The sequence below is a fragment of the Leptodactylus fuscus genome, chromosome 2, assembly GCF_031893055.1.
Source record: "Leptodactylus fuscus isolate aLepFus1 chromosome 2, aLepFus1.hap2, whole genome shotgun sequence".
Lineage (NCBI taxonomy): Eukaryota > Metazoa > Chordata > Amphibia > Anura > Leptodactylidae > Leptodactylus > Leptodactylus fuscus.
This window is the reverse complement of record NC_134266.1, coordinates 162,103,838-162,169,598: the sequence shown is the minus strand read 5'-3', so window position 1 is coordinate 162,169,598 and position 65,761 is coordinate 162,103,838. Positions and strand designations below refer to the sequence as shown.

At 39.5% G+C, this 65,761-nt stretch overlaps 1 protein-coding gene across 1 annotated transcript; it reads left to right on the top strand.

The window, feature by feature from the left end:
- Positions 1 to 16,583: 16,583 nt before the first annotated feature.
- On the top strand, positions 16,584 to 48,204 carry LOC142195319 (zona pellucida-like domain-containing protein 1). Its single transcript, XM_075264975.1, has 11 exons — positions 16,584 to 16,618; positions 19,682 to 19,799; positions 24,576 to 24,796; positions 27,669 to 27,853; positions 32,400 to 32,472; positions 33,507 to 33,604; positions 34,135 to 34,215; positions 35,630 to 35,801; positions 37,565 to 37,673; positions 46,163 to 46,186; positions 48,041 to 48,204. The coding sequence occupies exons 1-11, from the start codon at positions 16,616 to 16,618 to the stop codon at positions 48,202 to 48,204; spliced, it is 1,248 nt and encodes a 415-aa protein (XP_075121076.1). The 5' UTR covers positions 16,584 to 16,615.
- Positions 48,205 to 65,761: the final 17,557 nt, after the last annotated feature.

Sequence of the window (65,761 nt, the reverse complement as noted above, 5' to 3'; positions counted from 1 at the left end):
CCCAATTTCCATGTAAATTGTTGTTTTATTTATATGTAATGATGGGAAAGTGTCTTGCTCATGAATCTAGAACTGAAGCCAAAGCCCATGCAAGATAAGGCACAGCCCAAACACTTTCTCCTGTGTAATTACAAGTTACTCTAAGGGCCCCTTCACACGGAGTAAACGCGCGTGTATTTTGGCAAAATGCACGTGTAAAAATACGCGTGTAAAAATCAGACTCCCATTGACTTCAATGAATGGAATTTTTTTTTACACGTGTAAAAAAACACGTCAAAATACACATCAAAATACACATGTAAAATGTCATTGAAGTCAATGGGAGTCTTATTTTTACACGTGTATTTTTACACGTGTATTTTGCCAAAATACACGCGTGTTTACTCTGTGTGAAGGGGCCCTAATTAGGTGTGGAACAAATTTACCGCAGGCAGAGACTGAATAAAAACTAATAAAGTTGTTTTTTTCTCTTTTTAGGTGCCCTCCCTGGGCATGCAGTAATTATGCACAACTGGGTTGAATGTGAGTGACTATGTACCCTAAATCACTGAAAAGGTCCAATACTAATTACATAGTTTCATTACATAGTAGATAATTTCCTAATGCGTAGTTTCTATGCATTCCCCCCTCCCTCCTAGAAATTACGTATATATCCAAACCTAATTGTGCTCAGGGTCTATAGAAATGATACAAATGAAATCCCACATTTAAAACACTGCAGAATATGTTGGCGCTATGTAAGTAAGAAAAATAAATAAATAAATAAAATAGATATTGAGATTCAGACCCTTTGGTTTAACAGACTGTAGTCTGCATGTCTATTGAGCCTCTTTTTATCCAAATTGCACTTTCAGATCAATGGACGAATCCTCTAAATTCCCTGGAAAGAGAGACCCTTGGGATTTTTCTGATAAATTTTTGTTTATCGGGTGACTTTCTTGGCTTGAGATACTGCCAATAAGATCTAAAATTCAGTGGTGTAACTAAAGTCTTGTGGGCAATGATGCAAACTTTCTCCAGGGCCCCCTACCTCCTCCCTACAGAGTACTTTTGATGATGGTTTTTGGTGCTGCAGCAGTATCTGAGATACTTGAAAGGGATATAACTTTAGTACCCACAACTGCACAATACATAGAGCTGTATGCTGTGGGAAACAGCTGATCTGCAGGGTCCTAACAGTCTAAGAGATCAGCGGGGCTCTACCATTCAGGGCCCCTGATGATCAACTCTTTGAAGATTTTGTGGTTCATTTGCAAGTGCTGTTACTGTTTTCCTATTTACATTTCACAGTATCTGTTTTATAATCAGCATGCAATGTTATTACAGCCTGTAATAATAGTGCACAGCTGCTATAAAACAGATGGCGTGTGATGTGAATAATGAAGAGGCTTTACACAGTATAATATGCTCCATAGAGAGTCCCATAGAGCATAATATGCTCCACAGTGGTCCACACACAATATAATATCCTCCTTGGTGGCCCCACATAGTATATTATGCTCCACGGTGATACTCAGACAGTAGAATATCTTCCACAGTGGTTCCCACACAGTATATTATGCACCACAATGTCACCCATATAGTATAATGTGCTGCACAATGGCCCCCACACAGTATAATATGCTCCACAGTGCCCCCCACACAGAATAATATGCTCCACAGTGGCCCCATACAGTAGAAAACCTTTCAAAGAGCCCCCCTAGAGTTGCTTTGGGGGAGCTTCATGAAATTTGAAGTATATTCGTGCGGTTTAGCACTCCACTTTACTATTATTATACTCTGGGGTCTCCTCAGAATATAATAAGTAGAGGGCCAGGAAAGGTGATTAAAAAAAACAAATACTTACACTCATCTTATCTAACCTTTCCTGGGCATCCTCGTTCCATCTGGCTATTTTCTGCATCATCTTTATTCCTCTTCTGCCTGTGACCGAGGTCATGCACCCCAGGCGTCACTGTTGAGTCCAGGAGCGGTGAGTATAAGGGGTGAATATATGTGTATATATATATTGTCAGGGTCTGGGGTTGCTAGGTGGGTTGGCATAGACATAAAAGTCCAGGTTCTTTTAGTCCAAAACAAAGGTAGAGTTGATTTTCACTCAAAAAGGTAGTGCAGCAACAAAAGGAAAGAATCCAAAAATAAATCCCTGCCCGGCTAGGCTCTAACTAAACATAGAATAGGTTACCTCACCTAGAAAAACAGAAATCCAAAGCCAGTTGAATCACTCAGGACACAGCTCCAAAAATATGACCTCTTTCTTTGGCACTCCAGCCAAGTTCTGCCCAAGGTCTGCTGCTGGAGCTGGCTTCTTAAGCTCCCTTGATGAACAGACTCTCTGCAGCTGAGTCGCTGCCGGAACATCCCCAAAGTATGGACTGGAGGGGGGTGGAATGACAGGTCCCACTACCAAAATGCTCAGCAGACAAAAGTTGTCTGCTGAGAACAAACATTCCTTCTGGACCTTTCTCATCTCATGCACCTTAGTAGTCTGGGTGAGATGTACCCCCCCTCCATTACCTGACCAGCCATCGGCTTACTATATATACAGTATATATATTTGTTAATTATCTTCACTGGACAGTCTACCATTGACAATATGTATAACAGTCATGGAACCAAGCTTTCCCCAATCTTTATCAGCTATTATGGTGGTCCGGGCCCAGGCCATCTCTATCTAGCTGAGGACCACATACCCCTTTGGGCTCGGTTGTTATGCCCCTGCTAAGATCCGTTGTCTCAACTACCTCTCTATTTTCCCCACGTAATTAAGGGGAGAGGAGCATGTTGCTAAATAAACTACGCCAGAGGTACGGCAGTTAATGAACTCATGTTTTTCATACGTTCTACCTGTGGAAATGCTTGTGAATTCTAGCTTTTGTTTATATACTAGCAGGCTTTTTAGAAGCTACACTGGAATGTACCCTGGGGTATGAAGCTATCCAACAAAACATTTACATTGATGAATTTTCTAGTATGGTAGTAGCTGCACACTTTTTGTATTTTTGGGATATGAAGCTATCCAACCAAGTCCCTGAGTTACAAATAGATAATAGATAACTATGAAATAGGTATTCATCAAGATTCATTTCTCTCCAAAAAGTGACTGAAGGATATGCTTTAATCTGTCTTTTGAGGTCGAAGTCTAAATTAAGAATACTCCAATACAATCAAAAAACGTTCATGACTTGCTCATTAAACTGGTTGGCTATAATTCGTATGGAGATCAAAAGATTTGGGCGATCTTGTATCCTAGTAAAACGGCGTGCCTGTTGAAGTATCTGTGTCATATAGCCATGTCTCTGGAACCTATATGCCAAGTCATTTGCTTAATGGTTAAAATCAGCATGACTGAAGCACTTCTTGTGTATCTGAAAAAATTGCAATAGTCTATTTATGGCCATCTCTTTACAATAAATGGACTTTGTTATCGTTCCCTTCTCATTAATGTTGATGTTCAAATCCAGAAATGTGATATGGGATCGGTCAATAGCGGCAGTAAACTGCATATTAATGTTATTGCGTTTAAAAAACGAAACAAAGTCCCAAAAATTAGCCATTGTGCCAGACCAGAAAAACACAATCTTATTTGCAGCATTGTAAAAAAAGATGTGTGAAAGGTGTCTCAAAAAGAAAATATATATTTTGAGAGTACAAACAGAGTAACTCAAGAGCAAACTCATTATGTGGTTTAAGATGTTTGCCCCTCATCTTCAAAAAAGATACTAGCGTGTCTCCTTTCCACAATCATGAGGAATCAAGCTATACAGAGCCTTAACTTCCAACCTCACCCTTCCAAAATGATGAAGGACGTCCATGGTGTCTTCGACATATGACTGTAGTGCAAGGACAAATGGACGCAATGTTGCATAAATGTATGTACTAATTCCTTGGAACAAACCATCAATGCTTAAGACTATGGGACTCCCCTTCAAAGGATCACAGCTCTTATGTACCTTCAGCAGGCAGTAGAATGTTGAAATTTGTGAATGTTAAGGCTTCATGTATAGCATATTATTTTTGAGTTAAAACCAGCATCGTGGGCAGCATCAATGATAAGATATAAGTCCCTAAAGAACTTTTAGTTGGGTCAGATGGAAGAGTCAGATGGTTTTCAGGTCTACCATTTCCTATGGTAAAGTTTGACAAGTTTCCCCTAATCAGAAGGTTTTTTTTTTTTTTTTTATAATGGTCTCATCATGATCCAGCACCTGTTCCTGGCGAGACTATGAGTAGCCATACTTTCAAAAGCATCTATATATGAAGTGTCAGATACCGGAGGTTATAATCTTCTAAGTAGATGTAGGTCATGAAGGGCTCGGTCCAGTCAGACCTTGTCCTTCTTCCCATTGATTTTCTAAGACCATAAGATGTGGGAGATTTTCCTCACTGAACCCATTTCAGCACACTTTCTCTTGTTAGAATTCTTTAACAATTTAGACCATCTGAGATATGTGTGTGCTTTTGGCACAAGAAGATCCTGATGACTTTTGAGGAGGTATTGTGTTATGGGGGGGGGATGGATACATATGATAATAAGCCGCACTTTAGCCATCCTAATGCAAACGTTGATTTGGCCCACCTTGGTTAGGCCTCCCCCTCAGCAGTCAGAGCCCTTGCCTTTTTGTTGTTGTCTAGGTGGTTGACCACTCACTTGCTCAGTGTCCAATGTATTGTAATCCGACAATGAGACCTGTCTGGTTTACATTCCTGTGTTCTCTCTGAATTTAGCCAGATCATTCTGAAATTGAAAATGATATTGATTTTTTATGAGTGTCGTAGGTTTCTTGATATTAATCTGAAGGGCTTTTTCTTTATTAACAAAATCTGGCTCTATGTAAAATAATTTCGCTTTCTCTATGGCCTGCTGAAGAGAGCTTTTTCAAGTGCATGTTGTTCATCTTCCTGACTTTCTACCCTGCACATTTTGGGAAATACATCTTGTCAAATGGTATTATGGCCATGTGTATGTGTGTATATTTTGAGTATAATTTTTTTAAATTAGAATGGCAATAAATTGTATGTATTTCATTCAATATCAGGGGGTCAGCACCAAAATGATTTCTAGCCTGGAAACAAGTATCACAACATAGATGTGACATTGTATTCTTTCAGGAAACCCATTTCTTTAAAAAAAGGACAACTTCCATTATTAGAAATTGTGCTTTCTTGCAGATTTATTTTTATTATACAGAAATAATAGAAAGAAATCTGGAATTGTCCTGGCCTTTAGAAATATAGTTTCAATCATATTCATTGAATATTTAAAATATTATATTACATATAGATATATTAGGAAGACATGTTCTAGCTTAAATGATACTAAAAGCTTCTGTATCATCTGATGTGGAATAATCAACTTTTGTCACTACTTCATGTATTATAGTGGCTCCTTTGTTTACTTGTTCAGCTGAAAGACAATGGGCTGTTACAGGGTAGTAGTGAATTACATTCCCTGTGATTGCTAACTTCCTAGTATTTTGCCTCTTCTCCACTGCCATCCTGCCTGCTGATCAATTTTCCCTTACCTCTTTGCGCCATAATCCACCGTCTGATGTCTGAAAGAGGAATCCTAGAAGTGATAATATGGTTACCCATAGCCCTGATGTCAACATTGTTGAGTCTCTCATGGATTACATGATGGGACAGAAGAATTTGAGCAAACCTACTGAACAAATCTACTGAAGACCTGTAGCTAGCTCTCCAAGATGTTTGGAACAATCTCCTTACTGAGTTTCTTCAAAAACAAGTGTACCTAGAAGAACTGATGATGTTTTTTAGCGCAAAGGGTGGTCACACCAAATATTGTTTTCATTTAGATTTCTATTTTATCCATTCACTTCATTTTGTTAATTGACAAAATCTCAAACTTTTGCATAAGCAGTGACGGAAAAAATCAGAAGGATTTCCCAAAGCAAGATTTCACTAAAACCATAAAACTCCTCCTGCTGCCTCCAATTCAAGAACATCCATTGAATCCGCTCCTTCTTTACCCCTGAAACTACAAAAATGGTAATCCACACCCTAATATCTCCTACCTAGACCCTTCACAGCCTACTCTTCATGGCCTCCCAGCAAATTAACTTGACCCATTCTATTTCACCCTAAACGCTGCCACTCGCTTAATCCACCTCTTCTCCTGTTTTTCATTAGCTGCTCCCCTCTGCCAATCCCTTCACTGGCTACCCATTGCCTAATGATAACACTACTGATACCACATCACCATTTGAATAGCTTCTACCCTCATCTGCTTCTCTATCTTGCTTTCATCATAGATTGTTATTATTGTACTTGTTTTGTGTATTTTATGTATTGTATGTAAACCCTCAAATGTAAAGTCCCATGGAATTAATGGTGCTCTAAAAATAAATAATAATAATAATAATAATAATAATAATAATAATAAATGGGTCACCATAAAGTGACCTATTTTTTAAACCAAGTTTATATATATATATATATATATATATATATATATATATATATATATATTTACAAATTTTTGATAAATTCTCTTTTGCTTTACATGCCACCATCCATGTTTTTTTTGTTTTTTTTTTCTAAAAATGTTATCTCCTGCTAATTTCACTTTGATCACAAAGCCTAATTATAATTATTGACATGACTGATATTTTGGCGGCTTGTTGTAATAGACTGTCAAAATTTAAGCAATGCTCTATTTTTATTGCTCTATGCTCTATGTTTTCTTGGATCTTCTTTCGTATACTGCACTGTATAATGGATCCATAAAAATTGGCACCCTGTGGCCAAATTACATTTATAAAATCAGAGATGAATAATTAATGAAAAGTTTTGGCTTTTAATCGGAATTTTAATGTATCCCAAAAGTGTCTTTTTATAGGGTTCAGGCCACTGGAGTTCCTCCACACCAATCTCATCAAGCCATGTGTTTATGACTTTCTATTCTCAAGCATTAACCCCTTAGTGATATAAATTAATAGTACGCCCAAGATGCAAAGGTGCTTCTAGAGTGGGAGTTAACTAACTGACTGTAACTTCAGCTGAGTTCTGATCTGGAGTTTTAACTCGACGTCATGCACACATGTATGACACTGTTGTCACACTTCTGAAATGTTACCATCAATATGGCCTACTCTCCCGCGATGAGTTTAGGAGTGCCAATACATAATTTTAATCTTTTCTCAGAAGATAGCAGTGCAAAAACAATTGATTTATATTAGAGATGAGTGAGTAGTGTTCGATCGAGTAGGTGTTCGATCGAATACTACGGTTTTCGAAATACTCATGCTCGATTGAACACTACTAGCTGTTCGAAGTTTAAGGTTCGATGCAGAACCAGCATTGATTGGCAGAATGCTATACATTCTGCCAATCAACGCTGGTTCTTCTCTTACCTTTCCGAAGTCATCTCCGTGCTGCGTCCCTGCGTCTTCTTCCGGGTGTAATTCACTCTGACTACGCATCCGCTCTGCTCAGGCGTCGGGCCGGGCAGAGTCGACCGCGCATGCGCTGTCGGCTCTGCCTAGGTCCCCATGCCTAGGCAGAGTGAATTCCAGCCGGAAGACGCCGCGGGGGCGCTGCGCCGGGAAAAGACTTCAAGGAGAACCCAGCCCGACCGTCACTTGTGGACTTGGTAAGTATAATTGTATCAAATTTTGCCTACCCCTGAAACGAGCATTTTCCCCCATAGACTATAATGGGGTTCGAAAGCAGTTCGAACAGCCGAACAGTGTGCGGCTGTTCGTATCGGATTTCGAACCTCGGACATTTTAGTGTTCGCTCATCTCTAATTTATATCTTTAAATGGGTTTTTCATCTGCAAAATTTGTAATGGATTTAATATGGTACTTGTGCCAACTCATAGAATGAAGGTAACATGTTACTTATGCTGTATGCTGCACAGCAAAAAATATAAGTGAAAAGCAATGCCAGAATTGAGTTAATGAAAGAGTTAATAAAATTTAGTCAATAAGTTATAGGCAACCCCATAATAGAGTCATTACAAATTGCAATTTACTCTGCAAAAAAAACAAGTCCAAATAAGACTACATCACCAAAAAAAAAAAGAAAATGTAGTTTGTACAATGGCAAACCCCAGATCATTAGCACAAAATTGGCTGCAGGAAGGGAATGTATAAGCTGTTCAAGTGTATCTCAAGGTTCACTCCAGATTTAGAACTTACAAGAGAAAAGAGACCAAAAGTGCCCCCCCCCCCCCAATCGTAGCAGCTACTGGGAGAATGGTAAAAAAAAATTGGTGTACCCAATGTACTCTGAGGAGCTTACATATTCACTTTTTATCATATGCTGTGCATTAATGTCTGGGAAACTAATGCTCACTATACCCCTTGATAAATTCTTTGAGGGGTGCAGTTTTAAAAATAGGGTCACTACCTAGGGGTTTCTACTTTACTGGAACATGACATCCAGATACCAATCTGCACTTCTGAAACCAAATAACTCTCCTTCAAATCTGCACCCTATTTGGTTTTAAGGGCGCAGGTTTAGACTGTTTCGTCTTTGGACTTAATGCCACTTTTGCAGAGCTCATGAAATACTAGTAAAGAGAAAACCCTTAAACATGACCTCATTTTGGAAACTGCACCTCTGAAGGAATTTATCCAGGGGTATAGTGAAAATTTTTAACCCCAAAGTGTTGCCCAAAAGTGGCATGATGTCCAAAACCTAAACTGTGCTCTAAAAAACAAAATAACATTCAATCCCTTCTGTGCCTGAGTACCCAAACAGTAGTTTATACCTACTTATGACGTTAAGTACATTAACCTGGGTACAACAGTATCATACATGTGGGCATAAACCACAGTTTGGACACACAGTAGGGCACAGGCCAAGATGTGAATGAGTTCTATTTGGCTTTTGGAGCGCAGATTTAGATTGTTGGTTTTTGGACACCATGTCTCATTTGCAGATACCCTAAATTTGGCTCTACAAAATGAGGTAACTTCTTGGGTAATTCCAATTTACTGGCACCTCCGGGATTCTGCAAAAGCAATATAGCATCCAGAAAGTCCTTCTAACTATACTCTAAAAGCTAAAAAGTGTACTGCTGGTTTCCCTTCTGAGCCATGCTATGTTCCCAAACAGCAGCTTATACCCACATATTCAACTTCTTTGTACGCCGAATAACCCACTTAAAAGTTTTAGGAGTGCCAAGGAGTCAAAATGCTCATCGTACCTCTTGATAAATTCTTAGGGGTGTAGTTTCCAAGATGAGATCACTCTTTTGGGGATTTCTGGTACTGTACTGGTACTTTAGGGGCTCTGCAAATATGACATGACACCTGAAAACCAGTCCAAACTAAATATTGCCTCGAAAAGCCAAATAGCACTATGTCTATTCTGAGCCCCCAACATGAACCCATATAGCAGTATATGATCAATATATGGGATTTGTCGTGTTCAGGAGAAATTGTGTAATGGGCTGTACGTTGTTTTTTTCTCCTTTATTCCCTTGTGAAAATGAAAAGCACAAAAGAGCACTGTTGCTACCTCATATGCAAAACAAATCAGAAATAATAATATATCATATCAGCATTGGTGCAAAAATAAAACTCAACATTTAATCAAAATGGTTAAAAACTGGGGTCACCAACTAAAAACATCAGAAACAAAGGACAAATACATAGCTCAATTATAGAATCCAAATACATTCAAATAAACAAAAAGGGTTGATCTTACCCACTTGGAGTCATAAGGAATCAGAGCTCAGGAAATCATCTTAGAGAGCGAGGCACCAGTCCCTAAATTGCCCCTAAATTTCTATCCCTATCTTTAGGCTAAGGCCCCATGGGCCGTAATCCTGCATTGCGGTTCTTTCCGCAGAGCTTTTAAGAGAAAGTTCACCGAGTTTTCCTCTGCGGACTTTCTCTTAACATTATATCTATGGGAAAGCTGCCAGCGTTTCCGTAGATATAATTGCTGCGATTTGCAAAGCCGCAACGGATTTACAAATCGCAGCGTGTCCGCACTGTTTTTTTTCCCGCAAAGTAGGCATTGGATTTGCACGAATCCCATCCCCTTTGCTTGCACTGTAAAACACTGTGATTTTTACCGCAGCGTTTACTTCCTGTGGGGCCCCGGCCTTACAAGGACTCCTGTCCTTACAAGGGCAGTACCCAGCTGTACCTAACAAAAAAGTACCTACGCATTTCGTGGCACATCTTTGTCAATTATCAGGGGACCTGACTGGAATAGTAAAATTAACTGTACCTACAGGTAAAGAAGTAACAAAACCATTAACTAAATAGAAATAGCAATTAGAACTAGCAGTGGAGGGTCTCCTATTCTATCCCCAGATAGAGGGGGTATAAACTCTACATAACTGAGCGAGAAATGGTGGCGACAGCCCAGAGGCTACCCACAGGAGTTACTTAAATAGTTGTTGTCCCGTCCCCAAGTCAGAGAAAGTGTTATGGTCAGCAGGGTTTATTAAAAAATAAAACAAACTAAACCCTACGGAGCCCTCTGGGCCACTGACTGCTAACCAACCTGGTGTGAACACAGTCTAACAGGTCCTGTCACTGCAGCTAAAGTAAAGGACCAGGTGTGCTCTGTTAACAATTCACAGAGCCCTGTGAAGTCAGAGCAGCCGCACAAATAAACAAACTGGCTAGCCTGAACTCCAGGACAAGCCAGAGACCATGTACACCCTGTGTGCAGTTGTTCCACCCAACCAACTACTGCCAAGCCCACTCCCAGTCACCCTGTCTGAGAAGTTATGCTAGCTGACCCTACTGAGTTTTACCACAAACACACAAGGCAGCATGCTGCCTGACTAACAGTGGCTATCTCAGGGGCAATTTACTGTTTACAGGATGGAACACACACACACGCACGCACGCACGCACACACACACACACACACACACACACACACGTCACCAGCAGATAGCCCAGCTGCCCAATCCGAGCGTCCATTGGTCGACACACCAGTCCATCAAAGACTCGACCACACCCGGCTGTTGCAAGGCAGATTAACCCTTGCAACCCTGGACTGTGCAGAGGAACAGACAGCAACGCCCTGATCATGGCCGCAGTTACTGCACAATCCTAACAGAGAGACACCTGATGGATGTAACTAATGCAGGACAACTCATACATGTGTTAGATGCTGTTATCGCTACTCGCTCAGTTATGTAGCGTTTATGCCCCCTATTTGAGGACAAAGTAGGAGACCCACTACTTCAGGTTCTAATAACTATTTTTTTTGTAAAATTAAAGGTTTTGTTACTTCTTTATCTGTAGGTACACTTAGATGTACTAGTCCAGTCAGGTCCCCAGATGAATGGTACAAAGGTGCTAGGAAACGCATTGCAACTGTTTTGTTAGGTACAGTTTGGTGCTGCCCTTGTTAGGGCAGGAGTCAATTTTGTGGTGGATAAATGATAGAAATTGAAGGGCAGTTTAGGGATTGGTGCCTCTCTCCCAAACAACATCTCCTTAGCTCTGATTCCTGCTGACTCCAAGTGGGTGAGATTCATCCTTTTTGTTTATTTAGATGTATTTGGACTATACAATTGAGCTATGTGTTTGTCCTTTGTTTGTGATGTTTTTAGTTGGTGACTCCAATTTTTAAACATTTACGGAAAGCTGTCAGACCAGGTCTGAAGACCATGTTGAAGAGGAACATACAGACTTCTTAATTTAGGTTCACATCAGCGCTGGGCTTGACTGCCAAAAAAATAGCTATACCAATGGACCTCATAAACCAGTTATGGCAAACCTATGACTATGGAGGGGAGCCGTGTAAAATGGGGTCAGAAACTGTGTGGCCACCAAATTCAACGGAGTCCAATTCACAGATCTGAAATAAAAGAAGAAGGAAAAAAAAACAACATTAATATAAGATAAATGAAAAATACAATCATCATACTTTACCATCCTGGTCCAACTCCGCCTCATGTCATGAGGTAAATGATGAAAGTCAGCCATATCACTGCAGTGCTTCAGTTCAGGAGTTAATCACCATCATATCAAGATCGCAGAGAAAACACATCAAATCTCAGTTAGAGAACATAAATGACATGTAATTATATGCAAAATATACATTGATAGAGAGATTTTAGGGGAAAGCCTCAGAACGGTAGTGTCATTGTGTTAGGCAGGGCTAAGGGACGGCCATCATTGTCAGTTTGCTGTATCACAGCAATCAAAATTGTTCCATATTGTATATTCATTCTGCCTGTGTCCACATGAAGTAACACCTGAAGCATGACAGCACTCATTTTTCTGCATACATGGTGCTAACTATAACTGCTCTTACTGTATTCCTGTGGCAAGTCATCATTTTTACACCACCATTAATTACACTTATGCCCAACAAAATTATTTACATTTCATTTTTGGTAACACATCCTTTTTAGCTATTGCCATATTTACTGGGGCTAATCATCATTGTTACACTGCTATTAATTACACTTAATCTTTTAATGAATACAATGTGCCATCCATAAACTTGTCCAGATCTTATCAAGGTTCAAAAACTGAGAGATACATACTGAAATATAGACTGAGCCATCATTCTGACCTGCAGCAGGTCTGTAACCCAGGAAATCAGCTGCAAACACTTCCGTTGCCTTAGGCCTCGTTCACACGGGGGAAGAGGGGGTGGATTATGGCGCTGCATCCACATCATAATCCGCCCCCTCACAATGGAGGTCTATGTAGACCGCCAGACTACTTTTTTCCGTGAGCGGCATGTTGCTGCTCATGGAAAAAAGAAAAGAGCTGTCCTTTCTTGAGGCAGACTGCACGGCTGATTCAGCCCCAGCGTCCACCTCGTGGTAGCACCCTCCGGCATAGGCCCATTCATTTGAGCTTACTTCGGAGGGGGAAGCCACGTCGGAAGCCGCGACAGTCGTGGCAGGCGCATTTTGGCCCGAGAGTGACACGGCTTCCCACGTCACTCTCGGGGCCAAAATCTGCCAATCCGCTCCCCGTGCGAACGAGGCCTTAGGCTAACCACTTTGAAGGCTGTTTTTTTTTTTTTTTAAATAAATAAATAAATATATATATATATATATATATATATATATATATATATATATGTATTTTGCTTCTTAAAAGCAATGTTCTACAATATCCTCACCACATATCTACCATATAAATTCCATGTTAGAGAAAGCAGCAGGAAGGGGAGTATACGCATGGCAGATCATTGTATAAAGAGAAAGGAAACCATTGAAATTCTTAAGACAAGTAGATCACATGGTAATGTATAAGAAGGAGAATAGTATAGACCATCAGCATATAGGGAGAAACTTAAGAACCCATGGCAGACTCTATGTCACACTGAAGACAAGATCTAGTATATCCTAAAGGCACTGCACTGTTGATGATCCTAATGATGGTTGTTACCCTAGCACACATCCTGTGTGAAGTCCCCTGGCTGATGGTGGTTGGATGGAGGCTTGGTGCTAGAATGAGAAAGGAGACTCAAAGTAATTTTACAAATTCATGATTATCTTTACTGAAGGTAGAAAGGTTTATAAATCTTCGCAAAGGTTGTAAAGCACTTCCACCAATGGCAGTACATTCTCTTAAGGCTATCTAGTCTGCAACAAGAGTTCATAAATCTACACGTCAGCAGGACTTGATCCTTGTTCTATTAGGTTCTTCTGTAATCTTCCTCAAAAGTGCATTTTAACTCCAATACAATGTTGAAGCTGTGTGGTGCTACTCCAAAAAGTAAGTTGCAAGATTCTAAGCCAGTACAAAAATTCAGAGAGGCCTATTCAAAGGCTATGAGACCCTGTGACCCCTCTACACCAGGGGTGCTCACACTTTTTCAGCGTGTGAGCTACTTTATTAGCTGACCAAGGCAAAAGATCTACTAGGGCGGGGCCAGGGCGGGCCTATGGGCAGGGCCGGGGCGGGCTTGTGGGCATGGCCAGGTTTGTGGGTGGGGCCAGGCGGATCATGATAGCAGGAGACAGCGGCGTTCTGTGGCTGCCCAGGGATCCCCACTGTCTGCTTCTTCACAGCGCAGGCTGAGAGTTATCTCTGGACACTGCCAGCCCCGCTTACCAGTGTCCGGAGATGACTCTCAGCCTGCACTCTGAACAAGCAGACTCCGGGGATCCCTGCATCCCGCGATCGACCCATACGTCCTTTGCGATCTACCAGTAGATCGCGATCAATGTATTGGGCACCCCTGCTCTACACTAACAAACTGCCTAACTGACTAAGAGCAAGGAAAGCTAACTGCAGTCCAGCCAGTCCAATCTATATACCTACCATGTTGATTCAAAAGAAGGCAAAAGTCACCATAAAATGGATACCAATTGCCCAAAATTACCTCCCAACTCCAAATATTGCAATTCCGGGATCAATATTCTAACCCAAATAGTTCACATAACCTTTGATACTTTTATTTTTGAACTTGTACAAGTTATTAGCTATCATCATATTCTGTGGCAGTGAATGCCATAGTCTCACCATACTTCATGTAAAGAAGCCCTGTCTATAACCATGGTAAAACTATATTTCCTCTATATATATAGAGGATGTCCCCTTAGTTATAGGATAACCCCAGGATTATAGGCTCAAGTATTGGTAAGAACATTGAAAAGATCTCTGCACTATACATTCATATATTTGTACATTGCAATTAGGTTTTAATTTTTACTTGCTACTGTATTTTTTGGGATCAGATCAAACTCTAGCCTTGCCTCTCACCCACATGATTAACCCTTGACACCCATGACCCTTTTCTGGTTCACTGATTGACCTTCTTCAGACTAGCTTTTCTAAGTACCACCCACTGCTTATTGGAAGCACCCCTGAAGACCTGCCGATTTGAAAATTAACAAAGTCTCCTAAAGGTGCCTTATTTAGACTCCTGTTTTATATGAAGGAACAGAGGTATTTTTTCAAGAAAAGAATAAAGTGCCAAATGAAGGTATGACAAGCCTTCAGCAGGAAAAGCCTATGACCTCTTGTAGGCAGGCAGAGGGAAAGGTTGTGGTGAGAAGATACCTCCTGCTAAGGTGGCTCCTCTCCAGTAGGCAAAGGACTGGGATCCATATCTGGGTTGTGGGTGTGATTATAGACCTGGGCTCACAGCTCTAGTCCTGGGTTTTGTTAGAGCCAAAGTTGAAGCAACCATAGCACAAGCCTCTAAGCAATTACTGAAATGGCGTTTTTACATCTTATATCATACCTCCCATTACTTCCAATTGTTTCATAAATAGACAGTAGAGGTAAATATGAGAAACTTTTAATAAATTTTATTTAAGAAATATGTTTCCTTCTCCATTTATCAAGCTAATTTACTATTTACATATGAATCTATGAAAAGGGAGAGGAAAAGGAGGCTGTAGGAAAAGGCACTCTTATAGCTGCTACTCTCTGCTACTCTGGGGGTCAAGAGAACTTTCTGACACTGCTGTATCTTCAATATGAGACTCTGCACAAAGTGATAAAATAGTTAGCAGCTACCTCTTCTCCCTACCCCTCTCCATAGAGTACTGTCTGTGAGCTGGATATGGATAAGAACTCTATGTAAACAAATAGTCTGAGTGAACATAAAGAGGATTAAATCACTGATAGCTGATAAATTAAACGCTTATTAATTAAATAGCATTTCACTGAAAAGAAAGCTAACACAGAGCTAAAACCTAACTTTTATAAGTAATCTCATTAAATACAAGTGAACCCTACAGTACTGTGTATAAAATCAATAGATAACCACGATTGCCCTCTGTACTATATAGCGATACTGGCTTCAGAACTGTAGGTATACTCAAGGACTCAGACAATTTTAATGAGATTATTTATTAAAAGTTAAGCGTTAGCTCTGTGCTTTTCAATGACATTGAATATAAAGAGGAGGCGAGCAGCTTAATAAATAGAGAAGTAAGCAGATTTCCGTAATAAGATTTATTTCTTATATTTATGCATACTATTAATTTATGAAAAGTGGATTTATAAATGAAGGTGCGTCTTAAAAAAAGTATACCTTTATAAGTAGTGTACACACCAAAAGCTTAATTATTCTAGACAAGAAAAACACAGTGACAATAAGCAATATTAGAAAACACTTATAGATGGAAAAACAACTAACCTGTGACTGGTCGTAACTGCTCCTAACTGACCTAAACGCAACAATAAAACAACTCGAAACATTGAGTGAAACCTAAGGATTTTATGAAACCTAAACTGTAGACGAAGAAAGAATTCTGTTGTGACTTACGTAGTTTATTTTTGTGGAATTCTTTTCTGAAGGTCTTACTAGCTGTGAAAATCCTATCGCTTGCATCCTGTCTGTTGTAGATAATAATGCAGTGAATCTCCCTATTTAACTCCCTCTCTCGGGTTACAAGTTCAGGAAATATACATACACTTTGTACTTATTCTATCAATTCATAAGGATGGACTTTTTTGTTACATTTATACAATTGCTCCATTCTCACCTTTCCTTTTTCTCAAACAAGTAAATCCAGATAACAATGTGGCTTATTAGTGTAGTACGTATTGGTTGTCATGAATGATGTATGTAAGTCCCCAATGTATTTCTATATAAAGTCCACACTGTAGAATACATAGCACATATATTTAAGTCGACTCCGAAAATAAACCTGTTAATGAAGATAAGATAGGAGAGCCATTCAACTAACATGGTAAGTCACCCTACTTTATATGTCCTTACATAAACAGATCATAGAAATGGTCATTTAGGTTCTGATATCTAAATTTGTGTGCGTATAATAGAAAAGAACATTTGTTTGTAGGTAGTGAACAGCTCATGCCTTAGTATAGTTAAGAAGAAGTGCTTTCTACCCCATTTGTGTTTATTATTTGTCACCTACATTTTAATGGTCGTCTTTGATAAATGGACCACACTAACAATACGGAGAACTAGTAGAAATATGTATATTATGAATAGACAATATCAGATAGTATAAGCCTAAGCCATACAAATGGGTACTCACAGCGCGCACATTCTGGACACATGCACACAATAGAAATCAATGGATACATTTTTAACTGATGCAAAATAGATTGACATCCGTTAAAAATGGATCAGAGAGTTGGGTAAAAAAAGAAAGACCAATTAAATTCATCTACTTATTGACACTTAAAACGTAAAGCAAATTGGATGACACTCAAAAACGGAAAAATGCAACAAATGCAAAATGGTTGGCGTTAAAAACAGACGTGATTTTATATATCACATTCTAAACGGAATCTTTAGAATGCAACTCACGTTGATTTTCTGTGAATCTGAAATATGGATATTGGATCCTTCTAACTGTACATTTATAGATTTACATATATATATATATATATATATATATATATATATATATATATTCTAGTCCTTGATTTATTGCTACTTATTGTATGTTTTACAGAGAGTGCAAATACCCATAATGAGAACAATATACAAAGACAATGCACAGTGAATAGATGTCTCTAAGTAAATATATGTTGTACAGATATAAAATATCACAAAAGAAATGAAAAAGAGAATAAGTAACACTGACTCCGAGTGCAATGATGAACTTTTTTTTTTTGCAAAATGTGATTATAAGATTAGTGGGATATAATGGCAGATGTATATGCATACTGTAGTATATATGCCGAGATCAATCATGTAATTACATTAGTAACACAATGTAAACCTTAATTGTACTTCGGAGAGTCTGAGCATAGGATTTTGCATTAACAAGACAAAATATCTTTTCCAAGTTCAACCCTTAACATCTCTGGTAATTTATTAGCTTATTATATTCCTAGTATATGTCCTTAGGCTAGAAAGGTGTAGGATACTGCTCAGGTATTTATACCAATACGCTGGTAATTATTTTACTCTTTTCTTAGATTTAGTATGTTATTTCTTTATACATAAGTTAGTTTAGTTGTATCAGGAGAATAACAGAAATATGTAATTGTTTTAGGTGAGATTTGACTCAGTTTTGTACACACAAATAAACCATTACATGTAATTGTCGGAGTATTTGGAAGCACATGGTTGGATACTATTCCATTATGTTCACATCTCTAGGAAGCATTAGAACATAATAGGAAAATATTACAAACTGTAAGATTCACACAGTTTGCCTTCCTCTAAAACGTGTGCGCTCTCTTCTCTATGAATATTAGACATTGTTTAAAGCTATATTCGCCTGACAGTAAATTATGGCAAAATGATCACATCACACAACAGCATTAAAGTCTGTTACTGGGGGCTATTTACATGATTGTTACTTTAAACGACTGTCAAAATATGTCATGTCTATTTTTGTCTGTTTTCATGGACCCTTCATATATTCAAATGTATGGGGAATCCGTGAAAACAGGTGCACCTTTGGTGCAAGACAGCCATGAAAAATGGATGTTTTGTGTGAATATAGCCTAACAATTATACAGATAAAATCAACCAGCAGAAAAACATGTTTTCAGAACTCCCATAGAGATAAATGTATACAGTCACTTCTTCTCACTTCTTCATTCTTAGCGACTGCCAGATGGGGTGTAGGTGACCCTTATTTTCAAGATAGAAGCAGGTCCCAGGAGTAGGAACCACATCTATCACACATTTATCACATATTCTATGGATATGCCATAAATCTGTGAGATCAGAAAACAACTTCACACCTTTTCATTTCTTCAGTGGTTATACAGTAGTCTTGTAATGTGCTTTGTATTTTAATTCCTTACATTTTCAATATATGTATTTCCTATCAGTGAAAGAAAACACTACCCAGAGGCTTCAACTTAGTGCTTAAAACTTTAAAACAAGCCCTCTTCTGTTCTAGCTCCCAAATTACCCCACATGATATGATGCCGTTTCAGACTAACTTTGTATGTCCAGGCACCATGTGCACATTAAAGGACATGACTGGTGATGGCTCATACAGTTTTATGTTTGTGTAATGACAGTAACCTCTATTGCAAAATTGTCTGACCATATTATAAGCAATGCTATTCAATTCCGCCCCTACTACCTCTTGTGTCACCCCCTCTACCTCATAGATTGTAAGCTCTTGCGAGCAGGACCCTCAGTCCCATTGTGTAAAATGACTTTCTTTGTAATGTATCTTTTTGTCTGTACTTGAACCCTACAAATTGTACAGCGCTGTGGAATATGTTGGTGCTATATAAATAAAATATATTATTATTATTATTATTATTATTATTATTATTACTACTACTACTTTTCCAATCTTGCTCTCAACTGAGAAGTGGATACAATTATATCATGTCTAGGTAATGGGATCAGCTACTTAAATTTTCTGGTAATTCTCTCTACATGATGTAACCTGGGCTGTGCAGCTGTAGTCTGGAGTCCAGGCTGTTTAGCATTCAGACAAATATATTTGCATCCACTGCTCAACTAAGCTGAATTAGGTTTGTCTGTTTCTTTAGCCTCTAGATGTGATTAAGATTGCTTCCATTCACTGACAGTCAACAAATAACTTGGAAAGAGATGAAATTTAATCAAAAAAGGGCAGGGTGCTGCTTGGTGAGCATATCAGTTTTACCCATTTTTAAGAAAAACAAGGGGTCTTTGGAAAAATTGGGAACAGTACCTAAATAGCCTTTTTAAAGGCTATTCAGGCCTATAATTAGCTCATAACACGTTTTGTCAATGATAGAGCCCCTTTAAACAGACGATTATCTATGTTTTACGTAGATTATAAAGCAAAATTAAAATTATTGTCTTTATCTTATTTAAGGATTTCTCATCAACAAAAGGATCAAACCAGAACTTTGTATATATTGTGCTGTTTTTTCTTATTCGTGGACATCAATGCATTACCATCAATGACTGTGGCGACACTCTCAGAACACCAGGTACTGTGAAATTAATTAAATATTCATTAAAATAATAAAAACTGAAGCTGATATGTGCTACGTAAATATACTGGGCAAAAAAATGTTGTCCTTATACACAAACTCTTAACAGACTTTGAACCAGGTCAGTTTAGTCTACAAATAAAATGATTATGTTTTTAGTTGGAAATTTTAAGAACTTTTTAATTTTCACATTATACCATGTTGAAGGCAAATAAATAGCTCTGACTTTCACTACATTTATGTTGATAAATTTGAAGGAAATGCCTATTAGCTAAGTGGTCGTAGTTCATAAAAACAAATGAGCATGTTTATTTACACAGCACTGTACAGAAAAATATAAAAAAAAGTCACGAAATGACGATAGAAATTTTTACATTTTTCAAAGTTTAGAATTTTTACAAAGATATTAAGACATAACAAAAATTACATTGATTTTGTTATTGACTCAGCCACTTCCTTGCTGATGTTGCAGCCTTGTTGGGACATGGTGGTCCTCCACCAATCATCCACTACTCCATTCATTTGGACTATCTAGGGTTGCACGGCACTCATCAGTAAACGAGACTGTTTCCAAATTAGTCTTCATGTATATCTCGGCCCACGGCAAACATTTGTGCTTGTGAGGGGGTGAACAAATAGGTTTATGTACAATTGCAAGACTCTGGAAGATCCTACAATTTGAGGTTTGCGGGACTCCATCGGCAACAGAAGCTTCAAATAACTGCTTTGTATTGGTATTTTAGCAGCTGCTTTCTTAATCCAGTAAATTTATCAGTCACAAATCTCTTCCTAGTACAATGATCACGCTTAAGTTTTTATGAAATATCTAATGTTTTCATACCTTGTCTAATGCATTGCACTATTTGATGCTTTTTGGTAGAAGTGAGGTTCTTTCTCTTTTCAGGGAGTCTGCATGGGGACCCCCCAAATGGAATACCAAACACATTGACAAGTGGTAAGCAATGAAAGCACATGGACTATAATGGGGTCTATGTGTTTTCTGTGTGGTGTCTGCACGAGTCATGCAGAGAGGAAAGTAGTATATGAAGTATTTTTCTCTCCGCATGTTTCGTGCAGAGACCGTGCGGAAAACACAGGGACCCCATTATAGTCTATTGGGTCCATGTGCTTTCATAAACTTACCACTTGTCAACGCGTTCAGTATTCCATACAGGAATACCCAACAGATGTGAACCAGGCCTAAGAAATGCTTGTATTTTTCACTAACTAAAAATTTCTGAACATCGTTTCTAAGTTTTCTAATCCTATAACTTTCTATTCTGACTTTACTCCTCCATTCCTTATGAAACCTTATTAGTACCATTGGATGTTACCATTTCTCTTGTCAAATATGTATCCCTAACTTGGCAATATGAGAATGTACTTGGACACATCCCCAAGTAATAACCCATAGTTGTCAACATTAATGAACTTCTAGTAGGAATAACAGCGGAATGATAGAGTGATCAATGAATTATTTTGATGCAATTATGTGTTAATCACAGCAATGATTTAGTAAATTGTGTATTTCAATTGCGTTTGTTTTTTCTGTCTTTAATTAGTTTTACTTTTTCCATTTGCATCATGTATAACATGGAGCTATTTGTAACGTGTTAAATGATGATACATTTCTATAATTGCATGTGGCGTTCACTATTAGTTTAGTGACCTTTTTACAACTAATGAGCTAATTAGTGGTGATACTCATAGCTGTAGTTTGCTGTACTATACAGTGTCAAGCACCTGACACTCAGGCATGAAAAGCACAGACGTGGCTGCATCTGTATTACTCACAATATTTGTGCCAAATATAACATCATTAGTTGAAAGTGTTGGCAAATAATGATAAAAAGATTATAAATCATTATATGAATATTGGGTATGCATCTGTAGAAATTCCATCACAACTTTTATCTTAAAGTAATAAACCCTTTCCATGTATCCACCTTTATGAGCAAGAACGCTGAGCTGTCTGAATGGTGATAGTATATCTTCACTACATGTGAAATGTTTGGCAAGTTGTTTCTATTAGTAATACAAGCTGATCATCAAGGATTAGGCCAATTTCTATTTCCACAGGGAATGTCTTTGAGACAGTCCCTTTAAAGAGGACCTTTCATGTCCTCATGAAATTGCGGTTTTATATATTGCTTCCGGTATGTGCCCCAGTAGTGGAGATATCTTTGCCATTAGTTTCGGCACTGATCTCTCCCCACTGTCAGAAGGGCGTTCCACACAACTCAGCATCATCACTGGGCTGTAAGGAATGCCCCTCTAACAGTACTGTAACATAGCCTTGTGCTGTCAGAGGGGGCGTTCCATACCGCTCTACGATGATGCTGAGCTGTGAGGAAAGCCCCCCCCAAGTCCAAGCCTATGGATGGGTACTGAGAGGGGGTGTTCCTCACAGCCCAACAATGAGGCTGAGCTATGAGGAATGCCCTTCTGACAGTGGGGAGAAATCAGCTTGTAACATCTCTGCCTGTTCCGGTCTCTGCACCACCCTCTGCTCGCGTGCTGCAGCACAGGAGGCGTGTGCAGTTTGGTTCATGGCTTAAAGTTTTTGGTCGCACTGTGTGAACACGGCTCTACTGCTGTGATTGTATTTGTACCACACCCGTCTTCTGCCCTTATTTGTCTCTGCTCCTCTAATGATTAATCTGGCCTTGCTCTGTGATTGACAGCCTGCCTTCCTGTCAACTCCATGGGCGGGTTCTTCCTCCATATATAGCCTTGGCTCTCATTCACACCAATGCTTGCTATTGCCTTGTGCATACTTGCTCTGTACTGTCACTATTTTGCTTGCATTTCTTATCCTTGCCTTTGGCTTTCCCTACTGACAATTCTTTGGACTCCGATTAGGCACTGCATCGCTCGACTGTTACTGACCCTTGGCTAGCTGACCTCTCTTTTTTGTTGTCCGTCTTGTCTGCGTTTTGTGTCTCACCTATACAGGGAGGGACTGTCTTCGTGGTTGCCGCCTATTACGTAGGATAGGGCCTGGCAATAAGAAGGGAAAGTGGGGGGCTTCAGCTTAGGGCTCACTGTCTCTTGTGCCCCGTCCAAGGGTTCAAACAGTTACTGGGGAATTGCGGTCCTAGCAATTCCCTTACACAGTGCCAAAACTAATGGCACAGATATCTCCACCACCGGGTCACATATCAGGAATTCAATGCACTATCGACTTTTTAGTGGTATATAAAACCCCACTTTCATGACAACATTAAAGGTCCTATTTAAGTACCTTTTCTAACATAGTGAAAAAGCTTAAGATGCAGGCACTATCAAGTCACCAACATATAAAACAGCATTAATTAGACTTGGTGGGCTCTTAAGTATCTAGTGTTTTGAATTATGGGATGCACAACGATTAGATTTTACTTGGCAGTGCTTTGAATATTTTTAAAAAAATTTGGTAGGGGTACCAAAGGGTAAATAAAGATGGGTGAATGTTAGGATCGGGTCTCGCAGGGTTCCATCATGGCGCACAGCGCCACCTGCGGGTCAATCCGACTCTTGCCCTCGGCCTCATGCAGTGAGGCGACTGGAGTCTAAGTGCCATTTCTCCCCAACTGAGCATGCTCGGACCTTTTGGAGCCGCTCACAGCCTAAGTGCCAGTTCTCCCCGACTGAGCATGAGCGGTGAGGTCATGGCCACCGCCCCTATTGGGCGGGGACTTCCATTTAAAAAGAGTGAGTCGACGCCTGCCTGGCGCTCACACTTTATCTGAAATTACCAGTCCTAGTGACAGTAGTCCCAGGGAGAGTCTCCAGTGGTTAGGCAGGTTGCAGTATAGGGCACTACTAGTTACACCAGTAAACCCTGAATGACTGACAGCTCTACACCAAGGCCTGGAGCAATAGACATTGTTCCAGCCTGTGGAGCTGCAGCAGGTGTGGTTCCCCAGTTAGCTGTGCTCGCCCTGTCTAACACTGTTGGAAGCTCCTAACTGTGTGCAGGAGATCTCCTAACTACTGCAAGGACCTAGGTGTTCGCCCACTCCTAGCTGTGTGCAGGAGCACCCCTAGCTACTGTAGGGGATTATGTTTGTCGCTGACCTGGGGTGAGTCTTAACCCTGGGCAGCTGTCTTTTGTTTGTTTTTGCTTGTTCACATTAGGAGCTGCACTGCCATTCACTCAGTGAGTCTAACTGGTGAACTTGTGTTGCTCCCAGTTCACACTGTGCTGTACTATTGCACACAGACATACAGCCGCCCATAGGGCCTGTGGACCTCGCTGCAGTGCCTTTGCAGCCCAAGAGGTTCTGCGGTTTCAAAATATTATTTTTGTATATATACCCAGAACCATAACAGTGAACAACTTTGTCTGGAGTCAGGTTTGATCCAAATACCTAAAATTTTTAGTTTTTCACAAAAGCGAACAGTTGGGAATCTTTCGCAAACTAAAATCGCAGTCACGACATGCATTGTGATAAATTATTATATAGTTGTTATTAATAGGTTGAGGCCCAGTGTAGGTGAAAAACAAGCAAACATTTATGCTCACCTTCCCTCACCCCAGAGAATAATAATTTCACTTCTGGTTCTATCCAAATGTGTTTGACCTGAAACAATTCAGGGACCCTATCAACTCAAATCCAAAGCAAATCTTGGGAAGTTCGCCCTTCTTTAGTAATAATATTACAGTAATAAATCAATTTTCTATATTTTACCACTGTGTTTTTTCTATTTCACTAAACATTAGAAGATAAAATAATTGAATGTAAATTTCCTCTTCAAACTGTGAATTGTAATTTCCCCTTTTTCTTGCAGATTATAATGATATTTTAGTGACATGTGGTCCACAGAATATCCAGCTTTACATTTACTTGTGTCCAGTTTACTTTGCTGGTTATAATGAAACCCAACTTTATATGAATGATATTTTTACAAACCCAGATTGTCAGGGGACAATTGATTTATCTGGCCCAGTACCATTCTTGAAATTTGACTTTTCAATCAATGACACTTTATCTTGTGGAAGTTCATTCCAGGTAAGCTTCAATTGACAATATTTTTCATAGCAATATTGAATTCTTCATGTTCTAAAGGGACAGTTTGGTTGTTATTGTATATTACTCATTTCCAGTAAATCTTTTAGTCATCAAATGTTGTTTTCTCATGATGTAAAATTAAAAGAACTTGGTCACCAGGGAATGACCTATATTTAAATAAGTATTTTTTAATTTAAGCATATTTTTGTGATGTTTTTCAAAATTCTCCATGTCCCTATCTACATTGTTTTTTCAAAGAAAATCTTGGATTTTTTCCCCCCTGGCAACAAAAACCAGGTTTCAATAAATAAAAAAGTGCTGTATTCCCTTTAAGTTGAAAGAAATTGGTAGTAAGTAGAACTTGTAAAAGGGAAGATCTACATAACTTACGTTTGTACCATGGCAATGACTATAAACATTGGTTTTGCTCAGGAATCATGACAAATGATTTAAAGCATCTAATGAATATTGATAAATTTCGTGTACCTTTTCCATATTATCACAGACACCTACCCATTCTATTTTTTATTGTCTAGAAAGTATCACAGAGCCTTTCAACCCACCATTATTATTTTTACATAAAGTCTGCCATAGTATTGTATCAAGGATGTCTTATGGCCTTACTCTCCAATATTATGATTAAGAAATTTACAGAAATCAGATAGGGATCCCTAGAGATATCCTGGTATACCAATCAATCTTAATTGAAGTAACCCTTTTTCAATTAAAAAAAATCATAATAAATTCATGATAAAATTTATACTGTATTGTTTAAATAGCTGGTGCCTTCCTTTGTAAATGTTCTGGGGAGACTCCAAAGTTCTAAGTCCACTTTTCATGTCAGTAAAGTAGGCACCAACCTATATGATTTCCCTTTGACCTACTCTTGACTAGTCCATCAAAGGGTTCATAGGGTAATTTGAGAGTTGGTGGCTGTTTTACAGAAATGAAAAGTGACCAGAAAGCACCAGAAAGAGTAGAAAGGAGAGCATTCAGGTATTTAGCTATGTATTCTGCAATTATTATGACATTTGTTTGTGAACCAGAATATTGTTTTAATGTATTCCTGATGAACAGCTTCAGTCTAGATGGTATAGTATGGAACAGGCAGAAATAATGGACTGCTAACTGGTTGCTAAAAATGTATGTTCTACTCAGTCGAGAGGTGAGACATGGTAACCATGCTGTCCTCTCTCCTATGATAGTGTGGGAGAGGAAGTGCATGAGAAAGGTGGTGAATTGGTTGATGAAGCCACTGGTAGGTCCTGGTGGTATATGACAGATTGGAGGGTGAGTAAATGCAGACAAAGTGCACTTCAAAAGAAAAGAGGGTGAGAGCAGGTAGCAGTTGGATTGGTTTGAAGGAGCACTTGTCAGACAGAAGAAGTCCAACACCTCCACCAGGTTTGTTGTTGGAGTTAAGAGTGTGTGGGACCTGAAGACCACAGGGGAGTGCAGCTGAAGAGATGTCTGAGGGTGTCAGCCAAGTTTCTGTGATCCCAAGAAATTTTACAATAAATTAAAAGATTGTGGATGTAATCCAGTTTATTACATCTGGAGTGAGTTTTCCATAGAACACTAGAGAGGCGGGGAGAGGGTCAAGAGCAAGGAAGATTAATTTAAGATTTAAGTGGTTCTGTGTGCTAGCACTAGTTGTGTGGTGAGACGAAGAATATCTGAAAGTGGGTATATGCTGAGATGGTTCAGGATTAGGAGATATGTCACCTGCAGTATGGAGAAGCAGGGACAGGGATAGCAGGTGTGTATAGGAGAGAGGGTAAGGTGGTTCTGTAGCTGTCTGAAGCTAATACCCCACGTTAAAATAATAATAATAATAATAAAACAAAAGAATATTTATTAAAGAATTTCAATAAAATAACAAAACATAATAACAAATTATAAGACAAAAAAAATGAGAAAAAGGGAGCAATGCTGCCTTAATGGAGAAATGGACATATGAAAAGATGTAAATCATCAATGCAATAATTGGACAAACATGATGGGAAAAATATATATATGAAGTGACAAGAATAGCTAGTAAATCACCAATTCATGATAAGTATGACGTGTAAGGAAAAACAGACCAAGTCACAATAATATAAATAAATAGATATGCATAGCCATATAAAGTTGCAATACCATAACCAAACACCACCACTCTGTCCTCATATACATAATAAAGATCTTACGATATGAAAATATGCCCCGACTCATGTTTCATTATATTGGCTTTGTCAGGGGTGACACAATCTAAATTTGTGCTCTAAAAGCCACATAGCAGTACTTCACATCTGCGCCCTGCTGTGTGCCCAAATGGTAAAAAACAGAATTGTCAATAGTTTATTTTTTTTCAATTAACAAGGTTAAGTGAATGAACTTAAGAAAATTGTAAATCAAATCAATTTTGGTGTGCCTACTATTACTTTGGAGGAGGAGTCCTGGAAGTGATGCAATGACCCCCACATAGTACTGATCTGAATATCGTTGAGTCTGTGTGGGATTACATGAAGAGACAGAAGGAGTTGAACAATTCCTACATCCACTGAAGATCTTTGGTTCGTTCATCTAGATATTTGGGACAATCTTCCTGCCGAGTTCCTTTAGAAACTGTGTGCAAGTGCACCTAGAAAAATTGATGCTGTTTTGAAGGCAAAGGGCAATCAAGCACATATTGATTTGTTTAGATTTCTCTTCATTCACTTAACCTTGTTAGTTGACAAAAATATACTAGTAGCCCTTTATTTTTGAAAGCAATGGTTTTCAATGGAACTTATGTTAATTCAAAGTTTGTAGCAATCGGGCATTTGACGCAATAAGTGTCACAGTCAATTTTGCTACAGCTGTAAAATATTTTCTTATTTCATTTTCACAGATAACTACTGCGGCAGGTGACGGCATTTTCAGTAGCTTTTCCTCAATCCAAACAGCGAATATCAGTGGAATAATAAAGTCAAGAGATCCAAATGTGGGTGTCATCACCAGGAGCCCAGAACTGAAGTATTTATATTCCTGCAGTTATCCACTAGAATACCTCCTGAACAACACACGACTGGATGTGTAAGTGGAACAGACGAGTTCCTAACTTTCAACTGTACTTACAAGTTTCTTATAAATGAGTGAGAGCTTAAAGGAAATGTGATAGCACAAAATAACTGATTTTAAACTATGTTTTAATGTTACTGTTTTTATGTTACTGAACATCTCATTGTTCATGTCATTATCTATATTTTAAAATCAGAAATTAAAAACAGATTGGAAAAAAATTATACATCTCTTTTTTAATTAAAAATGGTGATACATTATTATTAATTGTAATATTTAATTATTGGACATAAGGGCACAGCAATTTGGGATGCAGTGGTAGCACTTGCTACCAGGACTTGGAGCCTCCAGAGCTCAAAGGACTATCTACATGATAAAAAAAAAAAAACACTAGTATTGGGGGGGGGGGGGGCAACATGGTGGTTCAGTGGTTAGCCGCCCTGCGCTGGAGTCCTGGATTTAAATCCCGCCAAGGACAACATCTGCAAGGAGTTTGCATGTTCTCCGTGTTTCTGTGGATTTCCTCTCATGCTCCAAAGACTTACTGATAGGGAAAAATGTAGATTGTGAGCCTCTATTATATATAGCACATGCAAAGTAGGGGGCCTACATCCTTGGGTTATTTTCTGGTTTGTCATCCATTGGTACTGTGAATTGCCCTTTACCACAAATTGGTCATATATGGATCTAACATGCATATAATTTGGAATATTCCTAAATCTTTTCTGAGAGTCTCATTTTTTTTAGAGTACACCTATCTTAGGTGGTGTTAAAATTCTCTCAGAAGGGAATTTTTTTTCCATGACTAAATACTCTTTTTGACATATTTAAGTGTGAAATATTCTCACCAAGGGATGAAATATGTCAATCCTAAAATACTGAATATACACTCCCTTATTTGTCTATTTATTAATGTCTCTCTCACTATTCCGGAGTGGGACATTATTCACATTTGGGAGCTGTTCTAGTGGACAAATAGTGTGTGTTTTTTTTTTTTTTGAGCAGCAGTAAGTTTATAAATATGACCTTGTCACACTGTTAGTTGCAAGTGAGTTGTGTCTATAATACACCATACACCTGGATAGACAGACCCATCGATACGTTACATTGTCTGTCTACAGTTTATTTGGATCCATATTAGGAGATAATAAACCAATTTTGAGAAGCAATTTGATATATTTTTATACAACTCTTGGTGTACGCACAGCAGGATCTACGTTCACCCATATTTGCTTTTTGTATTTTATATATACAGAAATAAACGTTAATCTTTGTTACTGCTAAGACCTATATGGAATTTACTGATATTGTGTACAAGAAACTAGAGTCAATACATCTCATCTCCCCTTTTTTACATTGTTCAAAAGCCACATCAACATTGTGTTGGCAGTGTGACAAGAAAAATTTGTGGCACAGTCACTATGCTTGTCAGTAGGGCTGAGCCAATCTTGAAATTTCAGGATCGTTTTTAAAATTTCCATTGATTTCCAATCAGTTTCCATTCGAACACGATCCCAATGCAAGTCAATGGGATTTTTTTAATAATCGAAGATCGGATTTTAAAAACTATCCTATTCACTACACAGCATAGAGTCCAAAAATTGTTTCAATTTTTGGACTCCACGCTGTGTAGTGATAAAAAAAAATCCCCCCTGGTGTCCGCTTACCTGCAGAGATCCGCTGCCGCTCCCAGTTCTTCTTGGTCTGGTCTTGGTCTCTCCTTCACAGGCCTTCAGAGCGCTGCCACCTCCCTAGGCTAGTGTTAGAGATGATGGGAGTAGGCAGGGCTTGTTGTGGCTTAGGAGAGTGTGGGCAGGGAGACGTGAGTGCTTCACTCACGTCTCCGCTCCCAGTACCCGCCCATACTCTCCTAAGCCACAAGCCCTGCCTTCTCCCAGCATCTCTATAATACTAGTCTGGGGGGGGGGGGGTGCAGGGTGCTCTGAAGGCATGTGAAGGAGAGAGGACCGGACCAGAAGAGGGCAGTGGCAGAACTTCTGTGCAAGTAAGTTGAGTGCCACTCTTCTGCTTTGTCCCTGTTTTACCGTATATTCAGCTGAGTATATGGTAAAACAGGGATGAAGCAGAAGAGTGGCAGGCTGCGGTAAATCCATAGGAATGAATGGATGTAGCCGGCACGCAGGGGGTTAAGCGGCCAGAAATTTACTCAATCGCTGATCAGAATCCGAACATTTCCAATCCAAGTGATAACCAAGTGATAAAGAATTTAGTGTAAAAAAAAAATCAAAGAAAATGATTCCTTTATGAGAGCATATGGAGCACCAAGGTGTGACAATTTGCAGAATTTCAAGAAAAATTTAAGACACACTGTTAGTCCAGCTCTTTTAGCTGGCAGGTTAGGCATACTATCTTCCAAAAGTGATCATGATGTAGATGCTGTTGTGCTTCTTCTTCTCAAACTGATGCTCCAGCATGAGCCACAGTGCCACTAAATATGCATTTTATCTTACAACCATGAAATGAGGTTGGGAAAGTGTAAGCAATGTCTTGCCCTTGGGTTTAAACTAGAGCTGTGCCCACAAAGTGATGTTAGCACTAGCACCTGGTCTTGCTGAATTTCTGGACCGTGACCATGAAAGCTGTGTACTGTACCTGTGTATAATTGTTGCTCCATGTGTTGACGTTGGCCTGCACCTTTCCCCCTATGGACCTTTCAAAGGAAAGGAGGTCCACTTAGTGATATCAAGCAGGGACAGCAAAATAATGACAACGAGGTAATCTCCATTGAGTGGAATCCCGTAAGGGGTATGGCAGCATCTGCACTGACAGGTTAAAGTTTGAGACCAGCCGGATGATTGAGTGAATATTGCTGTTTACTGGACACACATTCCCTCATGGATGACACTGGCATGGAAGGAGGAGGAGGAGAAGAAGTAAAAGGAGATGTGTCCTGTCTACAAATAAGATCATGGGGAAAAGGTCTTGTTCACTTTTCCTGCCAGTGACACTGGATGATGATGCAATTCCATGTGAGCACAGGGAGAATTAGTTTCTACATTTTTACCTGCATGGATATGGCTAATTTTCTGCTTGCAGATCTTGCATCTTGCCATGGAGCCATGGATTTGTCATTTGTTAATGTATATAAAAAAAAATGCCCATATGGGAACATCTTTATTGTTATTGTTAGTATTAATATTTAGATGGATGACAGTTTCCTCCTCCCACTTTAGCATGTTCCATGTCAGCCATAATTTCCACCCGTTTTCTGATGCAATGTATGTTAAATGTGCTGAACAGTGAAAACCCACCAATGCCCCACACATGCCAATTACCCTCTTGCTTTTCTTAAAAGTGGTGAGAGCAGCATGAACAGACCAAAGGTTGCAAAATTTTACTAGTTTTACTTTCAGGGGATAGAGGACAGTTTCCACCTTTAACATTTGCATAGCTGTTCTTACTTTTGCTTATGCTTCAAGCTTAATAGGGTTGTACCAAGCTTTGAGCTGTCAATAAGGTAGGAAAATTTCATGATTGGTGGGGTCTGACTGCTGAGAACCCCTCAATTATGAATATGTGGGTTCCGATGGAGAGGCAGGGTGAGCATGTGCTTCGGTTTATTTGGTGCTTCCTTAAAGAATGAATAGTGTGGCAGGGCACATTCATGGTTTGCTGCTCCATCAGGGCAGAGTTTTGGACTGGTTTTGGATTGGTGCAGGTCCAAGTGAGTAAACCACTGTACATCATGAAATTATCCCATATCATATAACTAGGAAATAACTTAAAAACTTATTACAACCCCTATAAATTGCACCCACAATTAACAAGAACAAATTACACGAACCGACTTTCAGTTTATAGACACCAATATCTTCAGTGCAACCTACATGTATACGATTATAATTGTTTGTATATACATTTATGCCATTCTTTGTAATGGTTATGGCTTTTAACCATATATTGTACATTTACATGTAAGTTATACAAATGAATAAGAGGATGTTCACATAGCTGTTATAAAAGCCCGTTGCCCTCATCCATCATAGATTGAGACATGGACATTAGTAATGAATGCAGATGAAACTCCATCTGGTGTCTGTTCCCTTTCACTCTAATATAAAAAACGTGATCAATGCATTTTCTGTAATAACTGTTTATTTTTGTAACAGAATAAAAAGTCCTACATGCACATCTTTTTCTTCTGTTAGAAAAGTCACAAATATCCTGGGAGAAAGCTTCTGTCATGTTTTACATTACAGTAAATGCAGACAGCTGCCAGATGGAGGGGGCTCTGTCTGCATAAGTCACCCTATTGCTGTTAATGTCCATTGCCTAATCACAGTTTTTTAACGCTAGTGTGAATGTACCCTGGCCAGGCAATGTCCTCCAGATCCTCTTTTGTATCGATTCCTGTCATGGTCTTCTACAAGATGGTCAAGAGTAGAGGATTCATCTTAATAATGTTCACTATATGTAGAACATATGAAAAGGAAAAGTTGACTTGAGCATTTGAAAAGTAATTAATTGTGTTATCTTATCTAAAATACTCCTTTTTTATATTGTATAGCTCTAAACAGTAATGACATATTTCTCTTTATAGGGCTGGAAATAATATAGCTATCAATACCAATAATGGAAGCTTCATCAGCACACTCTCTATGCAGCTTTATGTAGTAAGTAGCACTTTCCTAATCACTGTAGGTCAGAATTTATATATGAACAATTATTATTATTACTACTATTACCACAACATTATCTCAATCAATATAACTATTAGAGATGAGCGAACAGTAAAATGTTCGAGGTTCGATATTTGTTTCGAGTAGCCCCTCAATGTTCGACTACTCGAATTGAATATCGAACCCTATTATAGTCTATGGGGGGGAAAATGCTCATTTCAGGGGTAGGCAACATTCGATCAAATTATACTTACCAAGTCCACGAGTGAGGGTCGGGCTGGATCCTCCAAGAAGTCTTCTCTGTGCAGCGTCCCCACGGCTTCTTCCGGCTCTTCAGTCACTCTGCCAGGCATCGGACCTGGGCAGAGCTGACTGCGCATGTCTGCACTACAAGCGGGCATGTGCAGTCAGCTCTGCCCAGGCCCGATGCCTGGCAGAGTGAATTCAGAGCCGGAAGACGCCGCGGGGAAGCTGCACAGAGAAGACTTCTAAAGGTAGGAGAAGAACCAGCGTTGATTGGCCGACTGTATAGCATTCGGCCAATCAATGCTGGTTCTGCATCGAACCTTTCCATTCGAATAACAAGAAGTACTCGATCGAGTACGAGTATTTCGAATACCGTAGTATTCGATCGAATACCTACTCGATCGAATACTACTCGCTCAACTCTAAACATAACTATGAATAGGACAAAGAAAGACATTTGAATACATGCCTACACTATTATAAGATTCTCCATTGACTTCTTTGATATTGCTACAGACAAAAGAATGTAAAACATGCTTTATTTTATGAATATAATGCTCATGTTCTTGCTTGTATGTGCATTATAATGATGTAATATGTAATTACATGCCCTGTTAATAGAAATACTGTCTACTAAAGAGCTACTTGAATTGTGTCAGTTAATTCGCTTTATATCTAAACTAAGCCTTGTAAAGCGAAGAAGCTAACCACATTGATGCAGTACTATATGCATATTATACACTATCCAGCAGTTTCCATTTTCAACTACATATTCTTTTTAGGATCCAAACTATGGCAGACCTCTCATTATTCCACCAACTGGAATCAAAATAAACACTACGGTCTATGTGGAAGTAAGAGCAACCAACTTAACCGACAAGTAAGAAAAACGCTTTATATAAAAGGGAATCTTGCAATGTTTTCATTGATGAATCATTAGTATTACAGTATATAAACCACAAAAGGAAATACTTGGTTATAACAACAAAACTTGGTTATAGTCAAACAAGAGAAAATATTATTGCATAACTGTGAAATGGATTTCATATGTGACTACTTTGTAGTAAGATCATATACTGTATACTTGTTTGCATTACATACACACATGCAACATTGAGCCCATAATTGCCCCAACTAGATAAAGATGTATGACGTTAAATCCTATATCTATCCATTTATCAGACTAAATACCCCACTTCCTCCAAGGTAGAAAGTTTTATGGTGCAGCAAGTATTGAATTTCCTAATTTACACGTTACCCTCTTCTATATCAGTCTAATATCCCCCTTTCATTGGTGGTAATATCTCAGCACTCCACTACCAGCTGAAGCCTTGATACCGATAGTATACATTTATGTTAAAAAAAAAAAAAAACCAAATAAATGTAAATAATTTCTTTATTTTTTCACAGGTTCAATATTTTGCTGGACCGGTGCTATGCATCTGTTTCACCATACCCAACTAATTCAACTTATTATGACCTGTTTGTTGGGTAAGATAAATTCTACTTTTATGTTCTTTTTAGCAGAAACAGAAACAGAAAAACTGGTGTTTTCCATATACAGTAGGTATAATAGAGGTCCACAGAGGAACATACTTCCTGTGAAAAAAGCTGCAGAAAAAAATGTGATGTCTTTCTATCTGCACCTTTTTTTTTTCTGTCTCACTACGTGGGGCCTTAGGGTTGGTTCACACTAGCGCTTGTATTCCGTCCACAAGGAGTCCGCATGGAGACCCCCCGAACGGAATACCAACGTTAATGCAAGTGCTGTGCAGTTAAACACACGGAGCCCATAGACTATAATTCACAATTCATTTGTGCGGACAGTGTGCGGAAAGCACACAGAGCCCATTATAGTCTATGGGCTCCATATGCTTTGCAAGCACATCGCTTGCAATTGCGATTGCATTCCATCTGGCGGGGTTTCCATGCGGACTCCTTGCGGACGGAATACAAGCGCTAGTGTGAACCAACCCTTAGCCCTAAATCATTTCTCTACACATCTAAAGCCCATTGCACATGACTATTTGCTAGGTCAGTGTGCTAGCCAGGTTTTTCCCTGATAGCACACTGACTCATTCATTTCTGTGGGTTGATGACCGTGAATTACACAGTCCTGTGTGCCGGCCTACAGTCCAAGCCCACAAAATATAGAGCAGGTCCTATTCCTATCCAATTTTGCGACTGCGATCCATAGGTTCTATTCATTTAATGAATAGGGCCACGGAAGCATGGGCAGTGCACAGATGGTACACGTGTGACATTCATGTGCTGCCAGTGTGCCAGCTGTGCCATGGAATCAGTCATGTGCAACTCACCATAGTCTTTGATCTTGATTGATTGATTGCCAGTGGATAAGATCAAAAATTCAGGAACTTTCTATCATCAGTCACTTAAGCGAAACTCAGCCATGATTTCCTTATCGTGGACATCACATAAATGAGAAGATAACCTGACCAAAATAAGGAAATCATGGCTAGGTTTATGGCAAATATCAGACCATAGAAAGTTCCTGCATTCATGGTTGTATCCACTGACAAACAATCAAACCAAAAGTCTATCACCTCTAAGACGATTAGAGAAAATCTTCAAAATTCTTACAAAAATGTTTAACTTTTAATTGTCTACAAATCCAACAATAGTTACATTCATGGAAACATTATTGAATGTGACTTAGTATTGTGAAAGGGAACAACATTGTTTAACATCATTTATGTTGTACTTATTTACTTAAGAAATCGATGCTATTTACGTGAGAATACAAGTAAACAGCATTGATTTCTATCGCTTCAGCTGTTTACTATGTTTTTTGCTTTTCCATAAAAGTAGGATCTATTTTATTAGTTATTTCAGTTTTATACTGTGTAAGAAGAAACACATAAATGTGCCATTGTTTGTTTTTTAGATGTACGAAGGACCAATATACTTTCATAACAATTAATGGAGACAGTCAAGTAGCGCGGTTTTATTTTACAGCTTTCCGATTTCTAGAGCAATACACCCAGGCCGTGTCCACTTTTTACTTGCATTGCATAACTCGACTTTGTGAAACATCTGCTTGTAGTAGTTTTAAACCAGTGAGTATAATATTATTCCATCTTTATACTTTGTTCTTTTACAATGGTTTGAAAACAGCAAACAGATTAAATCCATGTACATCAATAACTCTTCGTAACAGAAACTATCCACTTCATAGATTTGTTTATTCCATTTTTCATATAATTCCTCCATGTAGCGCAGACGGCTTGTAATCTCTCCGAGCCATTTTTCATCAGCCTCCATCTCAGTGGGGCTCACAGTTTAATCTCTCCATCCTCAGACCTATGGGTTATGGACAATCATCACACAGGAAGCTGATTTACTTATCAGTCTGAAGAGTGGGCGACAGCAGCTTCACCTGGAGGAAATACACGGAAGCGCATTGAAAATGCTAATGCTAATTTCTTTATGATTTTGCACCTGGTCTTACGTAGTATAATGTAAATCTTGGACCCTATGGATGCTAAGCTAAACAGTGTGAACCACTGTGCTCAGGTGCGGCATCCGTCCCAGACTGGAATTTTTTTCTCAAAAAATAGAGCTATATTTATTTTACTTAAATTCACTAGTTTATCCAGATCATTTGTTTCTATGAGCAGATTAATAGTTTGTATTTATAGGGGATGTTTGCTTCGGACAATCCCTATATGACATTAAGGCCAGGGACCCTTGTGGCATAACTGCTGTGGCGTTTTACACAATTCTAACAAATCCCACCCACACATTGCAGATAAATGCAATACAAAAAAAAGAATGAATGACTGTTTTCTTACCACATATGAAGAGACAATTTCGGGAGGTGCCAAACCTAGCCTCCGGGCTAGTAGAGGGCAAACCAGCAATGGTATAAAGTAGAAAAGGTTGGTTTGCGACACTCCTTCAATAAAAAATAACCTTTCTTTTATTTAATCCATTAAAAAGAGACACACGTAACAAAAAAAAAAAAAGAAGTGCAAAAAACACACAAAAGGGGTGTGTTAAAAGAAAGCGGTTTCTTTTAACGCACCCCTCTTGTGTGTTTTTTGCACTTCTTTTTTTTTTTGTTACGTGTCTATTTTTAATGGATTAAATAAAAGAAAGGTTATTTTTTATTGGAGTGTCGCAAACCAACCTTTTCTACTTTATACCATTGCAGATAAATACCTGCGATTCCCCAAACTGTCATGTCGCAGCATGTCGATCATACCTATGGAAATGGCAACATTTTCCCTATAGGTATAATTGAAGCAGAAAATCTCTGCAGACTTTCTGTAAAAAACGCAGCAGGAAAAAGATAAGAAAGATAATATAATCCTTTAATAGTCCCACCATGGGGAAATTCAGTATGTTACAGCAACATGGATCATATAGTAATATATTAAAAGAAAGAACACATACAAGCTCAGAATAGAAGATGGAGAAGATACTAGGAGTCATAGCAATTAAAAAGAAAGGAAAGACTTCAGGATCATTTAGTTCTCAGTGCGGATTGATCTTCGCTTAGCCTGATGCGTTTGTGCTGCGGTTTTTCCAGCAGCCCTTTTTCACTGTGGCCTGCTGCGTATGGCCTTAGAGTCTGCGTCAAGGAACATGCAGTGCTGCACATACATTTATTTCTTTGAATTTATCCCCAAAACTTTCAAGATTTCATCCTTTCCCATTTGACTTTCTTTTGTTGTATATAAATACTTCTTTTATTCTTTTTTTTTTACAGTAAATGTGTTATGCTTTGAATACCAACATTATATGCCAAAAAAATGTTCTTTATAGTTGAATCATATACGGTAGAATGTATTTTCTAAAACTGCATACTACCTTACAGTCTTGCACAAGAAATAAAAGGAATGTTAGAGCTGCCTCCAGTTCTTCAGGATCGGTTTCTGATCCAGCAACCATTACTTCTCCAGGCATTCTGACCACCAGTGATAATGGTAAGTCAAAATAAAAAGTCCCATACACTGCTACTGATAAATGTTACCAGCTGACATAACAAGTATGGATGTTGTAAAGGGAAGATATTTTCTTTGGAAAGAAAGCTTCTGCTTGATTTTTCATACTGATGACATATCCAAAGAATAAATCTTCGGTACGTGGTCTGTTGGCGTTCTATCTATAGAGCATCAGTATGAAAGCTGAAATTGGGGCCAAACAACACCTTTAGGCTAAAGACTCACGTTGCAGAAACACAGCTTTTATTGTTGCAGATTTTGTTGTGGTTTTTTGAACCAAAGCCAAAATTGGATTTAGGAGAACTTCTGATATTTCACATTCCTTTTGTAGCCATTCTTGGCTTTGGCTCAAAAAACTTCAACAAAATCTTCAACAACACAAAATTTGCATTTCTGCAACATGGGGCTTCCAACCTCATCTTATACAGGATCTTCCACCAAACAAATTATTATAAAATACCACATTATTCTGGTTACTATTGTTTCTTTGTTTCTTGTTACCACTTTTCTCTCAGAGTTCCTCCATTTTTCTGCTCTTTCTGTCATTCTTTCTATGCAAATAGGCCTTTGGTATGCTAATGAATAAATAACTTGATAAATGTGATGTCCTAGCCCTCCACTGTCAACAGTACATGAACATTTCAAACTGTTCAATATATCTACACTTTTGGCGACTCTAATAACATGGACAGCTTTGGTTTGTCACTCTCTTCTCTAGTTCTCTGGTGATTTCCATCATGGGGATTCTGAGACTATCCCTTGGACTTGATTCTCTATCTCAGCCTGTATTGGTGCTATTTTTCAGCTATGAATAGCAGGGGTTCCCTTTTATACCACAGTGGAGATGTTCTATGAGCTATAGGGTCCATAGTTTATTGGTCCTCTTCAAATGTCATACAACCCTTCAAATACTGTCCTACAGCTGGAAATCCTTTGGGTTCTGAGCTAATTTATTTTTAATAGAACAAAATAGAACTATTATAAATCTTAATAGATGTAATTGATGTGTTAGGATATATCATATCTATTTCATTTTTCTGGGTAGAATAGCAGAATAACAATGAAACCAAACTAAACTGAGGCTAACTGTAGGTCTGGCAGAAAATGTATTGGAGCAGATTTATTATCATGTCTAAAAGAAAAGCTGCCTTTGTTTCCTATGGCAACCAAACATAGTCACGCTGCCACTCATAAAACTTCCCCTTTAATTATTAGTAATACTACATTCTAAAGGAAATGGAATAGGGAATAGTTTGCAGACTAGTAGGGAATAGAGATGAGTGAGTAGTGAAATATTCGATATTCGATATTTGTTTCGAGTAGAGCCTCAGTATTCAACTACTCGATTGAATATCGAATCCCATTATAGTCTATGAGAAAAAAATGCTCATTTCAGGCTAAACCACTATTCGACTAAAGGAGAGTCATCAAGTCCAGGAATAGCAGGAGGAGAGTGTTTAGGAGGAGTGCTGTGCAGTTAAAGCACACGGACCACATTATAGTCTATGGGGTCCATGTGCTTTAACTGCACAGTGCTTTCAGTTGTGCTAATATTCCGTTCGAGGGGGATACACTGTATAGCATTTGGCAAATCAACACTGGTTCTGCAGCCGGCTCATCCTTGCTAGTCGGAAGAGCTGGCAGCTTGCAGTTATGCGGAAGCTGACTTTTTCTCATAGGAATGCATTGACCAGTGTTGATTGGCCAGTGTACAGCATTTGGCCAATCAACGCTGGTTTTGTCAGAGGCTTGTGTGTGAGGAGGCGGAGTCTAATATTGGACCACAGCAGTCTCCATTGTGGTCCAATCTTAGACTCTGCCTCCTCACAGATGAGCCTCCGGCAGAACCAGCGTTGGTTGGCTGAATGCTGTACACTGTATATCATTCAGCCAATCAACGCTGGTCAATGCATTTCTATGAGAAAAAATCAGCTTCCGCATAAATGCAAGCTGCCAGCTCTCCCGACTAGCAAGGATGAGCCTTCTGCAGAACCGGTGTTGATTTGCCGAATGCTATACAGGGTATAGCATTCGGCAAATCAACGCTGGTTCTGAATCGAATCTTTACTGCGAATAGCCATAGTATTCTAACGAGTACGAGTATTTCGAATACCGTAGTATTCTATTGAATACTTACTCGATCGAATACTACTCGCTCATCTCTAGTAGGGAACAAACTGCCCAGAACCCTGCTTATATGGAAGATATTTTCATGTTGTCACCTGTTCCGAATGGAATGCTAGTGTTAGGATGGGGTCCCGCAGGTTTCCCTTCCAGCGGACAGTGCCACCTGCGGGTCAACCCAGCTCTTGCACTCGGCGTCTTGCAGTGGGATGTGTGGAGTCTAAGTCCAGTTTTCTGCCTACTGAGCATGCTCGGACCTTTTGGAGGTGCTCAGAGGCTAAGTCCCATTCTTCCCCTACTGAGCGTGCTCAGACCTTTTGGAGGCACTCAGAGGCTAAGTCCTATTCTCTCCCTACTAACCATGCTTGGACCTGTTGGAGCCACTCAGATACTAAGTCCAATTTTGCCCATACTGAGCATGTTCAGTGAAGTTATGGCCACCGCCCTGTGGGTGGGACATGCCTTTTTATAGTGTGAGCTGACGCCTGCCGGGTGCTCACTCTTTGACTAACTAACTTTGAGACAGTAGAAAAAGAGAAATTCGCCGGCAGCTCTCCGTGAATAAGATATAACTTTTATTATAAACACATCTTAAAATGACAAAAAATAGATGCAAGTCATAAATCAAAAAAAGAAAAAGAAGAAAAATTCCCCCTAAAAAAACGCAGACGCGTTTCGGAACGTCGGAACTTTGAGACAGGGCTAGGTTCCAGTGAGGCAGGTTGTCAGATTTAGGCATCTAGGATAGGATTCCTTGGCACTGCCGGTGGGGACCTGACTAGCCTATTGAACTATCTATTATTAACATTGGTGCTCCAAGCTATTGTGTAGTCCTTTATGTTTCTGACTAGGGGTGACACTTAACCTCTGGCAGCCTACCCTGTGTAGCAGGGTGAATCATATGCTAGAGTCTACCTCTCTGCTGGAAGTTCGCAGAAGACTAGTGCTAGACTTCACTTGATTTTGCCCAGCAGCTTTACACAGGTGCACTTTCCCAGTGAAGTTAAGTGGTGACAGTTTGTTGCAGTCTGTTCACACTAGAACCGCACAAACACCACTGCCAGTGTAGTTAACTGGTGATTAGCATATCAGGCACACGGCTACCCTCCTGGGGCTTGTGGACCTCACTGCAGTGTCTTGCAGTCTAGCGGTTCTGTCGACATTTAAAATCATTATTTTCATATATATATATATATATATATATATATATATATATATATATATATATATATATATATCTCCCTATATTATAAAAATGAATTTCTGTCTGTCTGTCTGTCTGTGCTCTAATGCGAACCAAACGACTGGACCGATCTTCACCAAATTTGGTACAGAGACACTTCAGGTATCCGGGAAGGTTTAAGACGAGACTCCAACTCGCTCGGACGTACCGTTGCTGAGATACAGCATTCCAAACACAGTGCCCCCCCTTAGCCAATACAAACCTGCAAGACTTTCACTCATATTCCAACTGCAATACACACGATCACTCCACATGCACAATACAACACTGATATCCAAACTGAGATACACGCATCACAGGATTAGATACACAGATCAGCACACAGTACCACATGTTAGAGGATTAGATACACGGGTCTGCACACAGTCCCACAGACCAGAGGATTAAATACGCACTTCTGCACACAGTTCCACACACTGAAGGATTAGATAAGTGCGTCTGCACACGGTTCCACATGCCGAAGGATTAGATACAGGCGTCTACACACAGTTCCACACTCCAGAGGATTAGATACGCACATCTGCACAGAGTACCACATGCCGTAGGATTAGCTACACATGTCTACACACAGTTCCACACTCCAGAGGATTAGATACGCGCGTGTACACACAGTACCACATGCCATAGGATTACATACACGCGTCTGCACACAGTACCACACAGGGGAGGATTAGATACACGTGTCTTCACACAGTTGTACACGCCATAGGATTAGATACACGCGTCTGCACACAGTACCACATGCCGTAGGATTAGATACACGCCTCTTCACACAATACCACACAGGGGAGGATTAGATACACGTGTCTTCACACAGTTGTACACGCCATAGGATTAGATACACGCGTCTGCACACAGTACCATATGCCATAGGATTAGATACGCACCTCTTCACACAATACCACACAGGGGAGGATTAGATACACGTGTCTTCACACAGTTGTACACGCCATAGGATTAGATATACGCGTCTGCACACAGTACCACATGCCGTAGAATTAGATACACAGATCAGCACACAGTACCACATGCCGTAGAAATAGATACACGCGTCTGCACACAGTACTACACGGGGAGGATTAGATATGCGCGTCTGCACACAGTACCACACGGGGGAGGATTAGATACGCGCATCTACACACAGTACCACATGCCATAGGATTAGATATGCGCGTCTGCACACAGTACCATATGCTGGGGGATTGGATACGCGCATCTACACACAGTTCCACACGCTGTAGGATTAGATATGCGCCTCTTCACACAATACCACACAGGGGAGGATTAGATACACGTGTCTTCACACAGTTGTACACGCCATAGGATTAGATACACACGTCTGCACACAGTACCACATGCCGTAGGATTAGATACGCGCGTCTGCACACAGTTCCACACACTGAAGGATTAGATACGTGTGTCTGCACACAGTTCCACATGCCAAAGGATTAGATACGCGCATCTGCACACAGTACCACATGCCGTAAGATTAGATATGCACGTCTGCACACAATTTCACTTGCTGGAGGATTAGATACGCGCTTTTCACACAATACCACACGGGGGGATTAGATATGCGCATCTGCACACAGTTCCACACGCCGGAGGATTAGATATGTGCATCTGCAAACAGTACCACACCAACAAGGATTGGATACTTGCATCTAAACACAGTACTACATGGGGAAGTATTAGATACAGCTTTACTCCAGGTATCCATAACAACTGATCACAGGTTTTTCACTGACATTCAAAATGAGATACACATAATCACATGACGCTTATGGACATACACACAAACCACATACAAAATACACCAATGCAAAATTGGACAATTCTTATGGGGCCACTACACAAACATAAAATGTAATATACCCGTGCGAAGCCGGGTCCTCCCTCTAGTATATATATATATATATATATATATATATATAGACAGAACCATAACAGCTAGTCAGGCATCATGCACAATCTTCCATTCATTACAATGGGAGTGCCAAAATAGCCAAGTGCTATACTTCAGCTATATCTCATTGAAATGACTGGAGCACTGCATAAGTTGCCTGACCACTGCTCCTTTCAGAATTCTTCTGGTTGTTGGGGGTCTGATCAGTTGGACCCTTACTGATCTGTTAGTTATCCCCATCCTAGGGATAGTAAATTACTTGCTAAGTTGGGAAAAACCCTTTCATTCCTATTCTATTTCAATATAAATCCTGCCAAATATTAATCCTCTAATTCTTCTCACCACAGAGATGCCAGATATTATGTATACATTATATGTTTGTTACAATAGCAGTGAATGCAAACATTGTGTTTTAATGTTACATGTATTGTCTCTCCATTGCTTAGTTTTAGATTATGCCTCTGTACACGAATGATAATCATCCAGGTACAGGTTTTTTATGTGAAGACACAAAAGCAGATGTTTTTTAGTGACAGGGACTGATAATTTCAGTTCTGTCACAAGACAAGGCTGTCACACGGAGTGCGCCACAGAAGCGCGCGGAGTTATCAAAGAATACATGGAAATTAAGTGGTCCCTTCTGGCACTGGGACAAGTAAATTGTTAATTTACTGAGCTGTCTCCAACTCCGTACATGCAGCTGAGTGATGTCTAGCAACTATTTTCATGTCATAAAAAATGGAAATAACCATCAAACTAAACTCTCTTTATCCATCCTAAATGACATATCAGTTTGACTATAGAAGTGCAATGAAATATCTTAAATCCTCTTTTTTTTGTCACAAATGGGAATCAATCCATACCATTAGCCTCTCAGCTATGTCAAGTCTCATATACCAGTTTGTGTATAAACTTTATACAGAACGTATAACCACATTGTGAGGATATCTGTGTCTTAAAGTCTTGTGTTCATACAGATCGAGATTCCACTGTTATTTCATTCTATAAATGAGTCATTCTATAAGGGAGTCTCTCTAGGAAAATCAATATCAAACAAGTCACAGTGAAGTGTAAGAGACAATATTCTGAGCACTATCATACCATTACATAGTCTAGTAGATGCACTATTTCTTAAGAAAAAAAAAAATGCCATTTTTAGATATATGGAAATTTGGTGGGTACACAATTGGCGTCCAGGCAGAGTTTTAATGGTGCTCCACATTGGGTTTATGAATCTTCTCAAAGATTATATTTTAGATGACCTTTCATGTCCTCATCAATGTGTGTTTTTTTATATACCGCTAGAAAGCTGACAGTGCATTGAATTCATCCTTACAGCCTAGCATCATCACTTGGGTGTGAGTAATGCCCCCTTTGACAGTACAAGGCTATGTTAGAGTACAGTCATATTCACACAATGTGTAAAAAATGGTGGGTGCCATGTGAAGGCATGGAAAAATTAGGATAGGGTAATTAGGAATCAGATGGGCTTCCCCATAGCAACTTGCAAGCAGTCCTCTTTGTCAGGGTACAACCAATCACAAGGGACTATATGTCTGAGGTCATTGATGACTCTGTGATGGGTCATCATAGCTTCTTAGGCATTATTCAAAGCCCAGGCAGGAAGAGAAGCGGCCCGAATTTGTGGAAAGAGATTAGACAGCAACATCTCAGATAATTGGACTGAATGAGATTGGAAATTCAGGTATGTAGATGATATAGTGTGAGCAAATGTAGTATCTGTGTTACTCTAAGTCCACATTAGCATTGGTTGACTGATGTTCTGGTCCATTGGAGCTGTGGTCCGTTGAAGGTATGCTTCATCAAATTTTACCAGTATGAGTTGGAGTTAGCAGTTGGAACACTGGTCTACGTGTTACTCTCTTTAACTCAAAAGTTCCACAGCCCTTTAGCCAACACCCCAGAATGGGTATTCATAAAGTTTGCCCAGCCTTGTCCAGTGGTACAGGCAAGGAAAATGCTTTGAATTCCATGTAACACTTATTCTCAAATACTAGGCAGGCACACTGCCATTTTTTCCTTCAGCCCAAACAGGGTGGGTTTTCTTTCTCCTGTCCAGATCTCTGGCACAGTCTGGATTGGCTGTTTAAGCTCAAATCCAGTGAGGTGCAACATAGTTCAGTCTCTCTGTCCTGTCTACACTTCCTCACTCTCTGAAGAACTAGAGAAGACTCCTGGTGTTCACTTCCCTTTTAGAACCAACTTCCTTGGTCTTACCAAATCTCTGCTCCTGAATCACATGGTACAATTTGCAACACAGATGCCACATCATCTGCTGTCATAAGAATGTTAAAGGCAGCTGTCTAGCAAGTAGTAGTAGCAGTAGGCCACCAATGGCTGGTACCTGAAGTAGTCAATAGCATAAAATTAAGGAAACAGATGAGATGGAGCAGGTGGAGTATGTGGCTGACTCATAATTTCAGTCACAGCAAGATGATATGACATTAATAATGGCAACTTCAATGCATTCCTACCCCTCCCTCTCAAAATACAACCAACCAACCAACCAAAAAAAGTGATTGCTTAATCACTTTCCAAACACCAAACCTTTTGGTACTGACCAAAAAGGGGTAATTTTTGGAAAATGTAAAATTTTTTGAAAGTATCATGTGTATCTATCTCCAATAAGAGGATAACGTTTGGACCATTTATAAGAATACTGAAACTCCAACAGTGCAATATGTTTTTAAACAGCCTGTTACAATCTGCTACCATCCCTTTACACATAGCCATATCTGGTGCTATCACTTTAATATCGCTAAGTCTGACCTTATGGAAAAGGCCTGTTATATAGAGTTGCAGGAGCTTCTTAAGGGTCATACATGATTTTTTAAGTCAATTCACGATATTGATTCAGAACAAAGAGGTTCAGATTAAATTGAACTTTTGTTCTGAACTAGCAAATGCAAAAATAAAAATAAAATTCTGTATAGAGATCCCTTGGCTCTGGCACACCTATTACACTTGAGCCTTATATCCAATTGTCCCCTATAATGCATTATTGATGGTTCGATATTAAGTTTCCTGGTGGCAGACTCCTTTAAGCGGTGAGTTGGTTATACTGTAGCTCTTGATGTCATACAGAACATGTTTGTATTTCAGGCTGTTCTTTTAACACTTGGGTATTACATGGTATGATAACATAATCAATAATTTCTACTATTTTGTTCTTTCCAGCAGAGTTAACCAATTCAGGCCCCAGTAAGTATTTAATAGCTTTTTTTTCTCATTTTAAACTAAACATGTTATTTTTTGTTATTTGAAGTATAACGTAATTAGAGGAAATAAAACATACAAATTCTAATATATCTACACATCTATCCATCTTCTTCAGGAACATCATCTTCCTGTGTCTTCTTCCGGCGCAGGCTTTGAAACTTGTAGGCCTCCAGCAGAGCCTACTGTGCACTGTAAAAAAGTGGCCATTTTTTTGTGGCCTGTGGGCATGCACAGACGGCTCTGCCTGAGGCCCGAGGCCTACAAGTTGCAAAGTCTGCGCCAGAAGAAGACACAGGAAGATGATGTTCCTGAAGAAGATGGAGGTGGCACTGGAGAGTTATCTGGCAGCATTGGGGATGCTCCCAGTGCTGTTTGAGCACTGGGTCTTGCCCCCAGTGTTGCAAGAGAACTTATTTGCATACCGGCAAAAACTGGTATTTCTACGGAATGGCAGCGTGGAGAAGACATCTAAAGGTAGGAGACGAATAGCCCTTCTTAAGGCTATTCTGACATGTTAGGGACAAAAAATTCATTCTCAATGAAAGGATCCCTTTAAACCACTTGCAAACCACCGTGTGCTATCCTGGTTTTTTCCATTCTTCTCTGTCTGACATCCGTGTGCCATCCATATGCTGGCCATGCCGTTCATTCACAGTCGGCAACCAGCCCACGGTCGTGTGCAACCCGACTTAGGGGGCTTTCACACTTGCGCTCATTATCCAGTTTGTGCAATCCGGCCGTTTTTTGTCTTCAGCCCTGGTGAAACTGGACAGGGGATGGAAACACAGCGATCAGTTCTAAAACCCATTCACTTGAATGGGTTTGCAAAGGTCACTGCTCGTGTGCGTCTCCTGCAAGTTCTGCATGAATGTACTTTTTAGTGTATTGAGGAATTCTTTCATAAAAGGCAAAGAAACAACATAACTTTCAAAAGAATGGTTCATGTGAATAGCCACTATTTACATACAGTGAATTTAATGCAGCCATGCAACAGCAGTTAAAAAAACATTGTGTGAATGGTGGCATAGGCTGTAAACACACATATGGATTTTGTAAAACAGTTTTTGATAAAGGTTTTGTGCTAAACCCAGAAGTGGATCCAGCAAGAAGGAAAAGTTTCTGCACTTCTTTGATATTTCACCTTCTTTATGACTCCACTCCTGGCTTTGGTTCAAAAATCTGCCTCAAAAAGTGCCACAAAAATGCTTGTGTGATTCTAGAAATAATAAGATAAATGTGAATAAATCTGAATTTTGACTTGGCTCAGCTCTGTGAGATTCTGACGTTAAAACTCATGAACTGCTTATTTCCATTTCATGCTGGGTGCATCTAAATCAGTTTATGGAAGGTTTTTGAAATGTGAATTTGAGCTATTTTCACTTTTGCTAAGTCTATAGCGGATATTTATAAAGCTTCACTAGAATTTTGGTTGTATGTAATATCTTTTAAGGTCGAGATTGATAACATTCCAATGATCTGTCTTTGTAATCTCCAAAATATTTTGGGTTTTCATTTGCTTAATGCAGGGGGAAATATATGTTTCCTGGTGCACTGTACAAACAATGTGCGCCAATATTCATAAACAGCATTCATTAGTTAGACATTTTTAGTAAATGATTTGTAATAAGTATAACTCTGAATTGCCAGGCACTGGTATGATATTTGGCCCACCAGACAATTAACATGAATACATTGAAATGTTTTCTTGCCAAAACAAATGTAAACGTATTATCCAATAAAATATAGTCCAAATAAGATAAAATCCAATAAAACCATTAGTGAAGCTATTTGTTGTGATGACTTAATCCATAATACATATTATTTGTAACTTTCTAGGTGATACAACTGCCGATTCTCAAGAAATTGTCAGCACTGCTGTCGGTTTGGGAATTACAGTTGGATTCTTGGCTTTGCTGTGTACACTCATGGGAGGAATTGCATTTCTTATGCACAGGAGGCTGCAAAAAAGTAGATATCCAGAGAAGAATAATTTTCATTAGATTGAGACTTTTATGACTGTATGTTTGCAGACATAGAATTTAGAAAGTCTCTTATAAACTGTGGAAAGACATAGTTGTGTCCACAGGTATAATAATAATTATTGTGAAAATATTTAATTGAGATTACAATGTAATATTTTGATTTTTATGTATTAGACAATAAAGACTGAATAAATTGGCATATAAAATTTGTGTTTATCTATTTTCCTTGCAATAAAATCATGATTCCTAATAACAGATATAGGTACAGGTTTTTCATAGAACTTGCAGGAATCATCAGCTGTCTTATGCTAAAAGTAAATACAGAATTTTGGCCTTTCTAGAAAACCAGAGGGGCATGCTGTGTTTTACAGTCCCAACAAAGTCAACAAAATTTTATTTAATCCCATCCTCATATTGCAGATGAAGACCTTATGGAGAACACATACCATAGCATGTTAATTGTACCTGCAATAACACAGCACTTTCACTATAGACTTATGATGGGGAAGGGGAAGGACAGACATGAAAAATGGAGAAGTGAAAAACACAAGCAATTTTTCTGCATTTTTGTGATTTCTTATGTGTGACTTTAGCCTTAATGGGTATTATAAGAAATATTCCCTCAAAAAATTTAAGCAAATTAGCTCTCCCCCAAAACAAGAAAGCCTCTAAAGTCACACATAGGTAGCTGAACTGTAAGTTACATAGTTACAAAGTAAGTAAAGGAAACAGGAAATCTGGCACCTAAGACTCCAATATGGTGGTAGGATTAAAACTTCGTTTTTATTGAATTTCTTTTAAAATGTGGACATCTTAGGTATGTATAAACTTGATGTGCAGAGGTGGTTTCTGCTACGCCAATGCGTTTTGGTGCAATAGCACCTTAGTCATGCCCTGGATCAACGAGTCCATAAGCTCTAATATTGTTCACTTCAAGAGAGGCATCCTCACCGTCTTTGAACTTGTTTAATGAATCCACCATCACCACTTCCTGGGGCAGAGAGTTCCAGAGCCTCGCTGTTCTTACTGTGAAGAATCCCCTTCTATGTTGCTGGTGAAACTTTCTTTCCTTTAGATATAGTGGATGTCCTCTTGTCACTGTCACTGGTGTAGGAGTAAAAAGATCCTTAGAAAGTTCTTTGTATTGTCCCTTCATGTATTTGTACATTGTTATTAGATCTCCCCGTAGATGTCTTTTCTCTGAACTGAATAAGCCCAAGTTTGTTGATCTATCGTACTTCAATCCACCCTTTCCCCTGATAATTTTGGCTGCCGTCACTTTTTCAAGTTCGATTATATCTTTCTTGTACACTGGGTCCCAAAATTGCACACAATAGTCTAAGTATGGCTGTCCCAGTGATTTGTAAAGAGGCATAACTATGTTCTTGTCATGAGAATCTCTACCTCTTTTGATGCATCCCATAATTTAATTTGCCTTGGCAGCAGTTGCCTGGGAATATTCTTGATTAGGAATTAAAGCCAAGCCAGAGACTCCTCTTCCAAGGCTCTTCCAGCTGCTTTGGGGTTCCTGCCACTCGTACAGAGCAGGATATTAGTTGGGTGAGAAGAATTTGATTCAGGTTTCTGTACCATTTACTATTTCACCTTGGCTGCATCTTCTAGTGAACCATTTCTTCACCTAACATCAGGTAAATTTGGCTTCTTTGTCAATTATATAAACAAAAATCTACACATTTGATTGTCTCATGTTTAGATTAGTGGTGGTATACATGGTATGGATGCCTGCTTTCCTATTAGACTAAATGGCGCAAAACATATTGTCCTGACTAATACAAGCTATCAAAGAATATGGCAGACACATAGTTATGATGCCACTGTAATCATGATGTGAGAACTTTTTCTTCTTGACACAACATCTGCTCCTCTTACCAATAATTGATGGGCTACGTGCATGCATGTCCTTAAAAAAGCCGAACTCAGGAGTGAATCATAAAGTACGAGAACATATAAAGGACAGATGGTACTTCTTCTTCTTTATCTATTGACTGCGGAATTTGTCTTTCCATGTCTGCACTCTACCCCTGATTATAACCTTTTAGACGCACTCTACTTATTTCATTCTGTGTATCCTACTTTCTGCATCTCAAGAGACTGTTTCGTTTTCTTGCAGCAGCCCTATAAGGGAGTGAAAGATTTTCATATGCAGTAATTCAATACGCTCTGTAAGCATTCTTAGCACTAGCTAAAAGGGAGTGTGGAGGGCTGGAAAAGCCTAGGAAAATTATAGTAGATGCAAATGTTCAAGTATGCAATGAAATTTCTAAACTGTATTTGAAAATAAATTTTACGTTACAAACAGAAAAAGAGTAATGGATATATTGTATATTTGGCTTCAAATTATTTTGTCACTATTGCACACCTAGTACCAAATTGTTATATGCAGTACACAGAAAGTTTCACAAAGACTTATGTGCTCAGGGGCATAACTACCCGGGTAGCAGCAGTAGCAGCTGCCACAGGGCCCGGGACATTAGAGACCCAGCAACAGCCACTACTGCTGCGTTTTTTTTTTTTTTTCTTAATAGGCTGTTACCGTCTGGAGTTACTCCAGCCCGTAACCGGCCCTATTTACTTACCGATTCCGGCAGGGCCCCATAACCACTATTATTACTATTATTATACTCAGTGGTCTTTTCAGACCCCCTAGTATAATGATTGGAGGCCCGAGAGAGGTAGGAGAACATAAAAAACACTGTTACTTACCTCTCTGGGTTCCAGACAGACTTCAGGCCTACTTTTGCTACCTCCCTGACGTCACATGACATGGCCTGCGTCCTAGGTCATGTGACGTCCCGGACGTCATTGAAGATGGTCAACACCACCGAGGAGTGTGGAGCCAGTGAGAGGTAAGTAACAGTGTTTTTTTATGTTGGTATCCCCTCTCGGTCTCCGATTATTATATTCTGAAAAGACCCCAGAGTATAATAACTGTTCATGGGTGTTCACAATGGGGCAATAATACTGTGTGAAGGGGCCACTATGGGTGGTATAATACTTTGTGCAGGGGCAACTATGGGACATAATACTGTGTGCAGGGGCCATAATAGAGCAAGCAGGAATGTGGGGGGAGGGGGGGGGTCGGTCGGGGTCTTCAGTGTTAGTCGGGGGGCATGTCAAAAGTTCACCATGGGGCCCCGCCATTACGACTTACGCTACTGTATGAGCTATTTGTAACTTTGGAAAAACATGTATGCAGTATATGTGTAAGAGTGAGATGAAAAATGTACAATTCTGACCTGAGAATATTTCTAACCAATGCCAAACATGGATATGACATGGCTCGATAAGTTGTATCAACAACATATTAATTCTCAACCTAAATTTACTACATCCTAGGGGAGTGATCTCATAATGTCTAAGTAAATTTCATAACCTCTTACTTTTCCCTATAGATCATGGATAAGAAAGTCTTTTCAAGATGATTTATTATCCTAGTGTGGCCTGTATCATTGTCCTCTTGTATTTGTGAGATGCTGTTGTATAACCCTTCAGAAACATGCGTCCATTATCAGCTCTGCGTCAACAAATCCCACAATTGTTGAGAGATGAAATAAAAGATAATAAACACCCATGTGTGCAATATATACCAAATTCTCCTTATAATTAGAAGAAAATATATCTAAGAACTGCTTACATACCAATGAATACTTTCTCAGTGCTAATGACTCTTAATAGTACAATAGTCATAAAAAGAATAAGGATGTGTGGACAAAATTGAATTTTGAGCATTTTTTCTAATAATATTTTATTGCAGTTAATTTAAGGCTTCTTTTCGCTTCATCAATGATAAATGTTGATACTGGCACTTACCTTCTTATCAAAATAATATTATGCTGAAGAACATGAAAATAAGACAAATGTATATAAACAACATTAATAACAGGTTTTTTACCATATAGCATTTAGCTAAAAAATCTTTAATTTCTTAATAATTAGAGATGAGCGAACACTGTTCGATCAAATACATATTTGATCAAATATCAGGCCGTTCGGGGTATTCGATTGGAATCGAATACCATGAGGTAAACGCAGTAAAAATTCGTATCGCCTCCCACCTTCCCTGGCACTTTTTTTTGCACCAATAACTGTGCAGGGGAGATGGGACAGGAACTATGACAACGGAGGCATCGAAAAAAATCTGAAAGAGTAATTGGCTGGCTAAATCAGGTGACCTCCAATTTATACAAATGGTGGATTTAACATTCGATTAATTTGAGACTATGAACTATGTGACTGTGAGACAGGGATAGATCTACAGTCAGGGTTAGCTAGGGATTAGCTTTATTTAGGTGGGAATGTCACTCACCCAGCTCTTTGGGGCTCTATCTGGTCGGGATCCCTGTCAGCTTGCGATATGCGCAAGCTGACTTTTTCCCATAGGAATGCATTGACCAACGTTGATTGGTCGAATGCCATATAGAGTACAGCATTCAGTCAATCAACACTAGTTCTGCTGGAGGAGGTGGAGTCTAAGACCGGTCCACAGCAATTTCCATTGTGGTCCGATCTCAGATGTAGCAGTGCTGACACAGCTCTGCTACACCGCAGAAGCGGCAGAGCTCAACACACACAGAGATGCAGCAGAGCTGAGTGTGCAGCAGACATTGTAACATTGTCAAAACATTGTTACTCTTATGCTTATTAGAGATGAGCGAGTAGTGTTCGATCAAGTAGGTGTTCAATCAAATACTACGGTATTCAAAATACTCGTACTCGATCGAACACTACTAGCTGTTCGAAGTTTAAGGTTCGATGCAGAACCAGCGTTGATTGGCAGAATGCTATACATTCTGCCAATCAACGCTGGTTCTTCTCTTACCTTTAGAAGTCTTCTCCGTGCAGCGTCCCCATGGCGGCTTCCGGCTGGAATTCACTCTGCCTAGGCATCGGGGCCTAGGCAGAGCCGACTGTGCATGCGCAGGCGGCTCTGCTCAGGCGTCGGGCCAGACAGAGTCAACCGCGCATGCGCAGTCGGCTCTGCCTAGGCCCCGATGCCTAGGCAGAGTGAATTCCAGCCGGAAGCCGCCATGGGGACGGGGACACGGGGAAGAAGACACGGGGACGCTGCGCCAGGAGAAGACTTCAAGGAGAATCTAGCCCGACCGTCACTTGTGGATTTGGTAAGTATAATTTTATCGAATTTTGCGTACCCCTGAAACGAGCATTTCCCCCCATAGACTATAATGGGGTTCGAAATCCGTTCGAACAGTTGAACAGTGTGCGGCTGTTCGAATCGGATTTCGAACCTCGGACATTTTAGTGTTCACTCATCTCTAATGCTTATCAATGTACACAAAAAGCCTTTCAGAACAAACACTGATTTTGGTGTATACTGTGCAACAGGTGTGTAAACCTAGCCTAACAATACATAGCAATTTTACTTATTATTATTATTATTATTATTATTATTATTATTATTATTATTAATAATAATAATAATAATATACACTTTCTTGCTGATATTATTACAGAAAAACATTAAATTTTTACTATAGACTGTTTATGAATAGAAAATGTAGATGTAGACTGGTTAAATTCCTCACTGAATAGGTTTTTCTTAACCATCGCAACTTCAAGAAGAAAACACATTTCAATGGCTTGTCCTCTGGCTATAAACACGTTAATTAGAAAAGAACTGTCATAGCCTTAACATAGAAAGTCACAGTTTATGAGTATGGTGTTAAATATGAATATCCAAACATTAATAATATGTGCGGTTAACTTTAATATATTGTGCTACTTGTGCTCTAAGCAATTCATCACTGGCTTTGTAAATCTTTTTTGATATTTAAATTGAATTGATTCTCACAAGTAAAAAAAATGTATGAAAAAAAGCCATATACAATGTACTATATATATATATATATATATATATATATATATATATATATATATACACACACACATTACATTACATTATATATGTGTTTTTTTTCAGGCATTTTTTTAGGCATGATATACAGTATATACTTTTCAGGCATTATATATGTACTGCTCCAAAAAGTAAAGGGAATGCTCAAATTACACATCCTAGTTCTGAATGAATGAAATATTCTCATTGAATACTTTGTTCTGTACAATGTTGAATGTGATGACAATAAAATCACACAAAATCACACAAAAATCATCAATGGAAATCAAATTTATTGACCAATGGAGGCCTGGATTTGGAGTCACCCCAAAAAATTAAAGAGGAAAAACACATTACAGGCTGATGTAATGTCCTTAAAACATGTGAAAATGAGGCTCAGTAGTGTGTGTGACCTCCACGTGCCTGTATGACCTCCCTACAACGCCTGGGCATGCTCCTGATGAGATTGCAGATGGTCTCCTGAGGGATCTCCTCCCAGACCTGAACTAAAGCATCTGTCAACTCCTGGACAGTGTGTGGTGCAATGTGGTTGGTGGATTGAGTGAGAAATGATCCCAGATGTGCTCAATCGGATTCAGGTCTGGGAAATGGATGGGCCAGTCCATAGCTTCAATGCTTTCATCTTGCAGGAACTGCTGACACACTCCAGCCACATGAGTTCTGGCATTGTCTAATATGCTTGATACCATAGAGTGTAATTTCAAATAGTACATTTGTCAAACATTTAGCTCTCTTACTGAATGAAAAGAGACCACAATTATAACAAACTTTTTTTAGGGCCAGACATTTTTCACATTTTCAAACTGGGCCTTTAGTGAACTTTGGTTGTGGAATCGCAGGGGAAACAAATACCAGCACTGTTTAAAAAAATATAATTATAATCATTATAGTCTTTAATCAATTGCTAATACATTATATTGTAGCCTATCCTACTAATATTATAAATGTGAAAGTTTGTATGCTTGGATGTTTGGATGTTTATGTGTTTGTTCCTGAATCACGCAAAAATGGCTGAACGGATTTGGATGAAATTCAGCACATAGATAGATTGTAACCTCGATTAAAATATAGGCTACTTTTTATCCTTGTAAATGACATGGCTTCACGACTGTTATTAATTTTTGTTCACATACTATATTACACTGCTCTTATCTCAGCTTCTGAGAAAGCCAGGGCTGTTATCTCTCTGTGTAAACCCACACTAACCCTCAGTGTTCACTCATTTGCATATTATCCGATCTGCTCCAGGCACTGATGACAAACTGACATGGGCAAACACCTTTAATTCAAATTGGCAGTTTGCCAATTTTCAACATGCCTGGAAAAAGAAAATCTAATTTGTAGCAAACAACGAGAGTTATGAAGGTAGCCAGAAGTCACACAGATCTCCTTAATCAGAGCTGAGGGGGATCATCAACACCAAAAACACGCTCATTATATGGTGTCCCAGCAAGCTGCTGAGATACCAGAACAATCACGGGTACAGCTTGAGGAATGAGTTTAGCAGCAGGCCAGCTTCACAGCTCCCAAAATGCCAGAGTAGGCGGATCATCAATGCCAACAACACACTCATTATATAACGTTCCAGCGAGCTGCTGAGTTGCTGGAACAATCACAGGCACAGTGCAGTGCAGTTCAGCGGCAGGCTAGCTTGAGAGCTGCTGAAATGCCGCAGCAGGCGGATTATCAACACCAACAACACGCTCATTATATTCTGTCCCAGCGAGCTGCTGAGATGCCGGAACAATCACAGGCACGGTATGAGGAGCAAGGTCAGCAGCAGGACAGCTTGAGAGCTGCTGAAATGCTGAAGCAGGAAAATCATCGATGGCAGCAATTTGCTGAATATAGGCGGATCGTCGATGCCAACAACCCGCACACGAAGTCGCGGGCAGAGGCTAGTAGTTTATACTTTATTACTGACATTTCCACATATTAAGATAAGATAAGATAATCCTTTAATAGTCCCACCGTAGGGAAATTTCAGTGTGTTACAGCAGCATAGTAATACAGATACAGGATAATACACAGTAATATATTACAGAAATAGACACACAGAAGCTGAGAAAAAAAAAATACTAGGAATCCATAGCAGCTAAGGAAGAAATGAAAGAAGGAAGACTTCAGAGTCCTTTAGTTCTCTGTGTGGAGTAGTATCACTTGGTCTGTTGTAGATTATGTAGCCTGACTGCGGTTGGGAGGAAGGACCTCTGATAGCGCTCCTTCTCACATTTGGGGTGGAGCAGACGGTCACTTACAGTGCTGCCAAGTGCCGTCAAGGTCTCATACATGGGGTGGGATTTATTCTCCCGCATGGATCTCACCACGGACAGAGTCCTTCTGTCACCCACCACCTGTACTGGGTCCAGGGGGCTCCCCAGGACAGAGCTGGCCCTTCTGATCAGTCTGTCAAGTCTATTTCTGTCCCTGGTTGATATACTGCTCCCCCAGCAGGCCACACCGAAAAAGATGGCTGAAGCAACCACAGAGTTGAAGAAGGCCCTAAGAAGTGCCCCCTGGACTCCAAAGGCCCTCAGCCTCCTGAGCAGGTAGAGCCTGCTGTGACCCTTTCTGTGCAGCACCTCCAGGTGATCAGCCCAGTTCAGTTTATTATTGAGGAGCACACCCAGATACTTATAGGTCCTGACTATCTAAATGCATAACTCTTGGATCTTCGCCAGGATCGGAACACTTCTCTGTTTACTAAAATCCACCACCATCTCCTTGGTCTTTCCAGCATTAACCCTGAGGTGTTTCCGCTGGCACTATTCAACAAAATCCCAGTTTACGTTACTTGTATCCTTTCAAGAATGTTTACCTATGAGTTAATTACTTAGAACCTACCAAGTCCAGACCTTTTTTGAGACTTGTTGAGATAATGAGATAAGTACTTCCCAGTGTCTGTTGTTTACATCACATACACATTTTTTAGAGTTAACTAGTTGTCACATGTATAATTATTCTAATTTTCCTGAGAATGATTGTAAGGGGTTGGTTGCCAGAAAGTTAGCTTAAAAATTACTTTTTTTGGGACTTCAGTCAAATTTCTCTACCTATTCAGAGAGTCTCCGTAGCTAGAGCCAGTGTTAAGGGGAAGTGGGATAAACTGGGAAATTTCCCAGGGCCCCCATTCCCAACGGAGCCCAGGGATCTGCAGCATCAGGCTTTTAGCCTGATGCTCTAGAACCCGCGAGCTCCACACCTGTATCGGTGAGCTGTGATGTGCACATCAATACTGTTAAATTCTATGACAGAGCAGGGAGCTGAAATGTTTCTTCTATGGCAGATCTATGGATCTTCAACCCGCATTGAGTCTTCTTTAACTGCAAATACTGCGTCATAAGCACTTCTAAATAGCACCAAACCCTGAGAAGTATATGTACTGTTAATTGGGCATAGTATGGTTCATGAAACTATGTTCAGTGATTATAGTTTATCAAATTTATTGGTTTATTATAAAAAAAAACAAAAAGCTCATCAATTAAAAACATAATAATAATAAAAACACATTTTAGGGAAAGGAGGTTGTGACTAGCATACTCCCAAAGGAAATATACTAGTAATATATCTAAACACTGATTGCATATATCGAATAAATACATCCACATACTAATTGATAACCCATATATACATTTACAATATATATGTCCATAACAGGTAATACTAATAAATAAATGGACAATATACATTAAAAATATTGTAAACAGTGCAAACTAACGTATGTAACAGCACTTTTCAATATCAGAACATTTATTCAACTCTCTCCATTAAAAACACATGGCGAAATACAGTATGCATGTATATTGGTGGGAATGATAGCCTATAGGTATAGCGTACCTTTAGGCTTTAGGACTGTAGTCTGTAATATTACCACACGTGCTTCAAAAGGGATCATACTTCTATGGAAATGCACATAAAATTTGGCAATCCTATTTTTTTGATAGCACAGAAAAAGTTAGCTTGCTAAATTTTGTGTTCTGTCAAAATAGTGAATCAGGTGGATTTTTTTTTGTTGTTGTCATTGTCACCTGGAAATAATAGGATGCAAAAGACACCTGTACCGAATAGATATCATTCAAAGTAATTGGGATAACCTCTGCACATGGAGTGCTGATGTTTTGATCCGAGGCTCCTCTGCCATACAAGAGTACTGACCCATTCCTCTTTCCAAATCCACCATAATGTAAAGTCGTCACAAACAAGCGTTATTTTTAAGAAGAGGGTGCTTGCTAAATTTAATGTAATCGCATCTGATAAGAGATAAATCAGCAGAAATTCCATTTTGATTGAGGGATGGATTGTTTCTGGGTATTGTATGAATCCACTATTCAGCATTTTTCCAATCAGTGCAATTAACCTTTCTTACGTTGGGTCATAAATGTATATTACAACCTGATATATGGGAAGGAAACTGTTACATTGATTTCCTGCCCAAAGTGATCAAACTTCTAATTTGTGTTTCTTTATCTCCAGTGAATATGAAAAAAGCTGCTGACGGGAATATTCTGTTCATTTACACTATATTCAATATCAGTGAAAAATTCTGCATGACAGCAGAGTCCACGGAAACACATTGAGTGCTATTACCATTTCAACTGTCTGTTTACAGCTAATTCTAATGTCAATTGGGCTGGACAGGAATGATGAACATTTGCTAATGTTACATTTTATGTCAGACGTTCTAAATTAACTATTTCAGTACAACTAGATGTAATCTGCTCCATTAGGCCATACATTTCCAAGAATATGATTTGGACCATTAGCATTTTATTGCTAGAGGTAAAATTTGGCTGCCCCATTTAGTATTTTATTCCTAAAGTCAGCAAGGGGTTGGCCCATTAATCATTTAGTCAACAGAAAGATAAGCTAAATGACTTATTAATGACTTCATTACAAGCGCGATGAGCTGACTGACCTATTAACTGTTTGATCTAATTCTAAATGGACTGCTATTCACACTGACCCACTTAATACAGAGAATGAACTGAATTACCTTCTAACACCTTCATCTCTGGCAGAGCTCCTTGTCATTTCCTTCTATGCTTTGCCTTAAAAGGTACATTTTAATTGCATGGTATATCAAATCATTGCTAGCATTATTCCTATGTGAGATTATATGCTTTCCCTATAGTGATAATGACACACTAGGGCACATTTATAAAAAGAAATATGGCAGAAAATTACCAAACTGTGCATTAGAAAAATATTGCATGATATTCATAAAAGACTTTCATATCAAAAGGTGCCTTAAAGGGATTTAAGAAAAACATTTGGGGTGAATGAACTAAATATATTACTAGAGATGGGGGAACCTCTCAAGATTTGTTTCATGTTTGTATTTATCCCTCTGGGTTTCCAGTTCATTTCGTGGCGAACAAGTTTGGTATAAACCACACTTTAAATGGGCTTAAAGGGGTTTTCCCATCTCACTGTTTCAGCAGTGCCTGCTGTCTCTTCTCACTTCTTGTATCCCCCCCTTGCTGAATGGGACATTATGAGGTATCACAATACTTATGTAGATCAGATAATATGCATATGCTTGTAGAGAACTGCCTCAGTGTTATCTGTGTGTTTACATAGAGAGATAACAGAACGGGCTTCATCAGCAAACTGCAATTATCTGAACTGATTGTCCTGCCAACGGAGCTGTAGATAATAGTGAGAGCAGTGAGTGACATCACTTGTCCTATCCCACAGGTTCGGCATTATGGAAATACTGTGTAAACAATGGGAGGAATAAGTTCACATAGCAGGCAAACAAAGCAGCATTGCATAAGAAATATATTTAGGAAAAAATCTTCAATTTACATAAGCTAGCAAATGGATAGGATCCTTGAAATGGGAAAACATAGTGTATAATACTCATAAGGCTCATAGGAACCTATCTATCCCATTTCTAGCTCTAGCTCTAAACTGCAGATCTCTAATCCTCAATAGCGAAAGAAACTCCACAGACTGAGACTGGATGCAGGATTCTACAAGAATACACACAAAGCAAAATATATATCTAACAACAACCAGGATCACCCACATGCCGATTTGGAAACACCGAACTGTGTTATCAATCTCTCCACCTATGAACCCACCAAAGCAGAATTTGGGGTACTCTCCAGGGGACTCTCATTTTGTCCTTCCAAAACCATAGATAAAATTGAACTGTGCAGTGACATGGAGGATTTTTTCAGGAGGCTGCACCTGAGAGAATATTTTCATGACACAGATGACACAGAGGAGACCCAACCTACCCCATTCAGAGGTTCAAATCTTAACTAAGAAGGAGACATCTGATTGGACACCTCAAACTGGACGAAATTTTGTTCTGGACAATTATATAGACTGTTTCAGACACATGGTCAAATCAACTATACTGGATACAAATAAAACACTGCCATCTAAAATCAGCGCCCAGGAAAGAAGGGCCATACAATCCCTGAGAAATAACAACGACATCATCATTAAACCAGCGGACAAGGGTGGTACTCTAGTCATGATGAACACATCAGACTACATACAGGAAGCACAAAGACAACTGAATGACACACACTACTACTCCAAGTTGGATTCAGACCCCACAGTGGAGTACTCTAAAAAACTGAAAAAAAATATCTCTGGCCTATCTGATGGAGCCAAAGGCCTAAGCAGCCTCATACCGGCAAGTCCAAGAATGGGAACCTTTTATATGCTTCCAAAACTGCACAAATCTGGGAACCCAGGGAGACCAATCATTTCATGTGTTGGGACTCTCACTGAACAGATCTCTGGATGGGTGGAGGGTACTCTTAAACCCTTAGTGAAGGATACAGCCAGCTACCTTCAGGATAGCACAGACCTATTAAATAAACTATCCACTATAGGTCCCCTTCCAGATGGAACCATCCTGGCCACCATGGATGTAGAATCTTTATACTCCAACATCCCACACCAGGACGGTGTAAACGCCTGCCAGTTTTTCATGGAAAAGTGAGGTACAAACGCTGAATCAGTGGTGAAACTCACGAAATTCATCCTCACGCACAATTACTTTTCTTTTGGTGATTGCATCTATCTACAGCAAACTGGCACCGCAATGGGTAGCAAAATGGCGCTACAGTACGCTAATCTCTTCATGGCCAAGCTGGAGAGTGACTTCCTATCCACCTGCACCACCAGACCTCTGGCCTACTACAGTTTCATTGACGATATCCTAATCATTTGGACTGGGTCTGAACAACAGCTGATAACCTTCCATGAACAATTCAACCAGTTCCATCCCACCATCAACCTGACGCTCAATTACTCCTTCTTGGAAATAAACTTCCTGGACGCAGTCATCAAGATACAGGACAACAAAATTGAGACATCACTGTATTGGAAGCCGATTAACCAACCAACCTACCTAAGATGGGATAGCTTTCATCCACAACACATAAAGAACTCCATTGTATACAGCCAGGCCATCAGACACCATCGCATATGTTCTAACCCTGCAGACAGAGACAAACATCTTGGAGGCCTCAGAAACGCATTCTTGAGGCAGGGTTACCATCCAAGAACAATTGATAACCAAATCACCAGAGCCACCAGGATACCAAGATCGGATTTATTAAGATAGTGTCAGGATATGGAGTCGCTGCGGTCTCCTTGCTGCGCGGCGTCTCCCTGGGAGACGTGTTAGGAGTTCTATTGGGTGTGCTTAGGTCATTAAGGGTTAATCTTTTCTTTGCCTTCAGTCTCCATGTCATTAGACATCAGGTGTGTTTTTCTGCTGCTATTTAATACCTACCCAGGCATGGATCCTTGCCAGCCATTCACTTTGTGTTTCCTGGTCCCCCTGCTCAGTCTGATTCCCTGTCTGTTTGTATTCCATATGTTTCTTGGTTTTTAGACCCGGCTTGTATTTTTGACAATCCCTTGTCTTTTGATTTGGTACCTTTAATTATATCTCCTGGCTTGACCTCTTGCTCGTCTGACCTCGCCTTCTCTTCTGTGTCTTGCTGGGACTTGTGGTCCTCCCTGGTTCCATGCTGTTTAGTCTTTTGTTTTGCATTGCATTTACACTGTGCTTTCTGTTTAGGTGTGACCCCGTGACTCCAGTCCCTAGGACTTTCAGGGCCTCCTCTCCCCTTATCCTAGCCGCCGGATAGAAGGTTAGGAGCCGTGGTAGGCGCACTTCAATTAGGAAGTGCATTGGTCTGCCTCATCTCAGATATTACAGCATAGTTATAGCTGCAGGGCCTGCGACCCCTTTTGTCATTAGTTGCACAGTGTTGCTTTCCCAGCTGTGTCACTTTGCACTGCCTGACCCTGACTCCAATCCTTACAGATACAATACCAAAAAGGAAAACAATCGGGTGCCCCTGGTCGTCACATATAACCCACACCTGGAAATGCTGAGAGGTATCACACGCAAATTACATCCACTACTGCAAAAAGACAACTGTCTAACATCCATATTTCCAGACCCCCTCTCCTGTGCTACAGACAGCCACCAAACCTCAGGAATATGGTTGTCAGCAGCTCACTGTCACCTCTAACTAACACAGGAACATTTCCATGCGGTCAGAAACATTGCAAAACCTGTCTCCACATAGTGACGACAAAGAGGATAGAGATACCAAACTCTAACAGAGAATATAAAATCCCAGGTACATTCACCTGCAGCACACCCAATGTAGTGTATTTAATAATATGTATCAAATGTTCCACTGATAATCTGTATGTTGGAGAGACTGGACAGCAACTTAGAATGCGGATGAACTCACATCGTCATACAATTAAAGAACGAACAATGGACCTCCCCGTATCAAAACATTTCTGCAATGAGGTTCATAATATCACTGATCACATGAAACTTGTAATTTTGAGAGGGAATTTCAGATCAAAGAGAGAACGACGCATTCATGAGTGTAAATTCATGACCCTGCTTCAAACACTGGAGAGGGGGTTAAATTTGTCACTTAGTTTTATGTCACTTTACAGAAACCTGTGAACTGATAAGGACCTGTAAGTGTTTACATTGTATCTACCAATTACTAACAACCCCCCCCCCCCTTCCTCCTGGAATTCTAACCTTATGTGCCCTTCTGTATATAAATATGCATCTTTCAGAAATGTTTTAAATTTACTTGAGAAAGGAGCCGAAGCGTCGTAATTTGTCATTATGAGTTAGCCATTAAAAAGGTATCAACTACTGAAGACTATCAAGTTTTTTTTAATTTTTTTATATTTCTAGCTCTGTAAGGAAAATACAACCAAAGTTATGTCAAAGTGAATATGAAATGTATGCCTATGGAAAAACAAATGGTAAGCAGAAGATACAAAGTCAGAATTTACCCATACACTGAGATGAGACTTGCTTTTACACATTTATTATTTCAAATGCTCCAAAGATTACCCATTTATTGGGAAAAATATACTTGCCTGTAATTTTTTTAGATACACATGATGGTCATATTGCAAAAAAGCAATGGTTTGTAGAAAAATTTGCCTGTTTTGATGGCTTGTAAGTGCTACAGGAGCTTACTGTTTTTGTGAGACATATTTGTGATTGTGAGCCACTTGAAAAGTGATTAAGAGTTGGCTTTTCCAAAAAAGCCACTAAAAATTATCCAGTAATGGTATCAGATGTGAAATCCAATAGTTTTTCTTTATTTATACCAACAATTTGATAATGGCACCAACTGTGTGCTCTAGTGGAATGTTATGGTGGACCAAGCCTCATGAAATCTAGGGCAGTGTGTGAGGGACTAATATGATGAACCAGCCCCCAGGACATCTACATCTGACTGAGAAGTGGCATTGGTGGTAGCTGTTTAAGAGTAGCAGCCAGCATAAGCAGTGGTACAGTAAATGGAAGATGATAAAGGGAATCAGTGACACCACTATTTTGAGGAATCAGGTGGAGGTGTTTGAAAATCCTCACAGATCCAGACATGATTCATTTTGATAAAAGCAGCAATACTGAATCCACTTGAGGCCAGACAAGATAAACTACCATGGTAAACTGGGCCAATTCTTTCCACTGTTATAACCTATTGTCCCAGAATTCCATTGGTTCAGCGTTATCTGCTGAACTATATCTGCACTCCAGGTATGACTATACCTGTTGGTACAGCCATTTGGTGTCAGCTGTCTGTTGTGGCTCTGGCTGGCCCTCCAAGCTGAAAATTTGTGGTTCATCATCCTCTAGAAACTGTACTAGGCGTGGCTGCTACTGCTTTTAATCCTCCAGAAGGAGGTGGGACACTGGCTGAGTGAGGTGGACTGGGATCAAGCAGAGGCCATATGGGTATGTGTGCGACTGACAGTTGCAGTGCTCTCCCTAAATGCTCTAATAAGCTGGGACTACAGCATATCCTGATACAACATATCCTGATAATATTCAAATTTTTGTTCCCTTTGGGAAGTGGGGAAGAATTCCCCCATTTTTTCTTTATAGCAAGGGTTCCAAGAGCAATTCCATCCATCATCCCACTGTTTGATGCTAGTAATACACTTGGTGCTGTGTAAGCATTGGAGCATAGTTCCTGCCATGATTGCCAGCATATGCACAGACCCAGGGGACTGCAAAAGTTGGTGTTCTTGACCAGCATGGTCATCATCATCTTCTTCTTCTTGAAACAGATAAGGGTCTGTGCCCATGACATATCGAAGACCCCTCTGCATCCAAGAGAGAGACTTCCTTTTCTTCCAGTCTAGGAATCCTAGATGCAGTTGACTGAGAGATGGAAAAAAAAGTTGAAGGTAAAAAAGGTGAGTGCATTCTGCAGTCTAGATATCCTTTATACTTCTCAAATTGATGCTAAAGATGTTGAGAGTAGCCATTATATAAGGAAGAAATGGGGGATAGTGCAGAACCATATAGCTCACAGCTTGGGGAGCTCTATCAGGCTTGCTTCTTCTTAGCTGACCTTAGATTCAGACAGTTAGGTACTTAGGTAAGAAAGCAAGCAGGCAATTTTCCTAAACCACATTTCCATATACAGTTTATGCCTCATGTCTCCATAACTACTCAAGTCATTTGATAGGATGACTTGACAATAATGCTACTGTGGCTCAGAAAATGATCACAGTTGCTTGGTGTTTACAGGCCTTTGTGCTGAGAAATCCTAATCTTTGGTACGAAGCAAATCATAGTTAGGCCTCTTGTACATACAAAGCCCATCCTGCTCAATAGTATAAAGCAATGCTTCTAGGGAAAAATACATCTATTCATACAGATTCTATCTTTGAATATAATGATATTTTACTGTCAAATACAATTGAAATCCAACATAACCTTCATATAGTAGAAGACACGTGTATCTCTTTGGCAGTTCTACTGTATTGTAGCACCATTCACATTTGTAAATGAGCAGTTTACTGTGTATTATCAATATTTTAGTTGCATGACAGATTATTTGTGGACTACTAGAAGTTGCCGTACATTGCAAAATCATCTTCATGCACCATCGAACACAGCCTCTTAATTGGCTGCTATGGGCATAAAAGGAGAGAAACTCCTGGTGGGGCCACCATCCTCCTCGGACTTCAGCCCTATTGAGAACCTTTGGAGTATCCTCGGGCAAAAGATCTGTGAGGGTGGGAGGCAGTCCACATCAAAACTGCAGCTTTGGGAGACTATTATGACAGCCTGCAAAGAAATCCAAGCAGAAACTATCCAAAAAGTCACCAGTTATTTATGCAAGAATAGTGAAGGTGATA

Bases quoted from the DNA above. Each gene is read 5' to 3' on its own strand.
- LOC142195319 (XM_075264975.1), top strand. The intron at 19,800-24,575 runs GTACTGTGAAAT...TTTTTCTTGCAG, and splicing joins CGACACTCTCAGAACACCAG to ATTATAATGATATTTTAGTG. The intron at 46,187-48,040 runs GTAAGTATTTAA...GTAACTTTCTAG, and splicing joins GTTAACCAATTCAGGCCCCA to GTGATACAACTGCCGATTCT.